This window comes from Dunckerocampus dactyliophorus, chromosome 20 (assembly GCF_027744805.1).
Source record: "Dunckerocampus dactyliophorus isolate RoL2022-P2 chromosome 20, RoL_Ddac_1.1, whole genome shotgun sequence".
Lineage (NCBI taxonomy): Eukaryota > Metazoa > Chordata > Actinopteri > Syngnathiformes > Syngnathidae > Dunckerocampus > Dunckerocampus dactyliophorus.
Genome location: NC_072838.1, coordinates 252,449 through 323,287, shown reverse-complemented (window position 1 = coordinate 323,287; position 70,839 = coordinate 252,449). Strand labels below are relative to the sequence as shown.

General features: G+C 46.0%; 3 protein-coding genes and 1 pseudogene across 13 annotated transcripts; 1 reads left to right on the top strand and 3 right to left on the bottom strand.

Annotated features, from left to right (window-relative positions):
• Positions 1-19,477: 19,477 nt before the first annotated feature.
• Positions 19,478-20,067, bottom strand: LOC129173598 (fatty acid-binding protein, liver-like; annotated as a pseudogene).
• Positions 20,068-20,142: 75 nt separating this feature from the next.
• slc9a1b (solute carrier family 9 member A1b) lies at positions 20,143-30,286 on the bottom strand. 2 transcript variants are annotated; one of them, XM_054763097.1, is made up of 12 exons: positions 29,876-30,282; positions 25,795-26,255; positions 24,406-24,656; positions 24,121-24,338; positions 23,855-24,051; positions 22,370-22,459; positions 22,217-22,287; positions 21,940-22,101; positions 21,752-21,860; positions 21,533-21,634; positions 20,855-20,927; positions 20,147-20,762 (listed from the first exon to the last, which is right to left on the bottom strand). In XM_054763097.1, exons 1-12 carry the CDS (start codon positions 30,126-30,128, stop codon positions 20,593-20,595), a joined length of 2,157 nt encoding a protein of 718 aa, XP_054619072.1. In that variant the 5' UTR covers positions 30,129-30,282; the 3' UTR covers positions 20,147-20,592. The 2 variants fall into 2 exon arrangements, with proteins under 2 accessions (XP_054619071.1, XP_054619072.1); XM_054763096.1 differs by having other exon boundaries at positions 20,143-20,762; positions 23,855-24,338; positions 29,876-30,286.
• Positions 30,287-31,063: 777 nt separating this feature from the next.
• Positions 31,064-48,321, bottom strand: LOC129172888 (cilia- and flagella-associated protein 69-like). 4 transcript variants are annotated; one of them, XM_054763088.1, is made up of 23 exons: positions 46,683-48,320; positions 46,501-46,560; positions 46,372-46,437; positions 40,581-40,690; positions 40,434-40,510; positions 40,264-40,368; positions 39,635-39,787; positions 38,407-38,584; positions 38,205-38,328; positions 38,085-38,133; positions 37,885-38,006; positions 37,053-37,284; positions 36,827-36,991; positions 36,238-36,353; positions 36,055-36,173; positions 35,889-35,970; positions 35,627-35,822; positions 35,403-35,540; positions 34,440-34,516; positions 34,156-34,353; positions 33,983-34,069; positions 33,823-33,900; positions 31,065-33,177 (listed from the first exon to the last, which is right to left on the bottom strand). In XM_054763088.1, exons 1-23 carry the CDS (start codon positions 46,794-46,796, stop codon positions 33,016-33,018), a joined length of 2,808 nt encoding a protein of 935 aa, XP_054619063.1. In that variant the 5' UTR covers positions 46,797-48,320; the 3' UTR covers positions 31,065-33,015. The 4 variants fall into 4 exon arrangements, with proteins under 4 accessions (XP_054619061.1, XP_054619063.1, XP_054619060.1 ...); XM_054763087.1 differs by having other exon boundaries at positions 31,066-33,177; positions 40,201-40,368; positions 46,683-48,319; XM_054763086.1 differs by having other exon boundaries at positions 31,064-33,177; positions 46,372-46,560; positions 46,683-48,321.
• On the top strand, positions 47,189-65,387 carry LOC129172889 (lysine-specific histone demethylase 2). Of its 7 annotated transcripts, XM_054763092.1 has the most exons (21): positions 47,195-47,535; positions 47,820-47,962; positions 52,715-52,836; positions 52,918-53,007; positions 53,212-53,323; positions 53,405-53,518; positions 53,595-53,633; positions 53,717-53,909; positions 54,333-54,517; positions 54,644-54,814; positions 54,878-54,952; positions 55,030-55,164; positions 55,225-55,396; positions 55,478-55,605; positions 55,677-55,808; positions 55,905-55,979; positions 56,950-57,066; positions 58,566-58,691; positions 63,191-63,313; positions 63,395-63,547; positions 63,627-65,387. In XM_054763092.1, exons 1-21 carry the CDS (start codon positions 47,520-47,522, stop codon positions 63,708-63,710), a joined length of 2,505 nt encoding a protein of 834 aa, XP_054619067.1. In that variant the 5' UTR covers positions 47,195-47,519; the 3' UTR covers positions 63,711-65,387. The 7 variants fall into 7 exon arrangements, with proteins under 7 accessions (XP_054619070.1, XP_054619066.1, XP_054619068.1 ...); XM_054763091.1 differs by having other exon boundaries at positions 47,191-47,535; positions 55,225-55,605; positions 63,398-63,547; XM_054763090.1 differs by having other exon boundaries at positions 47,193-47,535; positions 54,881-54,952; positions 55,225-55,605.
• Positions 65,388-70,839: the final 5,452 nt, after the last annotated feature.

The window sequence follows — 70,839 nt, the reverse complement described above, 5'->3', positions numbered from 1 at the left end:
ATGCAAAAGATAAGGGTGTTCAACGCAATTCTTACAACTTGGGGCAGGTGGCGGCGTCGGGATGGCCATGGGCATGGTATCTAATGCAGGGACACAACAACAATGGGAAATGCACACACGGGTGGGATCAAGTGGTGGCGTTTATCCAATCAGACCGAGGAAGCCTTCAGAGCGGTGAGTGACCAGTTACGAGCCACGTCTCTCATGGCCTTCCAGAATCGTATCGCCCTAGACATGTTATTGGCTGAAAAACATGGAGTTTGATGATTGGCACTGAATGGCACTGAATGTTGCACACTTATTCCTAATAATACTGCACCGGGTGGCCGACTGACCCATGCCATCGATGGTCTCAAAGCACTTAACGTGGGAATGAAATCACATGTGGGAGTGGACACCAGCCCTTGGGACCGGTTGACGAGCTTCTTTGGTAAATGGCAAAAATTGGCTTCTGGTATTATTATTGTGGTTATGGTTTTCTTCATTCTCTTTGCCTTGTTTGCGTGTTGTTGTATACCTTGTTTCAAGTGCCTTTTCCAGCCTGCCACAATAGGCCTTTTTGGCGATGGTCGAGGTCAGTACCAACTGATCCGGCTTCCGCCACTTCCTGAGGGGGACACGCGAGCTGTGCTTCCTGATCCTGAAAAATAAAGTACTATCTCCTACTGTGTGTTTCTTTGACCTCTTTCGAGGCCATGAGGGGGAATGAAGGGTTTTATATCTCATTTGTGTTCTCATTATATGCATATTAATCTGCTAAGCCGCTCGCATCCATTTTATACAGGCAGTCACACAAAACACATAGTGCTTGCATGGCCCGCGCTGAAGCAGCTCAAGGAGAGAGTACTCAAACCACAGCAACATCCTGCTTACAGCAGCTGGTTGACCTTTGCAACGAACAAAGGCCCGCTTCTCACATCGGCTGGTGCCGCCCCACTTTGCTGATTGGTCCTCAGGGACTACAACACCACACCTCCAGAGACATCTGATTGGTCCTCAGGGATTACAACACCACACCTTCAGTGGCATCTGATTGTCTCTCCAACATCTACAGTGACGGGCGCTGTCTTCTCCCATTGGCTGAGGATCAACCTACATTTGCATCTAAAAATGTATACGGACCGGGCAGGGATAATTAGCTGTGCTCTTCCTGTCTGACTCTGTATTAAGACCAACCTCTGTGTAGGCCTATAGGGAAAGACGCTAGGCCTGGAGCTCCAATTGTATTAGGTTTGTTTGTCAAGAATAAATACAGTCAAACCTGTCTTAGCGGCAACCTTTATAGAACGGCCACCTGCCTATAACAGCCACTGAAAAATCCCCCCCAGCAAATTTACATGTTATAGACCCTGTGTATAGCAGTCACTTGTCCAACGCGGCCAGCGGCCACCCATTTTGTCTCCCTTGGTCAATATCTGACTGCATCTCGCGGCCAAATTACCAACTCAAGTAGAGGCTTCATGCACGAAAAAGTTTTGTTTTTCAATCAATGAAGCCGTCGTGTGTAGACTTTGATTACTGAGTCCTAGCTCAGTCACAATCATTCACAAGATCCACACAAACTGTCAGTTGTTCCACATAAAAAAGCCGTCTTCTTTTGAGCTTGCTATTTCCTGGTCAAACATGTAACTTTAAGAGTATTTGCACCAAAACATTACCGCAAAGTAGACTGGGAACAGGACGTGCTCCCAGCAACGCTACAATAAAAAAAAAAAAAAAAACATACGCCAGCATGCATGCGGCAGCGGGAGCAAAACTGAGTTTGGTTGTACTTAATTGAAGTATTTTAGAATGTACTCACGTTATTTTTCATCAATCCTCATCCACAAATCCATCAAAGTCCTCATCTTCTGTATTTGACACAAACAAAGCCGTCTTCTTTTCCGTTCGCTACTAGTCTGTTAACTTGTCAGTGTTATTCAGCTCCGAAGCAAAGAAGGAAACTTCTCCTGTTGCTTCTGCCAACTTTATTTCTTGAACGCGGCCACCAGACAGCAGCTCAGAACACACACACATCTCTCAGCATCGTCTCTCCTTCCTGCTTGCCCACAAGGCAAAGGTTAAACAAGCCCCACTACATAGCTGTCCAGCCAATGCCTGTAAGAAATGACACCGTTTATTTCCTGGTGTGCGCTGGTCAATACTGTAATGCCGCTTGTTGTGGGGAAGGAGAGACTCACGTCGCCGATGCACTTTAATGGCTTTATTAACAGTTCATCTGCCCTCGCTGGGCAGATGAACTCAATGTGTTTTTTAACAGATTTGAGTCTGCCCTCCCTCCCTCCCCTACCAACTCACCGCTCTTCACCCCCACATCCCCATCCCAGCCATCCTCTATTCCCCTCTCCATAACTGATGATCAGGTGAGAAGTCAGCTGAGGAAGATCAAGGCAAGAAAGGCCCCGGGACCGGACGGCATCAGCCCTAGAATCCTCAAGGACTGTGCTGACCAGCTCTGTGGAGTTCTCAGGCACTTGTTCAACCTCAGCCTGAGCCTGGAGAAAGTCCCGGCCCTGTGTGGACCTCCTGTGTGGTCCCGATCCCAAAGACACCGCGTCCCAAGGAGCCTAACCACTTCAGGCCTGTTGCCTTGACCTCTCACCTAATGAAGACCATGGAGAAGATTATCCTGCAGCACCTGCGAGCCCTGGTGGGCACTCAGCTGGACCCCCTGCAGTTTGCTTACCGGCCTCGGATCGGAGTGGACGACGCAGTGATCTACCTGCTGCACAGATCACTGCTACACCTGGGAGCAGTGGGACCACGGGAGCGCTGTGAGGGTCATGTTTTTTTTACTTCTCCAGTGCCTTCAACACCATTCAGCCGGCACTACTCAGAGTGAAGATGGAGAGTGTGGGAGTAGACCAACACCTGACTGCATGGATTATAGACTACCTCACCAACAGACCACAGTATGTGAGGCTCCGTCACTGTGTGTCTGACATGGTACTCTGCAGCACAGGTGCCCCTCAGGGTACGGTGCTCTCCCCTTTCCTCTTCACCCTCTACACCTCGGACTTCACACACAACTCCACACAGTGTCACATCCAGAAGTTCTCCGATGACACAGCCATTGTTGGTTGTGTTTCAGAGGGGAATGATCTGGAATACAGGACGGTCATCAGGGACTTTGTCAGCTGGAGTGAGCTTAACCAGCTGCAACTCAACACCAGCAAGACAAAGGAGATGATCATTAACTTCCAGAGGAAAACACCTCACTTCACACCGGTGAACATCCAGGGAGCGGACATAGAGTTGGTAGACAGCTACAAATTCCTGGGTGTTCACCTTAACAACAAGCTGGACTGGTCCGTCAACACCCACGCCCTCAACAAGAAGGGCCAGAGTCGCCTCCACCTGCTGAGGAGACTGAGGTCCTTTGGTGTGTGCAGGACTCTTTTACGGACCTTTTATGACTCTGTGGTGGCCTCAGCCATCTTCTATGCTGTGGGCTGCTGGAGAGGGGGCAGCACGGACAGGGACAGGAGCAGGATCAATAGGCTGATCAGGAGAGCGAGCTCTGTCCTGGACGGTCCTCTGGACTCCGTGGAGGAAGTGGGGGAGAGAAGGATGTTGGCTAAGCTGACATCCATCATGAACAACACCTCTCACCCGCTACATGACACTGTTGTTTCCCTGAGCAGCTCCTTCAGCACCAGACTGTTACACCCACGGTGTAAGAAGGAGAGGTTCCGCAGGTCCTTCATACCGACCGCTGTCAGGCTCTACAACACCTGCACCACCTGAACCATGTTGTAGACACTATGCTTTCTTTACACTGTTCTCTTTACTTGTCTTGCTGCTGTAACAAGTAAATTTCCCTGCTGTGGGATAAATAAAGTACATACAATACAACAGCGGAGAACACTGCAGGACTTTACATCCACGCCAACATAAACACACTTTCCAATTCTCTCGAAACTCACAGCTAGCACTGAGTCTAGCTCTCCTGCTCGGGGCGCCCACCGTCACTTCCCGTCACTTCCTGATGAACTAAAGCTGTAATGACACTCTGCCGTATAAAAAGTAAAATATTAAAAACAAGCGTAAGACATTACTAGCACAGCTTTGTTCTGTGGGTCGTGGATATATTCTATCAGTTATTATTAAGCCTCTAGCTTTCTTTTAGTAAGTAAAAACCTTGGCTATGATTGCACTACATTGTCATGTAGACCTACAAAGTACACTTGGAAGAACAAGAGGTGAATAAATGTATGGCAACTGATGTGAAACTGATGAGGGGTAGGATTAAATAAGCTTTGCTTCTTACTACTCCTTTTTGAACATGCAAAATTGTGAATTGTACTATGTGATGTGCTACTGTTTGACTCATGCATGTTCAGGATTAAAACCATGAACCATGATAACAAGCCTAGTAGTGTTGTACAACTTTTATCCACAGTCCGCAGTGCCCTCTACTGGTAAACATTATTAAAAAAAAAAATTCCTCCTTTTTTTTCTTTTTTTCCTCTACTGGTCAACCTTCAAACTGGACGCCAACCTGTCTATAGAGGCCACCTGTCTATAGCGGCCACTTTTGCAGACTCCCTCTAGTGGCCGCTATAGACAAGTTTGACTGTATTTACTTTTGATTATATGGTGGTAATCTAGTCTCCTTTCCTCCAATTCGACACCCACGGGAATTGTTGGCCTGAAGTCACAGGACGCCTCAATCCCAACAGTCTCATGGCCCCTAAGACGTCCTCCGGCCTCTCTGTGTGTCAGATTGTGTCTCAAACCTGTAGTTTTCCCATTTAAACAACAAAAAACAGCCAAAAAGCACTAAAATAGTCAAAACATTGCATCCTTAGCTTGCATGTTCCCATTTAAACAATACAAACCAGACCGCCCCCTCCAGCCTCTCTGTGTGTCAGGTTGTGTGTCAAACATGTAGTTTTCCCATTTAAACAATACAAATAATACTGCTAAAACAGTCAAAACATTGCAAACTCTTTTTTACCCTTTCACAACTATAATCTATATGTATTGTTGTAAAAGACCTACTTTATGATATTCTTTTACAAAAAAAACATGACATCCTTTTTTTTTAACCCCTTTTAACCCCATGAGAGGGGGACAAAAAAAAAAAGAGAGCCAAGAGACAAGGACAACAGCAGCAACAACAATTGTGACAACAAGAACAGAACAACAGAAACATACAGAACGATATCAGCAAATAAATGTCAGTGACAACTATAAAGACGAACAAGGACCAACAATCACAATGACAACGCTGTCAATGACAATCACACATAATAGTAGTAATGAAATGATGAACTATGATAGTGATCACAATGACACTACTGCATTGAAACAGTCACACATAATAGTAGTAATGAAATGATGAACTATGACAGTGATCACAATGACAATACTGCATTGAAACAGTCACACATAATAGTAGTCATGAAATGATGAACTATGATAGTGAACAGAATGATAATTACTGTAATGCACATCATTGTAAAAAAAAACTATAGTCATACTGCTGATATCACCGTCGCTGTAATAAAACCAACAACATAATAACACCCTGGTTAACTCAGTGAGTAATGTGGGGAAGTACGTATGTACTGTGAGTGTGCATATGTACAGGTATCTCTGTATGTGGGGAAGACTTCATATATATAAAGGTGCAAGAATGTGTGGGCGTGTAATTGTCACTGAGAACGCATGAAAGGAAAGGGGCCGCAGAGAGGCAATCCCAACCGGAAACAGGGCGCCGGCGGATTGGAGGACAGCCAACCCCTGAGGCCAGCGAGAGATCACACCCCACAAAGACAGACGAGTACCGGGGGCCACAAACCGGCAGGCCCAGAGATGCCCCCACAACTGGAAAGAAGCCCGCCCGCGCCAAACCCCACCCACCGCCACCCCCATCCACAGGGAACGGAGCCCGGCCCGCACCGGGCCAACCCCCACCCGACCCCCGACACAGGGCCGCCCCGCCCAGGGATGCAGGAGGCACACCCTCCACCCACCTGGCGGAGGCACAGGCGGCAGAGATGTATCACCCAGCACCCGACCCCACGGAGCAAACCCCTGTATGCCCCTCCCCCAAAATAAATAACGCACGCACATACACACTCCTACGCCCCCACGCGCACAAAAACATTACATCCTTAGCTACCAGTCTTTTTACTACAGCTAGTTTGTTATAAATTATATTTTCTTAAAAAATATCATGATTACCTGTCAGTCGTCCATCCACCAGCCTTGGTGGTTAGTGAGTTTGGAGACACGGGAGTAGTTCCCTTTGTGGATCTATACAGTCATGAATATATGGAACCTGAGGTTACGCAGCTGAGAATCTATTCTAGTGAATTTGAAAAACTGATCGTTTACATGCAGCATGTGCACGACCAAGGGGACGAAGGACTTACGAGAATGTTGCCAAGTGTAGCGGTGAGAATGGATTCGCTACTGCGTGAAGAGGGTGGATCTGTTCTTGTCGATTGTTCGAGATCACACATCTGGCTGCTGGTGAGATATGCCACCTCTACTGCTAATAATGTCAGACTAAGGACTGTTCTGGAGAAAGAGCGGGATTTCCCAATTCACCTTGCGTTCAAGGTGGAAGACTTCCCAAAGCTGGCTGATCTCTTGAAAGAAATTAGTTTGTTTTTCACTCAAGTTAGTGTGAAGTGGAGGCATGACCTGCTGGAGAAGAGGTTAACCACTCGAGCTGAAGACAATGTTGGAGGACAGACGACGACTAGTTATATGAATAATAATAAGAATAAATCCGATCAGTTTAGTAAATAAAGTAAATAAAATATGCATTTGAATGTGGTGTTCTGTATTTTTGTTTTTTTCCCTCTCCCACCCCCTGATTGTGTGTGTGTGATAAAGTGATACTTCAAATATTCTATTTATTTATTTCCCTTTTTCCAAACGCAGTACTAGTATACTGCAAGTGCCCAAGTACAAAAATGTACTATATTCTATTTATTTCCAACGCAGTACCAGTATACTGCAAATACTCAAATACAAGAATGTACTATATTGTATTTATTTCCTTATTTCCAAACGCAGTACAAGTATACTGCAAGCGCCGAAATACAGGAATATACTATATTCTATGTATTTATTTATTTCCAAACGCAGTACAAGTATACTGCAAATACCCAAATACAAGAATGTACAATATTCTATTTATTTATGTATTTATTTCCAAACGCAGTACCAGTATACTGCAAGTGCCCAAGTACAAGAATGTACTATATTCCATTTATTTATTTCCTTATTTCCACCGCAGTACCAGTATACTGCAAATACCCAAATACAAGAATGTACTATATTCTATTTATTTATGTATTTATTTCCAAACGCAGTACAAGTATACTGCAAATACCCAAATACAAGAATGTACTATATTCTGTTTATTTATATATTTATTTCCAAACGCAGTACTAGTATACTGCAAATACCCAAATACAAGAATGTACTATATTCTGTTTATTTATTTATTTATTTCCAAATGCTGTACCATTAGACTGCAAGTACCAAATACAAGAATGTACTATATTCTATTTATTTATTTATTTCCAAACTCAGTACCAGTATATTGCAAGTACCAAATACAAGAATGTACTATCTTCTATTTATTTATTTATTTCCAAACGCATCAGTCTTTGCCCTCCTCACCTAGTCTTTGTGAAGCTTTGATCAACAGGGCTCCTCTTGGAACTTCTTCTCCTGGCTTGTTTGTCATGAATGAACATCCTGACTCGCGTCCATTTGGTGTGACTTCTCTCGGGAGTCCATCCTGACCTCATCTCCATTTGGTCTGCTTTCTTATGTTAAAATGTTTCGCATCGCGAGGTCGTCCTCTGAGCATGATGTATTGGACTTGTAGAGCTTTCCTCACACAGCCATGCTATCCCTGCAGCGTCTTATCTTTTAATCAGCACTCTAGTGTTATGAAGGACTAAAGGAAGGTAGACTTACAACCATTTGGGATCTGTTAATAAAAATAAAAAGTCTAGAACATACTGTATAAAGTTGATCTAAAACGATAGATAGTGACTTTGTTAGGTATGTGTCCTTCTGAAAGCCTTTCCTACAAAGGAGTGTCTTGATTGAAAAGTGTGAATGTTGGTCATTAGCAAACCTGACTGTCCTGATGCTTAAATTTGACGTTACAGGGCCAATTCCTCCCCCTAAAGTGGATGCAAATACTGTACATACTGTATGCTGGTTAACAGAAAGACACACATATACTGTTTACATATGACCAATATTATATTTATTATCATTATGTATATATTGGCACTTAATGCACCCGGAGAGATTGGTTAGAGGTTGTTATTATTGTTATTCATTGTCTAGTTGTCCAGATATGATGTTTTGTATGAGTTCTATTTATTATTTTCATTGTTCCATTCCATTCCATTCCATTTTCCTCCGCTTATCCGGGTCCGGGTCACGAGGGCAGCAGTCTCAGTAGGGAAGCCCAGACTTCCCGGTCCCCGACCACCTCCTCCAGCTCCACCGGGAGGACACCAAGGCGTTCCCAGGCCAGCTGTGAGACGATCTCATTCTTTCGGTCACGACCCAAAGCTCATGACCATAGGTGAGGGTGGGAACATAGATCGAACGGTAAATTGAGAGCTTTGCCTTCCGGCTCAGCTCTCTCTTCACCACGACGGTCCGGTACAGCGACCGCATTACTGCAGACGCTGCGCTGATCCGCCTATCGACCTCACGCTCCAACCTTCCCTCACTCGTGAACAAGACCCCGAGATACTTGAACTCCTCCACCTGGCGCAGGACCTCATTCCCAACCCGGAGGGAGCAATCCACCCTTTTCCGACTGAGAACCATGGCCTCGGATTTGGAGGTGCTGAGTCTCATCCCAGAAGCTTCACACTCAGATGCAAACCGTCCCAGTAAACGCTGCAGGTCACAGCCCGATGAGGCCATCAGGACCACATCGTCTGCAAATAGCAGAGATGAGAACCTAGTGCCCCCGAACTGGACTCCCTCGACACCTTGGCTGCGCCTTGAAATTCTGTCCATGAAAATTATGAACAGAATCGGTGACAAAGGGCAGCCTTGGCGGAGGCCAATGTTCACCGGAAACAGGCTTGACTTACTACTGGCAATGCGAACCAGACACCTGCTCCGGTTGTACAAGGACTGAATGGCACGTAGTAGCGCGCCACCAATCCCATACTCCCGGAGCACCCCCCACAGGACACCGCGAGGGACACGGTCGAATGCCTTTTCCAGGTCCACAAAGCACATGGGTTGGGTTGGGCAAACTCCCAAGTACCCTCCAGGACCCTTGCAAGGGTGTAGAGCTAGTCCAGTGTTCCGCGACCAGGACGAAAACCACATTGCACCTCCTGTAGCCGAGGTTCGATTAACGGTCGTACCCTTCTCTCCAGCACCCTGGAATAGACTTTCCCAGGGAGGCTGAGGAGTGTGATCCCTCTATAGTTGGAACACACCCTCCGGTCACCCTTCTTGAAAAGGGGGACCACCACCCCAGTCTGCCAATCCAGAGATACTGTTCCCGACTTCCACGCAATGTTGAAGAGATGTGTCAGCCAAGACAGTCCCGCAACATCCAGAGCCTTGAGAAATTCAGGGCGAAACTCGTCCCCCCCCGGAGCTTTGTCACTGGGGAGCATTTTGACTACCCCAGATACCTCAGCCATGGTGATGGAACTGTCCGCGTTCGTATCCTCAGTCTCTGCTTCCTCTATGGAAGGTATGTCAGTGGGATTGAGAAGGGCCTCAAAGTATTCCTTCCACCGCCCAACTATATCCTCAGTCGAGGTCAGCAGGCTCCCGTCCCCACTGTAAACAGTGTGGACCGGGCACCGCTTCCCCTTTCTGAGGCGCCGGACGGTTTGCCAGAACCTCTTCGAGGTCGACCGAAAGTCATGTTCCATGGCCTCACCGAACTCCTACCACACCCGAGTTTTTGCCTCGACCACCGCCGAAGCCGCGTGCCGCTTGGCCTGCCGGTACCCGTCAGCTGCTTCAGGAGTCCCACAAGCCATCCATGCTCGATAGGACTCCTTCTTCAGCTTGACAGCAGCCCTGACCTCTGGTGTCCACCATCGGGTTCGGGGCTTGCCGCCACGACTGGCACCGACCACCTTGTGGCCGCAGCTCCGATCGGCTGCCTCAGTAATGGAGGCACGGAATAGAGCCCATTCGGACTCGATATCCTCGTCCTCCCCCGGGATGCAGGAGAAGCTCTGCCGGAGGTGAGAGCTGAAGACTCGACGAACAGGAGACTCTGCCAAACGTTCCCAGCACACCCTCACTACACGTTTGGGTCTCCCGGCTCTGTCCGGCATCCTCCCCCGCCATCTAATCCAACTCATCACCAGGTGGTGATCAGTTGACAGCTCAGCCCCTCTCTTTACCCGTGTGTCCAAAACATGCGGACGCAGGTCTGATGATACGACTACAAAGTCGATCATAGACCTGCGGCCTAGGGTGTCCTGGTGCCATGTGCACTTATGGACATCCTTATGCTGGAACATGGTGTTTGTGATGGACAAACTGTGGTTCGCACAGAAGTCCAACAACATCACACCGCACAGGTTCAGATCGGGGAGGCCGTTCCTCCCAATCACGCCCCTCCAGGTCACACTGTCATTGCCCACATGGGCGTTGAAGTCTCCCAGTAAAACGACAGAGTCACCAGTTGGGGTGCTCTCCAGCACCCCTCTGATGGACTCCAAGAAGGCTGGGTACTCTGAACTGCCGTTTGGCGCATACGCACAAACGACAGTCAGGACCCTTTCCCCAACCCGAAGGCGTAGGGAAATGACCCTCTCGTTCACCGGGGATGACTAGAACACAGAGGCACCGAGCCGGGGGGCTATTAATAAGTCCACACCAGCTCGCCGCCTCTCCCCTGCAGCAACTCCAGAGTAGAACAAGGTCCAGCCCCTCTCGAGGAGTTTGGATCCAGAACCCAAACTGTGGGTCGAGGTGAGTCCGACTATATCTAGTCGGAATGTCTCAACCTCTCTCACAAGTTTGGACTCCTTCCCCGCCAGAGAAGTGACGTTCCATGTCCCAAGAACCAGATTTGGCCGCCGAAGACCAGGTCGCCTAGGTGCCCGCCCTCGACCGCCACCCAAAACGCAATGCACCGGACCCTTATGCTTGCCCCCAGCAGGTGGTGGGTGTACGGGGGGGAGATCCCGTGTGGCTTCTTCGGGCTGAGCCCGGCCGGGTCCCACGGGTGAAAGCCTGACCACCAGATGCTCGCCTGCGAGCCCCTCCCCCAGGCCTGGCTCCAGGGTGAGGCCCCGGTATCCCACTTCCGGGCGAGGTGCGGTCTCTCCTCGTGTGTTTATTCATACGGGTCTTCTGAATCACTCTTGGTCTGGCCCGTCACCCAGGACCTGTTTGCCTTGGGAGACCCTACCAGGGGCCTATAGCCCCAGACAACATAGCTCCTAGGATCACTCGGGCACACAAACCCCTCCACCACGGTAAGGTGGTGATTCACGTGGTGATTCATTGTGTCCTTTCATTGTGTCCTTTTTAATCACAGTTAATTAGTACATATGTGTACTATTCATTTTGACCTCTCTTTTACTTCTTTCTTCATTTTTTCTTTTTATTACAGTTAGAACATGGCGTTCAAGGGGTTGGTAATGACACAATATGCATGCTACCCGTGCATTCTGTATGAAATCCTACAGAAGTACTGATATGATGCTACTTCAGTTACACATTTGACAAATACATCACTAGCAGCAATTTTAAAGGTTCTTTCAGTTAGATATGCATATGTGCCTGATAGGACAGGATGCTCCATTTGTTGTATAATGTATAATCATGCCATTCTCTCTGCAGGGGCTGTCAGCACAATACGCTTTTTTTTATTTATTTCATTTCCAGACACATCGCCAGTATACTGTAAGTGCTCAAATACAGGAATGTACTATATTCTATTTATTTATTTATTTCCAAGCGCAGTACCAGTATACTGCAAGTACCCAAATACAAGAATGTACTATATTCTATTTATTTATTTCCAAGCGCAGTACAAGTATACTGCAAGTACCCAAATACTAAAGCAGAGACATTATTTGATTTTTTTCAAAAAACATGCCCTGACTTGTCTCCAGGACATGGGGGCCCTCAGGTGGCAGGCTATGCTTCCTCAATCTCCACCCACTTTTCACAGATACTAGAAAAAACATCCGCTGTACTCACTACATTCTACCGTCATCTGGAACTTGATTGAGAGAAGGAGACTCTCTCAATCCAGAAGCAAACAATCCCCTAACCCTATTTAATTCAACATGGCACAGCAGAGGTCTTCAGGTAATATTCACCCTTTACTGATTACCACAAACCCATCATCCATCATTGGAGAACATTCCTATAATAAGAAATTCCTATGTAAAACACTATTGTCTAAACATTGACTAATATTTGTTTTTAAAGAGTGCTCATTAGATATAGAATATCATGTGTAGATATATATGTACTGTATGATATAGATTTCCTTTTCATCTCTGACATTATCTTAAAATACGCTTGATACTACTGTGTTTGCTGGGCAAATTCGTAAGACTACTGGTAAACAACAGTTCACCTGCACCACCTGAACCATGTTGTAGTCACTATGTCACTATGCATTCTTTACTTGTGTATCTTGCTTGCTGCTGTAACAAGTGAATTTCCCTGCTGAGGGATTAATAAAGTACGACTAAACTAAACTAAGCAGATCCAGATCCACACAATAAGACGGCTGAATGCACCAACCTCGACAATTTCTCCACAACTTGGGGTTATGCCGACAATGAACTGACCTTCGTGCCCGTTTATCGACACGACAACGTACCCCCGTCTGAAGACGTTGGAAGTGCGACAAGATTCAATGCAAACATCATCACCCTCTTCCAAACCTTACTGAAAAAATGTTTGAATCAGGTAGCGTGGGAAATAGCACGATCTGAATGCAACGGCTGCATCATAGAACATCCAAGCCAGTTGCAGCATTCATGTCTAAATGAACGAGGAAGTGTCTTTTACATCACTACAGCAGGGTAGTTGAGAGCGTTTTCCGTCCTACCCTGACAACCGCACTTCAGCAGCTGTCATGTGTAGAACCAGGATGCGTTGTTATAAGTACAGAGAGACTTCTTGGTGCTGCCGAAGCAATAATACACGACCTGATGGAGAAAGCATGCTTTGGTCGCCCAAGGAAACGAGGCCTCACATAGAAAAATATCCATGGGTTTCCATGGGTTACATGGTTACACTAAAAACCATGTGTCTTCTTTTGTTTTATTAACTTTGTCATTTGTCAACTTTGCCACTTTATACAAAAATGTACATTTTTGATTTGTAGGATTACCTCACTTACAGACTTCCATTCATCCATCCATTTTCCGCTTCTTCCTCATTAGGGTCGCGGGGGCATGCTGGAGCCTATCCCAGCTGACTTCGGGCAGCAGGCGGGGTACACCCTGGACTGGTCGCCAGCCAGTGCACATATAGACAAACAACCATTCACATTCATACCTATGGACAATTTAGAGTCGCCAATTAACCTAATATGCATGTTTTTGGGAATGTGGGAGGAAGCCGGAGTACCCGGAGAAAACCCACACACGGGGAGAACATGCAAACTCCACACAGAAATGCTCAGGGGAGAATCGAACCCAGGTCTTCCTGATCTCCAGGCTGTTACTGTGTTGGCCAACGTGCTAACCACTAGACCACCGTGCAAATTTAATCCTTTGTTTTATCCTGTCACGGTTAGGTACTGCAATGGGGGCACTAGCGCTCCAACGGCCCATATCCCGCCCCAGCTTCCTGCTCAGCCATGGCTGCTAATTGTCCATAGTTTTTCCGAGACTGCGTACATGCGTGCGTTCCTGTGCTTTCCCCTTTGTTTCTTTTTTTTTCCTGGCTCAAACAACAATTGTTAAGAATAGACTTTTTTCTGCGCGTGTGTACATTTTTTGCTGGTTGATGTTCTTCTATTTTTGGGTGAAAAAGCATCATTTACATCCAAGGATGGATACCACCTTTAACCGTCAATAAAAGAGTTCTTTAAAAACTATGCCTCTATTTCCTCATTCGCTTTTCAATAAGCACAATCTTCCAACAACACGTCTTCATTGCATTATGAACACGGAAATTTGTAGAGTGACGACGAGCGTCGGACAGTACAGTGACATAAAAGTCTTTGCAGAAGTATGAAAAAAAGTGTGAAAGAAACGTTTGCCTTCCTTACTGTGTTAGCAATGCTAACCAGGCTACATAGAAAATCAGTACAAATAAACAAATACATTTCTCAATCAAAAACTATGACATGCAACTGCAGAATGAACTTGATCGGTACATGAAATCATTTGCTGCTCAAATCTGAACATAAAGAATGGGAAGTGGTGTGTCACCTTATCCACAGAGATGAATAACAGCGTGCAATACTAAATGAGGCCCAGCCACTGATCTGTATAATATATCTGGATATCTCATACGTCGCTTGCCGGAGTGCAAGCCGCTGAAGCCAAAGAGACGCCATCTTACTACTCACATTGACTACATTGGCACAGCGTACATAGTGTACAAAGCAGATGAAGAGGCTAACACAACATCTATATTTGACATTAAAAAGCGGGGAGATTCTCCCATCCCTTCAAGTAACGCAACCTTCGTCCCTTAAAAACGATTTGATTCGTACGTTATTGATACGTTATTCTCTATCTTTTGGCTAAATTCAATGTACTTTTCCCCCTTCCAATTCTCATTGCCTTTGGAACAAAATTCTACTGGGTACCCTGGCTCAGCACTCCCCTATAGCAATGATAGTTTTACTCCTCTAGAAAGAGATTTTCATTTTAACTGCATACTGTATTTAAGGCCTAAGCTACCAGCACTTATTAGTTCGCTGACGAAGCTCTTCGGATGAGGAGCGAAACGTCCGACACCTTCTTCACAGAAGTACAGATGACGTCTCAAGAAGCCTTTTCCTCGATTTTAACTGCATATCCATCCCTTTTTTCCACTAAAATCCATGGTCATGATCCTTTACTTTTTATTCTTACTTTCATACAATTCACTATGCTCTCGTCTGTACAAAATATGAATTATCAAAGAGACAAGTTTTAAAATCATTTCACATCATTCAAATCATTTCACATTTTGATGATTTTTTTTGTTTGTGTTATGAAATACAAATAACCTCTTTTCTGATATAGAAATATATTTGAACAAAAACCACAGGAATAATATGTGATAACCATAATGTGTAATAACCATAAACACATACAACCACACACACACATTCAAAGTTGGTTGAGCATAGTTTCTTTCCTTTGGAGGTTTTCTGCAGAGTTTCGTTATCTAGAGAAAAAAAAGCTAAAGGGTGGAAATTTTGCCACTTTCATACATTAATGGCAGCACTGAAATTAAATGGCCCCAAAACGGTGCTAAGGAGATATCAATAGGAAAATGAAAAAATACTAAAAGCATTACAATTAAGCTTAAAAATATCACATCTGTGTTATAAATGTTATTATTTCAGTTGAATGCATTACTAACAACTCTCAACAGAAAATACTGAAGTTGAAAAATGTCTCCTTTGTAATTATTAGGAGTAAGAAAATGAAACAGTAAAATGTATACCTTCTGCAAATGCCTTGGAAAATGGAAAACTGTGGGAACTGCATCCTTTTTGAGACGTGCTGTTTGGCCAGTTCTGCAAAGCATGCTGCTTCAAAGTGGTCACTACAAAGGACTGATTTACGTGTTGGTGTCCACTTATCTCGTCTCATGTTTACGAGTAAAGCGTTAAGTTCTATAGAGGGATGGTGGAGACGAAGGCAGATCTTTTCCAATTCAGAAGTTTTATTTCTAACAAACAAAACTACTACAGATACAGTATCTGGGTCCCGTAGTTGTATCTGCTGCCCACAGAAGTACGCAGGCCTTAGCACAGGCAACAGCGAAGTGCAACCATCTCTCCCTGGCCAAGCGTCTTATACATTGTGATTGTGCAGGAAACAGGAAGTCCGGCGATCGTGGACCAATCAGCTCTTGCAGGGGGTTGGTGATGTGGACCATTGTGCAGGAAGTTGATGACCAATCAGCTCTTGCCATCGCCTCCTTTCATGTTGATTTACCTCCGTGTCTGCGGCGTCAAACTGTGGCACCTGGAACACTCAACAGCCTTGAGCTCTTCCTGCTTTGATATGATAACAGAACAGACATGCACTACAGGGGGGATGGTGTACCTACAAGGCGACCACTACATCTCAATGCAGATACAAATTAACAATACAAAAGGAAGAAGAAGAAGAAGAAGAAGAAGAAGAAGAAGAAGCCAGTGACAATACATTCATACACCTTCATTAGCAATGCAAGTCAACAAAATAAGGCAACTACATGTGAACTCGGCACAATAAAAATAATCTATCTCTTCACCAGCCATGATAACAGCAACTGTCGACGGCTACACGGAAAACTACACAGGAAAAAGGTGAAAATAAACACATATATCATGATATAACAAAAAAGTACGTACATTTCCTCTGAGCTATTATAGAGCTATATAAACGTATCAATTCTGGACATACATTTAATCAGAGGAATTTTACACGATTGAAAATATCTGAGAGATCGACAGTGCAAAACCCTTAAATTATCAATCATAAATCTATCAATCATACTTACAGGTGAAATGTTCATCCACAGGATTTGAACTGGCGATTTGTGCAGTTAATAGCTGCACATGCAGGCATCTTAAATCGAAATTTGTGTCCAATCTGAATTAATAAAATAAGTTCACCACGAATGCAAAAGCTTGCCCGAGAAGTGTTTCTTGCGAGTAGCAATATGGCGGCCGTTTGCCTTCACAAGTCATCGCCAATGAACTATCCAGATATTTAATACAGATCAGTGGTTTGCACGCATTGAAATCTCTTCCTAATTTGTTTACTTTTCTTTGTGTTAAAATTACCGTAGTCATGGGCCCTAAACCAAGTGTAAGTGGTAAGAAAAAAGGGAAAAGTTGTCGATCGAAACGAAACAGGAATTTATGCAGACTTTCTGACGCTCCATGCTCTGATTGGCTGATTATCGGAGCACCGCCTACGCTCTCATCTCATTGGCTGACTAATCTCCTGCGTCGGTGTGTTTATGAGAGACATGCACTGATCTAAAAAAAAGACTGGATCGAGCAACCTATTGTTTTCACGCGCCAAAATTTGAAGCCAGATTTTTTCGATCGCCGCCATCTTGGTGAGACCACCTTACGCGCCACAGCTTTGTGATTGTGCTGGTATACGAACGCAGAATTAGTGAAAAATCATCAAAAACATCAGGAGTGCCAGTGAAGGAAGCGAGGATGAGGAAACACAACTTAAAAAGCACTTCCCAAGAACCTTCCACTTGTAAGTACTTTTACTTGGCACCTTTTTTTGACCTGATATATGTGCCACTACTTGAACGGCTTTGCTTTGAAAAGTTCTCGAAATGTAACCAAAAGTTAAAGTATGAACTTTGATGGGTGGTTTTGCAAGAATTTTCTAGTTACACCTTCCTGTAACAACTAGGCCTTTTTTTAGTGCCTAGCCTAGCAATCAATGATAAAATTATTTCTATGCAGTTTTTTACAGTAGGCTTTGAGTATTTGCACTTATCTAATGTCTTTTTGTACCAAAAAACAGCTTTTTTAAAAGCTACCACAACTACCAAGTTACATTCATTCTGATACCACACATGATTCACGCAAAGGTAGAAGACATGTGACAAAATTTCTGCTTTCTTCCTGCCTTAACCTTATCCTGAGATAAAAAAAATAATGGTTTACCATAGGAAAATAATTAGACAAAGATAGACTTTAAATTCCGTACGTAAACAATGTTTGCAGGCTGCCACACAGCCAATTTTTCGTCCGTCTCGAAGCTAAAATACATCTTACTAGCTTGATAAATGACACAAAAGCGTATAAATCTGAGTAGTTATAACCTTTAGCAGTTGATTTTGGTGGCTATACGATCAATCGAAGTTTTACCAGTGCGTTGCCATACTGTTGTCTCACAGCAAAGTGGTCTCACCAAGATGGCCGCCGCAAATTTCCATTGGCTTCAAAAATAAAACAATAGAAGCTCGATCCAGTCTTTTTTTTAGATCAGTGGAGACATGCTGCTCCCTTCCTCATCGTCGTCGCCCTTGAACTAGTTCGCACGCATTGAAATCTTTTTAATTTGTTTACTTTTCTTTGTGTTAAAATGACCGCAGTCATGGGCCCTAAACCAAGTGTAAGTGAGAAGAAACAAAGGGAAAAGTTGTTGATCGAAACAAAGCCGGAAATGATCAGGAGCATGAAGGTGGTATGAAATTAAGTGATGTTGCTAGACTATACCTACTATATCCCCATCGACCATTATACCTTATTTACCTTATTTTATATTGAATGTTACTGTACTGTGTTTATGCTGTTTTCTTACATTTTCCCACCATATTTGGTGGACTTTGAATATTTTGAAGGCCCAAAGGTGTGAGTTTGGGAAGATCTTGGAACAGATTAGGTTATTTACATGTATTTTACGCTTCGTATAACATAAAATCCCTATAACATAAAGGTTCTTGGAACGGATTATTTACGTTGTAGGGACGTCTACTGTATAGAGTTCAGTGATTGCACGCTGTGCAGCAACAGCCATGTTGGCCACGTGAGATGTGTTCAGGGACATCATGCAAAAGAAGTTTGAATGTGTTAACTTGTCCTGTATTGTAAATTGGATTCCAAAATATTTCATTGTATGAATATCAGCGCACCTGTGAGACAAATGATAAAATGTGAAGATAATAATGTGAAGGGGAATTAGAAAGGGTTAGCCAACCAATATACGATACCATCACAACCAATTGGAACACTTTTTGTTTTGTAAAATGGAATCCAAATTGCTGTAACTGTTAAGAATGAGACATGATTATCCCGTGACCAAAGTGGACGCTCACCTGTCATTCCTCCTGTAAAAGTGTTGTTACAGGACACACTGCCGTTAAAAGAAGTCCATAATCCACCTGACTGGATGTGATGCATTCAAGCGACAGCATTGTGGAGCTGCATTCCCCCACATCAAGTTGTGGACCGTCACACGATCCCGTTCACTTCCCCAACATCAGGGTCCTCCTTCAGTTGGCCTGTACCATCCCAGTAACATGGTGTGAATGTGAGCCAAGTGCCAGTACCTTGAAGCGTGTGAACACCTACATGAGGGCCAGTATGACACAACAGCGGGGTATCACCCTCCCCCCGCTCGGTCGCTTCGCTCCATCGCAAAAGGTCCGTTCACTCAGATTTTTGAACCCCCCTGAAAAAATATCTGGTTACGAGCCTGTTATTATTCTATTTATTCAGTTTCTATCCTAGCTGGTAGTTGCATTTACACTTGTTTGCTTCTGCTAGTGTAAGTGACAGATCCAGCTGTGATGGTCTAAAAAAAAACAAGATAAGAAACCTTCATTTTTACAGCAGTGTCACCCAGCTATCAAACGGATCATCTTTACAGACTACAACCAAGTCCTCTCCTTGTATTTCGGACTGACGTGAACTTGTCACTCTCAGTGATTAGCTTCCCGTTGTCTTCTCGGACGGTGCACTGGAGGTCATGAACAAAAAAAACAACAAGCGCTCAAAATCCCAAATGACACATGTAACCTCATCCAGGTATAGTCATTTAGGTTCCACACTGACTTTAATCTTCCTGCCGTCTAATGCGGTCATTTCCAACTCCTTCCTGACGCTGAGTGAGTTGGTGATGGTGAAGTTGGGGGTCTTGGCCGTGAAGGTATAATCTTTGCCCTTCTACTCGATCACAATCAGCGGCCTCACGTTCTTACGCATTCTCACAACCATTGCAGGTGCGCCTCCAAGAGACATGATTTGTTTGTTTGCATAACAAGGAGTCATGTGAAGAGCACCAATGGAAGATTCTTACCCATCGCTTTGAGGAGGCCTTCAAGGTTTTCCTCACAATAAACCTGCCAGGTGCTGCTGAGTTTCATGGCTGCTGCTTGTGTCTCCTTCCTGAAGGTGTTTGTGCTGGTGGTTGCCATGATGTTGGTTGGCACGTAGGGGAATGGAAACTCCCTGTTATTTGAGCTGCAGGTTTACATTACAGGTTTTCAAACCAAGCCAACCTTTATTTTCATGACAAATGACTTCAACTTTTCTGAAAGTATAAAAATACTCTGGCACAAACACTAACATGCAGGCAGCTTAAGCTCGGGCAGTGTAGATATGCATGCTGCTTTCAGCTTTTACCACCTGAAGGCAACTCTTACATCACGGGATATGCGGCAGCGCTGCTGGAGGAACGTCCAACACGCTAAAAACACCCGTCAGAAAAAAAGCCATGAAGTTCCTGAGAAAAACGGATTCTTTGTCATGCAGACGTGTTTTTGAGCAACATTACTGGAAATGAAAGCATTCTCTGGTGGACACGGTATGCTTGTGCTTGGAAGGGGAAACTCCACCCGTTTGGCGCCTCTAGCGATGTAAAACAAGCGCACACCAAAAGAATAAATAAAGCTTGGGCTGTGATGCATTCTGGGTCCTCCGACCATCACGGTGACCATCTTCTACTTGGGACCAGGGTCGCTGAGGCGGCGCAAGACCATCAGCTGCTCCTCCTCGCCGGGGTCGGACCTCCGCCGGGACTCGTTCAGCAGGGTGATGCCGTCGGGGGAGCTCGGGTCTGAGCGTGGTGCCGGGTCTCTGTCACCGTCATCGTACGTGTAGACCCGGTGTTCTGGAGGGGACAGCACACGCACGCCAAGTTCAGGGCCTCAGATACACCTTATGCCATCTTGGTGAAAACGGAGGCTTCAGTAATGAACTGACCTGGCTCGAAGGCCACTCTTCTCACGGACGGGATCTCCGGGGGCTTTGCAGGCACTGTCAGATAGTGGCTCATCTGTCCACGCAAAGCAGCATTTACACAGCAAATACGTGCCCAACGCACGTGCACACATCATATGTTGTATGATGGACACAAACACCAATCATGGCCTCCATTACGCTGTTTAACTCCCATAAGAGCTGAACGTGACTTCTATATTATGACTTGATTCCCATCATATTTGGACTTTTACCCCAAGATAATTTTCCAAAAACGACAAGTTGATTTTTTTTTGTTTCTTCTAATATGAAAAAAGAGCACCTTTTTCTTGCATAGTCCACCTCTGATATGATTTTCCTCCTCATATTACGGGTTTCTTCATGTAAAATGGCCACTTCTTGTCTCTTCATATTTACACTTCATTCTGGTAATGATTTTTCCATTTTAGCTGCTGTTTTATGATTATTATTTTGTAGTTTTCTTGTTGGAGGCCAATAAAAACATCATCTAGCCAAACAATATGTACAAATGTGCATATTTTGGACGAATAATCCTAATCCTAGTAACAACAGGCCGTATTCAACAGTGCTGACTGATGAATGAATATATTTTACTGTAGAAGCCCTGAAGGTCCGAGTGGGGAGGGATGACGTGCGTGATTATTCATGTCAACGACTCACCCTCCTCTCCATCTCCACTCGCTGCTTCCTGAATCGAACCTCGCTCACGTTGTCATCTTCGAAGGGGTCGATCATGAGGTCGTGTCTGCTGTAGGAGCGAAGCTGAGGACGGGCACGCGCACACACACACACACACACACGCACGCACGCACACACACGTACACGTGCTGCATGTGTCAAAGCTGTGGTGTGGTGCAGCAGGAAGTGACATCATCCTACCCGCTGTCTGTTCTTCTGCATGTTGGCGTGCAGCATCTTTCGGATTTCCTTCTCACGATTCCTGGAGACGTTGGTCCTGCGTCTGGACGGCCCTTTGGGTTCCACGTTCCTGAGGTAGACACACCCAGCGTGAGCATCAAGCTTCAGCCTGTCCAGCAGAGGGCGCCCCTCCCTTCAATGACACTTACGCCGCAATCAACGGCGGCCTGAAGGCGGCGCCGCCGCTCTCCACCATCATCAAGGCCTGCTTCATCTCCATCTTGTTGTAGAAGGACAGCAGCTGCGGCTCGGTGGAGCGCTCGCCCGCAATCAGCCACTTCTTCACGTAGGCCTTGTTGAAGCGGCTCAGCCTGAGAGCGACACAATCTGTCAGTTCTTCAAGAACAAACATCTCCAAATCCAGCTACCCGCCGTCCAGGTGTATTATGGTAATGACTAGGACGATGGACCTATGACAGTTCGTACTTGTCTTTCCAGTGATGATGTCCATAATGACCGCAGACGCCCTCAATTCCTGTGAGGAGATGATCCAGGAACTAAAGACAGAAGGAGCTTGCACCATCTGCTCTGTATTATATATCATTGACACACCGCTTACGGGGTTTGTCATCACCTCACCTGCGTGTGAATCTCCTCGTTAAAGGAGCCGTCGCTCTCCTTCTTCTTCTTGACTTCCAGAAGCTCCACCAGAGGCCTGATGGTCATCCCCTGATGGAGGAGACCACAAAGGAATCATCTCTTCTTCATCACAGCATTTCTTTGACACCTTCCACCACACGCAGTGGAACATGAAAGGATGTCCTTTTGTATTTAGGAAGTTCCAGTATACGTATCCTGTACGTTTGAAACATGAGCCTGAAAAACACTTTAGTCTTATCAACTTGGCTCTTTTTACCATTTTTGCTTGTTTTTTTTTTTTACATTTTCCAAATATTTTACAAATTCCTTCTGAAATAATATCTGTACATTTGAACTTGACTTTCACCCCCTTCATTTGTAAAAATGACAACTTTATTTTGTTTTGTCTGTTTCTCATTTTCAATCCATCCGATATACCACTTCTCTTCATTAGGGTGGCGGGGGCATGCTGGAGCCTATCCCAGCTGACTTGGGGTGACAGGTGGGGTACACCCTGGACTGGTGTCCAGCCAATGGCAGGGCACATACAGACAACCACTCACATTCATACCTATGGACCATTTAGAGTCTCCAATGAAGCTAACATGCATGTTTTTGGAATGTGGGAGGAAACACCCCCCCCACACACACACAGGGGGAGAACATGCTAACTCCACACAGAAATGCCCAAGGGAGATTCCAACCCAGGTCTTCCCATCTCCTGACTGTGACTGTGTTGGTCAACATGCTAACCACTAGACCAGTGCTTTATTGAGGTCAAATGACTGCTCTTTTATTCCGACTACTTCAACGTTCCTCTCGTGCTTATTACTTCATTGGCAGAATATTTGCACTTTATTCTCACAACATTCAACCTCATCTTCCAAAAGTAAGAACTTGATTTGTTGTTTTGCTTGTTTCTCGTCATCTTACCACTTCAAAGAAAGAACATCTTTTCTGGAATATTTAAACTTTCTGTCTTCTACTGGAGTTATTTGCCCCCCTCCTACGATGATGGTGATGTCAGGTCAACATGGCCGCTAGATGACAAGTCTTTTCTCTTTTCACTCGATTCTTGTCAAATAAAGTCCATTTTTGCTGTTGATTCTATGGACTTATTTTTCGTTTTCTTGTTAAATGATGTTTTTAGAATGCGCCGCAGGCCAATAAAAAACAACAAATGGCCCCCGGGTGGCACTTTGGACACCTCATCCTAATTTATTTGTGGCGGCCTGCCATGAATAAACTGGGAGCGCCACAGATGGCTTTGGCAGGACCTTGCTCATACATGAACACATCATGACGGGACTGCGTGAATGCCGATTGTCATTCCAAGTGTGTCCGGTAGGGGGCGTGGTAACTCTGCTGCAGAGAAGATGACGACGTAGCAGGAGGGACCAGTGTTGCCAACAATGATGCAAATGTGACGATGAGACGCCACCACAGATAGATTGCAGCCCCGTGGGGAACACGGGCTCCTCTCACCTGCACAAAGACGGTGAAGAAGATGACGGTGATGATGGCGGTGAGGAAGAGGTGCTTCATCCTGTTGTCGGTCAGCAGGAAGCCCAAAGAGAAGGCGATGGCGCCTCGCAGGCCGCCGTAAGCTACGATGAACTGGTCCTTCTTGCTCAACTTGACGATGCGGAACTTGTTGATGACCAACGTGAGGCCGACGACGCCTGAAACACAAGCCGGGGCGGGGTCAGACCTTCCAGGAGGAATCCACGGAGACACCCCCCCTTCCTCACCCAGCACTCTGGACACCAGGCAGAGGACCACCGTGACCACGACGAAGGTCCAGTTCCAGGCGTGGGGGCCGGCTACGGTGGAGACGCCGAGGAAGATGAAGATGAGGGTTTCGCTCACGCTGCTCCACATCTTCAGGAAGTACTTGATGGTGGTGTAGGACTTGTGGGAGATGTTGGCCTCCACGTACGGCCGCATCACCACGCCACACGCTATCAGCCTTCCAGAAAAATGATTAGGATTAAGTGCCATGAAGTGCCCCCCCCGACAAGAAAAGCAACACTCACGACATGATGCCCGACAGGTGGAAGACCTCGGCCGACAGGTACGCCATGTAGCTGTAGAGGAACACGAAGAGGGGCTCAATGACGCGCGAGTGCGACGTGAAGCGGGACGTGAAGGCGCCCAGGATTCCGTAGATGGCGCCCACCAAGATTCCCCCGCAGGACACCACGAAGAAGCACAGCACCCCCAGGAGGGCGTCGGCCACCGTCACCACACCCACGTGGGAAAACTCCTCAAACAGGTGGTACAACACCTGCACCCAAACAACAAAAACACTCACAGCGGTGTGAAAAAGGTGTTTGCCCCCCCCTCCTGACTTCTTCTTTGTCACACTTAAATGTTTCAGGGCCATTTGGATTTGGATTTTTTTCTCCCTTAATAATAAAAAGTTGTATTTTGTGTTGGGTTGTGTCGTCAGTGTTTGTTTGATGAGCTGAAACAAATAATAAGACACCCAGAAGAGGGGCAAACACTTTTTCACACCTTTGGAATTCATGAAAAAAATGTTGTAAAAAAAAATGTTGTCGATGATATCAATTATCGATGATAATTTATAGTACAATTACCGACCGGCCAAATTTGTTATCGTGACAGGCTTACACCAGCCTGAATCTATTTCAGTCAATAAAAATCCAACTAAAAACACCATTAAAACAGTCATGCATCAATAAGCATGGAAAATGAGGCATTACACCGTCCACTCACGCGATTGTCAAATCAAATAGATTGATTTGATAGCAAACGTATTGATTTCATAACACTTTCAATTCATTGCAGTTGATTTTTGAGGACTTTAATTTTAAAAATAAGAAATATTTAGTCCAAATATAAACCATGCATTGAAATATAAATATATTTAGAATGACACTTCAGTTTCTGGGCTGAATTGCGAAGAGGGATTTTTGTGCAAGAAAGATACTGCAGATCCAAGTGAAGGCGTGATGCACATGCTAACTGATCAATAAAAGTGTCAAATGATGTCTTGAACTCATTCATGAAATATGATTCATCAAATAGGAATTGATTTATCTGCCATTGGCTGGCCACCAGTCCAGGGTGTACCCGGCCTGTCGCCCCAAGTCAGTTGGGATAGGCTCCAGCATGCCCCCACAACCCTAAAGAGAAGTGGCATAGAACATGGATGGATGGAAGAATTGATTTATCTGATCACATATTTCAGAAATGTCCTTTTTTTCCTGATTGGAATTTGAATTGATTTTTGAAAGCGCACAGGGGGGCGTCGGCTGTTAGTCACCCATCAAAGAAGCAGTGGGCGGGATTATTGTTGTGATTGGTTGAAGTGATTCCAACGTCTGTAGCCTGGGAATGAAATAAAAACAAGGAGGCTTCAGGTCGTTCAAGAGGTTAAAATTTGAGGTAAAAAGACGCACCACGGTGACGGCGTCGTTGAGCAGCGACTCTCCGAAGACCAGGATGTGGAGCAGCTCGTTGATGTGGATCTCCTCAAAGACGGCCAGCACGGCCACAGGGTCCACGGCCGACACGATGGCACCGAACAGCAGGCAGGACAGCAGGTCCACGCCGGCCAGCTGGGCGCCCTCCAGGCGGCAAACGCCGTACATCACCCCGCCGATGAAGAAGGCGTTCCACAGCGTGCCCACCACCGCAAACACCAGGATGGTGCCCAGGTTCTCCATGAAGGGGCGGATGGGCAGAAAGTAGCCGGCGTCCAGGATGATGGGGGGCAACAGGTAGAGGAAGAAGAGCTTGGTGTCGAGGAAAGGTGCCGTCTCCCGGATGGCCTTGATGACGCCGCCCACCAAGAGGCCCACGAATATCAGCAGGCAGCTCTCTGGAACCACGTTGGACACTCTGGGAATGATGTGGAAGCCTGAGGAGAAAGCAAACACTTGTTTGCTCCACTTTTCAGACAAGAGGCGCTAAAACATCTTTCCCCAGGCTTTGCTGCACATCTTAAATTGCAGATCTGCAAACTATGTCAGTCAGCAAAAAGGCTAACCTTGCACAACGTTGCTGTTGAAATGTGAGCGTGATGTTAGCACTTTAGCTCATGTAGCTATGCTAGCGTCGCTAATGTTTGATTGATCAGCAAACATGAGAAAAAGCGATCATCCTGCTTACTCGTTTGCTCCACTTTCCAGAGAAGGGGCACTTTTGAAGGTGCGGCTTCTCATGACGTCACAAGAGCAGAAACTCTGTCCCCAGGCTTCACTACACATCTTAAAATGCAGCTCAAAAATCCATCGGTCTGCTACAGACATGGGAGTTGTCAGTTTGATCATATTTTTCTTCAGCAAATAGGCTAGCCTAGCATGATGTCGCTGCTAAAATATGAGTGTAATGTTAGCACTTTAGCTCACATAGCTATTGTATGCTAGCATCACTAAGGTTTGTGTCCTCCTGTCCGCTCCCTAATATTAGTTTGCTTTTATGTGACACATGACAGAGTTGTTGGAGACAAACACAGCCTGTTAGCATTAAAGCTACAGACACGCATGCTGCTAAAAGTACTTTTAATGTGGCAAATAAAACCCACGGGGTAAAACAACGACACAGTTCCTGCCAGGAGGCCTCAGCATGTCACGTGACCCAGCTGTGGGTGTGGAGTGTGGCTGCAGCTGGCGTTCTCCGCCATGTTCGGTGCAGTCAGCCACCGCTCCCTTCCCCTCCCCTCCCCCCAGCAGGACACCACTTTGCGCACTCTGTTATCGAGCAGCGCATCAGAGCAGGAAGTCGAGCCGTCCACCTGAGACAGCAGCTGGACGGCCAGATAAGACGCCACAGACTCCCAGCAGCATCTTTACAAGCGATGCAAACTAGCCAGCTTGCCGAGACGCTCGCATATTTTAGACCAAAGCGGAGGAAGGGTGCTAAAAGGTCAACAGAAGAACAAAGTGTCTACAAACCCGACAGCTGTGTCCACTCCCATCATGTTCCAATCCAGCATCAACCGCCTCACTAGCAAGTCATTTGACATTCTTTAGCGCTCACTAATTCCTTCTATTTACTTTTTATGATTGGAAACTTTGCCTTGTGGACAAAAATGCACATTGCAAAAAGCCCAGCCAAACTTTTTTAGCCTTTTTGGACATTTTATGAGCAAACAACAAGCCAGTTCGATAATGGTGACCTGGTGGTCATACTCCCATCCTACACTAAAGCATTACCTTATACACACAATCCAATCCCATGCAAGCAGCCCAACATGCACCTGACCTTCGTGGCGACCAGGACTTCCAAACCCAATGCACGGCCCCTCCCACTTTCAATACGGAGAAGAAACCTCATATGGAGTGGTCAAATACGACCATACGGGACATGTAAACACGCTATGGAGTGGTCAAATATGACCATACAGGACATGTAAACACGCTATGGAGTGGTCAAATACGACCATACAGGACATGTAAACACGCTATGGAGTGGTCAAATACGACCATACAGGACATGTAAACACGCTATGGAGTGGTCAAATAGAACCATACAGGACATGTGGTAAACATGCTATGGAGTGGTCAAATACAACCATAGAGGACATGTAAACATGCTATGGAGTGGTCAAATACGACCATGCAGGACATGTGGTAAACATGATATGGAGTGGTCAAATACGACCATGCAGGACATGTAAACATGCTATGGAGTGGTCAAATACGACCATACAGGACATGTAAACATGCTATGGAGTGGTCAAATACGACCATACAGGACATGTGGTAAACACGCTATGGAGTGGTCAAATATGACCATACAGGACATGTGGTAAACATGCTATGGAGTGGTCAAATACGACCATACAGGACATGTAAACATGCTATGAAGTCGTCAAATACGACCATACAGGACATGTGGTAAACATGATATGGAGTGGTCAAATACGACCATGCAGGACATGTAAACATGCTATGGAGTGGTCAAATACGACCATGCAGGACATGTGGTAAACATGATATGGAGTGGTCAAATACGACCATGCAGGACATGTAAACATGCTATGGAGTGGTCAAATACGACCATACAGGACATGTAAACATGCTATGGAGTGGTCAAATACGACCATACAGGACATGTAAAGATGCTATGGAGTGGCCAAATACGACCATACAGGACATGTGGTAAACACGCTATGGAGTGGTCAAATATGACCATACAGGACATGTGGTAAACATGCTATGGAGTGGTCAAATACGACCATACAGGACATGTAAACATGCTATGAAGTCGTCAAATACGACCATACAGGACATGTGGTAAACATGATATGGAGTGGTCAAATACGACCATGCAGGACATGTAAACATGCTATGGAGTGGTCAAATACGACCATACAGGACATGTAAACACGCTATGGAGTGGTCAAATACGACCATACAGGACATGTAAACATGCTATGAAGTCGTCAAATACGACCATACAGGACATGTGGTAAACATGCTATGGAGTGGTCAAATACGACCATACAGGACATGTAAAGATGCTATGGAGTGGTCAAATACGACCATACAGGACATGTAAAGATGCTATGGAGTGGTCAAATACGACCATACAGGACATGTGGTAAACACGCTATGGAGTGGTCAAATACAACCATACAGGACATGTGTTAAACACGCTATGGAGTGGTCAAATATGACCATACAGGACATGTGGTAAACATGCTATGGAGTGGTCAAATACGACCATACAGGACATGTAAACACGCTATGGAGTGGTCAAATACAACCATACAGGACATGTAAACATGCTATGGAGTGGTCAAATACGACCATGCAGGACATGTGGTAAACATGATATGGAGTGGTCAAATACGACCATGCAGGACATGTAAACATGCTATGGAGTGGTCAAATACGACCATACAGGACATGTAAAGATGCTATGGAGTGGTCAAATACGACCATACAGGACATGTAAAGATGCTATGGAGTGGTCAAATACGACCATACAGGACATGTAAAGATGCTATGGAGTGGCCAAATACGACCATACAGGACATGTGGTAAACACGCTATGGAGTGGTCAAATACAACCATACAGGACATGTGGTAAACACGCTATGGAGTGGTCAAATATGACCATACAGGACATGTGGCAAACATGCTATGGAGTGGTCAAATACGACCATACAGGACATGTAAACATGCTATGGAGTGGTCAAATACGACCATACAGGATACGTAGAGTGGTCAAATACGACCATACAGGACATGTAAACATGCTATGGAGTGGTCAAATACGACCATATAAGACATGTAAACATGCTATGGAGTGGTCAAATATGATACCTAGCGTATATAAAGAGGATATGGAGTGGTGCAAATATGAAAATGAGTCCTTGCTGATGGCAGTTGGGGCAAAAACTGTGTGTTGCCTGCACTAAACATCCCTAAACTATTTGTGACAGTTTTTTGGAGGAGCCTAGGCGACTCATGCTCGTGCAGCAGCGCGTGTAGTGACGTCACATGTCAGTCAACTGAAAGAGACACTCACCGAGCTTCATGAGGAGAGCCAGCAGGATCCATAAGGAGATCTCGAAGGGCCTCCTGACGTTCTCGTAGTTGAAGGACAACACCGGGAAAGGCTTTCTGTGCACGGACGAGTGGTTCCGGTGGTTCGGGGTTTCCTCTCCGTCAGCGTGGGTGTCGTTGTTCGGCGCACCGAGGCCTGCGCCGGCGCTAACGTGTGCGGCGAAAAGGAGCAGGAGGAGCACCAAGCCGGCGAGACGCGGGCACCGAGGGGCCATGTTGGGCTGCAGCAGCCGGCCGCCTCTGGTCTGCTACACTTGGAGCTGCTGCTGCTGCTGCTGCTGCTGATGGTGATGATGACGAGGAGGAGGAGAGCATGAGGATGATGACAGGAGCTCCGCGCCCTGTACTTTTACGCACAGCCAAGGGAATGGAAGCATGGCGGTCAAGTGGGCGGTGGGTGGAGACAAAAACAAGCAAAATGTCATCAACCTGCTGCTCATTCAGGCCAGGTTCACGTGCGCCTCCAGTAGTGACACCTGCTGGAGCGGAGGAGCACAGCAGCCACAGCCTACACCGTGCAGTCTCTTCGTGAAATCACATCAAATTCCACAAAACAGAAATCACCAAGGAAGCGTGCAGCTGTCAAATGCAGCGTTTTCAACACCAGCAGCTTCTAATAAGCCATAGTATGGATACCAAAGCTGGTATCGGTATCGGGTAGATCCTTTTCCTTGTCATCTTCCATCTCAACACTCAACACAGGAGGGCCATATTTACTTGGTATCGGCCGCTGTCAGCAGACACTACTTCCTGTGCACATGGGGTACTTTATTCCCAGTGCACACTTGATTTAGCAGCAGCAAGGATGCATTAGTCTGCAGCTTCCATTTCCAGAAGATGGGACTCATTGCTCATGAAAAATAAATACTGGTCTCCAGCCAGGATGGAAGTATGAAGATCTAACATAAACATGATCAAAAGCTGTTTGTGTTCTAGCTCACTAGTCCGACTAGGATCCACTTTTTACTCACATTTTTCATCTTTTTTGCAAATCCGGCTCCATTTTGCCCATATTGTTTTTATTATTATGTCAATGCGCTAAAGCACAGGGGGTCATTTGTGGCCCGTGGCAAATTCTAAATATAGAATTTGACAAGAAGAAAAAAAAAACACAGAAAAAATACAAAAATGGGCAGTATTTTCAGTCAATAAATGAAGAAAAAAAGTAGTAATATAACCACAAAAAATCATAATGGAAAGATAATTTCATTTTAGTAGCATAAAGAGATCATTTTTAATCGTCACAATATTATAAGAAACAAAATAAACATGTCATGTTTAAAAATTAGTTTAGAGAAAAATCTATAATGTATGAGAAGAAAGTCCAAATATGGGAATAAAGTCATATTAGCAAAATAAGAAGATAAGAAGGTAGCTGAAATACTTGCAACAACAGAAATGACAACAAAAGCTGTCATTTTACAAGAATGTCAAATATGAATCATATTAGAACCAGAAAAAAGTCAAAGAAAATAATGTAATATTATGAAGAAAAATAATGTCATTTTGCATAAAATTGAAATATCAAAGAAAAAATCTTGGAAAGACATAATATCATGACCAAAAAAATTCAAAATAATGTTGTCATTTTTGGAAAATTAGGTTGAGGAAAAATGGTAATATTATGGAAATAAAGTATTAATATTATGGGAATAAACTTATATTATGTCAATAAAAAGTCATAAGGTTATGGGAATGAAATCATAACACAAAAAGAAAACGTACCAGAAGATAGTTGAAATAGTTGGAAAAAAAAACAGCAAGACTGGAAACGGCAAACACAATCTTACAAGAAAAGAGGAAACATTAAGAGAAAAAGTAGCCAACGTGATTTGTTTCCAATGGCTGTCCTTACACTTGATACATTTTTCTCTTGTAGAAACTCTCAAAGTTCACATTTCCTTTGAGTTGTGACTCACGTGTATTTCACTCCTGTGCGCGTATCCTTTTGTCCTGGCGCCGTTACGCTGGACTGCAGCGTTGTTGTATCCTTGTTAAAACATATTGCTGCTGACCAACCCATGCTAGCTAGCTAGCTAGCCAGCGAGTGATGACACGGGAGACACGGCAGGACGGCACGAAGGAGACGGATTGACAATGGTCTACAGCCAATCAGGATGCACAAAACAATGATGCAGTGCAGACAGACGAGAGAGGGAAAAGAGACACCCAACTTCCCACAATACAATTCTTCTTAAAGGGCCAGGCACGGCCTGTGACAGCATTCATTAGTAACAAAAAAGCAGCACTAAAACATTTGGGTAAAAGGTGAACGGCAATAGAGCAAGTGAACACTGGACATTCCACCAAGACACATTCTAGCAACCACGGGCATACTGTTTATATTCATAAGACACATTCTACCAACCACGGGCATACTGTTTATATTCATAAGACACATTCTACCAACCACGGGCATACTGTTTATATTCATAAGACACATTCTACCAACCACGGGCATACTGTTTATATTCATAAGACACATTCTAGCAACCACGGGCATACTGTTTATATTCATAAGACACATTCTAGCAACCACGGGCATACTGTTTATATTCATAATACACATTCTACCAACCACGGGCATACTGTTTATATTCATAAGACACATTCTACCAACCACGGGCATACTGTTTATATTCATAAGACACATTCTAGCAACCACGGGCATACTGTTTATATTCATAAGACACATTCTACCAACCACGGGCATACTGTTTATATTCATAAGACACATTCTAGCAACCACGGGCATATTGTTTATACTCATAAGACACATTCTAGCAAAGGCTATATGTAGAAAAAAAATCACACAAGAGAACTTTGTAAGAAGGCTCACAGCAAATTGTCAGATTTTTGGTCAGAAAATGATTTTTGAGTCAGCCACCCTAAGTCAGTGGCAACAAACACAGCAAACACGTACCAGCATTGTGACGCTTGATTACGCTCAGGCTGGCAATTTCACACTTTTCCAGCAGTCCTCAAACACACCATAATTGTGTGCTGTGACCTGCAAAAGCTGGTTGGGCTACCTTCCACCAGTCATCACATAACCAGCCGGTGACACCCACTGCTCTTATTCCTCTGCTGGAGGGGGCCACATCAGTCTTTCACAGGAAGCGTGTTGCGGGATCGCAGGCGTTCACGTTCGGAGAGTAGCACTTCTTTGTGTGCTGCCGCCATCACGGGAATTTTGGCCATCTTGATGCCGGCGGTGCCCGCGGCGACGCTGTCCTCGCTCACCATCACTTGGCTGACAAAAAGCTGCCAAAACACAAACACGGGAATCAAATAATCCAACATTTTTTGAGGGGTCTTGGTTGTAAATAATAAAACACTACTCTGTAAAGGAGAATACGCCAGTACAGTACATAGAAGCTCTTTCACCTAATCATTACGATTGGTCTTTTTTAAATATCTCCTTTTGAGAAAAATGACCAAGCAGATGATTTTTGATGTATTAAAATGACTTAGTGACTTTTATTTTCCTATGACTGAACAGGAAGCTGCTATTGAGCCCAAAGCAGGCCATGCTAAAGTCGTGTTTGCTATTCAGACCCCTCTAGAGAAGACCTTCTTCTTCTCTGGCGATGAGCGGAAGGGATGCCATCCTGTGAGGCTGTGCAAGTGTACGTTGGTAAAACCTCCCTCCCTCTGCCTGAAGAGCTGGGAGACGAGAGCGCTGAACGTGCGGCCGACAGTCCGGGCTTTTGGGCGTGTGGTCAGCGCTCTCGTCTCCCATTGCGAAGGTCCTGCGTTCGAACCCCGGAGCGGGTGGTGCGAAGCAGGGCGGGGTACATGAGGTGCACTAAGCAGACCTACGGTGTCCCATTAGAATGTTTACGAGGCAGCGCCAAATGGGCCACCGGAAGGAAAGGAATGTCTCCCAAAGGTTGTTGGGTGTCAGACCTCTTCAGGACGCGGTGCCACATCCTGGTTGTGAGTTCGGATCATCTCGGCGTATTTGTGTCTCTGTTCTTTGATCTCCTGTGCAGAAGCAAAGAAGATACGCTTGAGTGGAGTTCGTTCCTCCGGTCTTTGTTCCGTGAAAGACGACGTAAAGGAAGACCTTCAGCGTGTCGTAGTTGGAAGTCCTGCAGACAAAGTCACTCCACGACTTTGCTGTGAGCTGGCGTTGCTTCCAGTGAGATTTCATCTGCGGACACAAAATCCCCAAAAATAAACAGCACGCATGCGCCCCGTCCCCATCTGATGATGTCACCGTGTGATTCTTCCCCGCACCTCCTCATACGCGAGCTCCTCCTCTCTGCCGGCGGTCTCGGCTTCCCACCGCAGGCCGTCTTCCTGCTCGGCGGCCACCGCCTCAGCCGTGCGTCGCGCCACCTGACGGGCCACGCGCAAGGTCTCCTGGTCGGGCGTGACGGGCCTCACGCCCTCCAGGCTCAGCTCCCGGCCGATCTCGTCCCACACCTCGCCCACCTGCGGCCACAGGACGCAGCGACATGCTGAAGTCCTCCGTGAATCCCGTAGCAACATCAACGACACGCCAGAAGACTTTTTTTTACCTTGAAGTCCAGGTACCTTTTCACGATGCACAAGGTCACCTGGTCTTTCACCGACAATCCTGGAAGATCCTGGAAACCTGCATAGAAGAGCAGAAGAGCTTTGTTGCTGACAACTCAAGCCAGTTTAGCAGACTTTATTTTCCTCGTGCTGAAAGCTGGAAAACTCCCATTCTTTCACATTTAGCAAGGACAGGACTTCATGCTTACTGTTTGCTGTTATTCTCTGGCAGGATGGGGCGTGTTAAGAAGCAGAGTTAGTTGGAACGACAAGCTCCACTCACAGACAGTCCCGTCATCATGTCCAATGGCCTAAGGCCGAATTTATTTTTGGCGGTCCAAATGTATGGCTGGTAGGCTGCCACAGTTACATGAACGTACGGGAAATACGGAGATATTGAACTACAGTAATCCCTCATTTATCACACTTAACTGGTTCCAGACCCCACTGTGATCAGCAAATTTATGCAAACTAGGATTCCTTATTTAGAAATGGAATATTTTGGTAGTTAGAACATGGAAAACCTGTTTACCACCTTCTAAATACGCTTCTTAACATGATAAGAGCCCTCTAGACATGACATAACACTACTATAGTCAACCTGTACACTCCTATTACTCAATATAGTAGACATAATAAGAGAAAATAAGACAGAGAAAACCTAATTCCTACCTTCTAAATACACTTTTTAACATGATTAGAGTCCTCTAGACATGACATAACACCCCTATAGTCACCTTTACACTCCTGTTAACAAGACTGACACCTAGTGACCAGTGTAGAATAATGTCCTCTGAATGGTTTCTATTATTTGTATGCATGAAAGTGCTTCTAAGAATAGGTACAATGTGCTTCCGTTTTTGACAAAGAATATTCAAAGAAATGATGAATTGCTCTATTTTGAAAAAGCGTGACAGAGTGAACGTGTGAAGTGACGAGGACTGAGTGTATTTTGCTAGCTTTACCCATCTTGCAGAAGATTAAGTAAATCTTGGCCAGAAGGTTCTCCTGGATCTCCAGCACGGCAGCACTCGGCGCGTTCGGGGTGGACGTCAGCTCCGCCTCCTCCAGCTGCCGATGACCCAAGACGGACTGTTTGGGATCTTTCCATGCAAATAAAAGCACAAAAAATTGAGCGTCATGATGAGGCGTGGTTGCGTGGTTTGTCGCGCAAGCTGCCGACTCCCACCCTCGATGCCGCCGCATTGGTTCCGGCCGACTCCCAGCTCCGCCTCCTCCCGCCTCCACACGTGCAGCAGGAGGCCGGGAGCCGTGCGCCCGCTGCGGCCGTGCCTCCAGCTGAGGACGTGAGGGAGGGTGTTGAGGTTGTCAAACAACTCCAGCAGGGTGGCGAGGATGACGCCGTGCACACACTTGGGACTGGACTGGAAGGAAATGGCGGACGGCTCTCTTTAAGCGTATCTACTGAAGAGGCCGACGCGCTAACTTACACTGAGCAGGTCCAGAAGAACCTTTGCACCTTCTCGGCTCAAAAAGTAATCCTCGGTGGTGTAGCAGCCCACGATGCAGAGCCTACACAAGGAAAGCACAGCGTGGTAAACGTCTTCTCAGCAGAGTGAGACTCCATCGCCGATGAAGGCCTCGAGCTGAACTGACCGCACGCTCAGCAACGTGGAGAGGAGCAGCTTGTTGTGGCCCAGACCGCTGTAGAACATGCCCGAGCCTCTCCTCAGGAAGTGAACCACCATCTCCACGCCCTCGCAACCAAACAGCTCCTGCGGCGGCACAACCACCGGCGCAGTCAGTTGTCTTTCCCCCCCGAGCGAGCGCTTTCTCTACCTTTCTGTGCACGTCGCCCTCACACAGAGCACACATGATGAGCTGCATGTCTGACTTCATCTCCACGGTAACCGCATCCTCCTCGCCACGGCTCGCCTCCATCTGCATCAGAAGCCCTGAGGAGACCGGCGCACGAGTACTGACTGAACAAGCATTTATATGATGCTTTGGAGTAGTCAGTGTACAGCTTGATAAAGCCAACACACTGCCGTCATTGTCCAAATATCTGGCAACCCAAGCGAGTGGCAAGATAATGACAGTCAAGTCAAGTGGTGGTTGCACGTACGAGTGCTGCTGGTTCACTGAATTGGGAAAGGTCAATTCCTACTGTGACCGTGTGAAGCAGAAATTGGGCTGCATGTCAGTTTTCCAACTCAAACACACCTCCGAGGCCACAGGCCAATGCCACAAGCCAAAGTGCCATCGGCACTCGTGTACGCTCCCAACACTGTGCTTGACTGTGGGCATGGCACAGCTCTTTTGCTACTCTCGTGGGTTGCCAGATACTGCATGTTGACAGTAAATCTACACTGCTGTACCAGCTGTACACTGACTACTCTAAACCCTTGACAAGGTTGAGATCATGTACCTAAGAGCAGGTGGATGGTCCCCTGGTCACAAAGGTCCTGGTTGAGGGTCTTCTCAGCCAGCGAGGTGACGGACCTCATCAGTCTGATGCAATAGCGCATGTGAGCCTTCTTCCCGCCTCGCCCTCCGGTGGCGTGGAAGCCGTGGCCCTGCCCAAAGAAGGCGTCTGGAAAACAGAACAGTGTTTGTTTGACCTTTTCAAGCGTGCGTCCTTGGCAGCTCCTCACCTCGGCTGCTGCACCAGTCCAGCAGGTGCAGCAGGACCACGTTGCCATAACAGGACATGTACTGGTCCAGCATGAGCGGGGCCACCGTGGCCAGGACGGCTAGCGCGTGCAGCTGGAGCTCCTCCTGCTGGACAGAGGACCAGTGACACGACCTCGGCGGGACCTCAGTGGCGGCGGCGGGTGGCTTGATGAGCGTGAGCAGAGCCAGCATCACCTGCTCCTCCTTGAAAATCTACAAGCGCATCACACGGAAGACACCAACTTGAATAAACGCTACGGACAGCTAATGAAGCATACAAATGGGTACATGGAGTCAAATAGATTCAAATAGGCTGTGATGATATGCAGTACTACACACTGGTCACTAGGTGTCACTAATGTCACTGTGATGCTGGCTGAGACACACAAGCACCAGATGGCCAGAAGAGGATTTTTATTGCAGGTTTTAATCTCAGCCACAATAATCCCTAGGACGGGACACTGCTGGAAACACAAAAAAACGCAACTCTGAACCCCCGCTGTCACTTCCTGTCAACCTCCCAACTCAGCTCCACTACCACCGGAACATATTTACACGAGTATGAGTCTTATTTTCTCTTATGGTGTCTACTCTATTGGGTAATAGGAGTGTAAAGGTGACTATAGGGGTGTTATTTCATGTCTAGAGGGCTGTAATCATGTTAAAAAGCATATTTAGGGATATTCAGGAGTGTCCACATTTTGCTCCTGCAGCGTATCTGTGCCATTCTAAGACATCCCGCATGAAACGGTACAAGAAGGTTTTCTAGAAGGTTTGCAGAGCTGTGTGATGGTGTTTCCAGAAAGCCCCCACCTGGATGGCGGCTGAGTCTTTGGCCATCAAAAGCAGCAGATTCAGCAGCAGCTTCTTCATTTGCAGGTCCTCCATGCTGCAGCTCAGCTTCAGCTTGGCCACCACAGGGTTGGAACTCTTCACTGACATGCCATTTGGAAAAGTACATCTTGAAGAAGTCACATTTAAAAAGGCAAAAAGAACAGGGAGAACAGACTTACGCTCAGGAAATGTGCCGATAGCGATGAGCTGCTTGGCGAAGAAGCTCTCCTGCGTGAAGAGACAAAGCTTTCTAGATGTCACAGTTGTCCACACGTCCTCCTGAGCCGTCCATCGCTCACCACCAGCAGGGAGCTGGAGTTGTCAGCAAAAAGAGTCGTCAGCACCAGAAGATCGTTCCTGACTTGGATGTCTGCGTGTCGGAAGCCGTTCAGCAGGAGGTCCAAGAAGGCTTCTTTTAGAGATCTGGAAGACGAAGCACAGCACTTGTCTAGTCAACGTGTCTGCAAGAAGATAGAGAAGAGAACCAAGTGCAACACCGACATGGCACATTCCATGCTGCTGAGCTGGGTGGCCACCTCGGCCTTGCTACCTCTCTCCAGAAGGTTCCAGAGGATTTCGGAGGAGTGGAAGAGGATCCGTCTGGACGGGTCGTGTTGGTTCATGTGGAGGCAGATGGTCTCGGCTCCTCGAGCGCTCAGCATTAAAGCACAGTTCATATCTAGAGGGGATGACTTTGTAATCATGTTCTCACAGTCCCGTGTGTCCCTATAGCCTTTTGCATCCGTTCTCAGGCTTTGCTACACATCTTAAGATGCAGCTCTGCTAACTATCCGCCAGTCAGCTACAGATGTGGGAGCTGAAAGTGTGACCGTTTTGTTCCTCTTTAGCCACTAGGCTAACCTAGCAAAGCTACGTTAATGTAATGTTACCTTGTTGTTTGTGCTACATGCTACATATGTCTTGGAGATGAATCAAGTATCAAAGTGTCTATTTATCTATGGAAATAGCATCTATTATGTTGGACAAGTGCAGAGTTATAGTCTATAGAAATGTCTGTTCTGACATGCTAACATAAACCAACAAGAACATGTAATGTAACTGCACCACACCGACTATGCAAGGCATGCTGGCTAACTTCCCGTTGGGGAAGAAAATGACAATTATATTATTTGTCACACATTTAACGTCACAATTTTTGCAAGTGTCATGACCCTCAAAGGCCAACATTTCCCAGAGCACAGGAGACTAGCCATCCGAGCTACGGCTAGCTAGCTAGCGACACGCAATAAAATCTTTCAAAATGGCAAGATGCACTCCGATTTGTGCCATAACACTTTACACCATAAAACTTGAGCTACGTGGGTACTAATGAGCAATTCTTTAAAAAAAAAAAAAAAAAAAACAGAGCAGTTGACAGCTTGCTCCATGACAAGTGGTTGCAATGCATTCTGGGACTTGTAGTATCAGCTCTGTGGATACCAACAGGCCTGTTTAGGCATAAAATACTTTTAAGAAGCCAAATGAAAGTAAAGTATGCTTCCCAGCATGCCTTGTGGTTATGAATGAGTATAAAATAAGGCAGGCAGGAGTGGCCAAACACAGCTTGTTAGCGTTCAGGCTACACTATTGTGGCATCTTTCAGACAAACACTGAAATGCCAGTTCAGATAAACGCCACATTGACATCGCTGACATTGACACAAGAACACTTGATGGTGTCCCCCCCACCCCCCATGTAAGCTAATGAAGGAGACAATCGCCACACTGACCAGATGAGCTGGAGAGGATCTGAAGTGTTTGCAAGAGCAGCAGCTTGATGGCGGGCTGCTCCTCCAGCGCCGCCATGGAGAGGAAGAGCGTCTGGGCCAGGTCGCTGCGCTCCAGCAGCTGCAGCCGGTAACCCGGAGACGTCGGCTGAGGCCCTGCGCACACACGTCCACAAACACGGTACACTTGCTTTAATGCCAACCGGGTAGAAAAAAAAGACAACATGAGCTACACTTGATTCTGCTTTTATTGAGTATTTGTTCCAAAAAAGTGTTGTCAGTTGTGCTGATTGTATCGCAAGTACAACTAATATAAATCATCAATAAACTATCCAACTATCTATAACACAAACACTACTGATACTAGCAAGTTGGATAGTGATGTTGTGATAAATATCTATAAATCATCAATAAACTATCTATCTATAACACAAACACTACCGATACTGCCGATGCTAAAGTCCGGAGCAGACGAAGTGAGGAAAGAAAAAGTGAGATTTTGGAGATGAGAAGATGAGGTGAACACATGTGGCAACCAGGAAGAAGGAAAAAGAGAGAGAGAGCCTAACTTAGTAAAAGTCTGTCGTAGGAGTTGAGGGTCCGCCACTTTGGCTTGGGGGGCCGTCCCGTACCGTGGTGCGTGTGTTTGCTGGGAGCCACGCAGCAGATGTAGAAGGACTTGACCGATTCCACCACCTGACGCCTCACCTCGCCGTCCGGCACCCTCATCAGGTATCCTGCACGCACAGACGTCAGGATGGACGCACCCACGTCACTGGCTGTTCTGACATTGTGTGCGTACCCATGTGGGAGAGGAACCGCTTGACATCCTGGGCGTAGATCAGCTCGTCAGACACCCTTTCCTTCAGGAAGGGAAGCCTTGGGGGGAAGAACGTCTGACCTTTAACACGGAGCCAATTTACTCCAGCAACCTCGCTGAGGTTCCCACCTGCAAATCTGAAGCGCCTCACACAAAACGGCAGAGTATCCAGCGTGGTCCTTCGCCTTCTCTGCACAGGCGTCCAGGATTCTGGAGATGCTGGCCAGCTCCCTCAGCAGCTAGACACGGTTCAGGACGTTTGGCAGCAAGAGCAGTGGTCCCAAACCTTTTTTGACCCACGGACCGGCTTATGTTCCCACCAATCTCCCGCGGACCGGGGGCAAGGGGGGTAACATTATAGTGATCTAATGTATCTTATTTATTATGTATTGTGTCTGTGTAGGCTCTCGGTCGTACAGGAGTTGTCCATCGAGGAAAAGGCTTCTTGAGACGTCATCTGTACTTCTGTGAAGAAGGTGTCGGACGTTTCGCTCCTCATCCGAAGAGCTTCGTCAGCGAACTAATAAGTGCTGGTAGCCTAGGCCTTAAGTACAGTAAGAGTGGGCGGAATTGGTGGCAGGGGACCTTCGTCTGAGAATATCGGCCCTTCTCAGTAGTGCTAAACCACCACCGTCCAATATCACGGTAGGTGAGAGGAAAGCATTAGCGGCTCTGCAGAAAGATGAGAGCATCACCATCTTACCAGCTGATAAGGGCAGATGCACAGTGGTTCTCAATTGGACTATGAAGAAAAAATAACAAGTCTAATTAGTGATGCCAACACATATGAGCAACTTAAAAGGGACCCATCCAGTAGGTATAAGAAAGAAATCATACACTGTCTCCAAAAGTTAGAGAAGGAAGAACTAATTGACAGACAGATGTATCATAGGTTATACCCTGGGGAGGCTACACCATGTATCTATGGCCTTCCAAAAATCCACAAGGAAGGGTTTCCCCTCAGACCCATTGTCTGTAGCATTGACTCTACCACGTACAATGTAGCGAAATATGTAAAAACAGTCTTATCCCCATTGGTAGGCAACACTGATCATCATATAGAGAACACAAAAGGGTTTGTGGCGAGCATCAAAGACCTCAGATTGGAGCCAGAGGAAACTTTGGTGTCTTCTGATGTGACTTCACTTTTCACATCCGTCCCCACCTCAGCAGCAGTCTCGGTGGTGAGGAAGAGACTGCTCGAGGACTCAACTCTGCATCGGAGAACAAAACTTAGTGCTGACCACATCTGCCAATTACTGGAAATTTGCCTTAACACTACATATTTTCAGTTTAGAGGGAAATTCTACAGACAAATTCATGGTTGTGCTATGGGCTCACCAGTCTCACCCATAGTGGCGAATCTGTACATGGAAGAGATGGAGAAACAGGCTCTCACATCCTTCTCAGGGACAAAACCAAGGCACTGGTTTAGATACGTGGATGACACCTTTGTCATAATCAAAAAACAAGAAATTCAGTCTTTCACAGATCACATCAATGCGGTGGACACCAATATCAAATTTACTCGCGAGGACGCTAAAGAGAACCAACTAGCCTTCTTAGACTGCAAGGTAATTATAGGAGAGGACAGACAGCTACTTCCAGAGGTCTTTAGAAAGGCCACACACACTGACCAATACCTGCTTTTTGAATCAAACCATCCACTACAACATAAACTAGGGGTTATTAGGACCCTCCAACATAGAGCGGAACAAATACCAACTAGTGCTGAGGGAAGGAAAAAGGAGACACAACATGTCCAGAGAGCGCTCTCAACCTGTGGGTACCCGCGGTGGGCTTTTAACAAATGTCAAAAGAAGAGAGTAGGGAAAGAAACCCAAAAGCCCACAGAAGCAAAAAGGAGAGGAGTGGTAGTCCCTTATGTAGTGGGGGTCTCCGAAAAACTCCAGAGGATCTTATGGCAACACAAAATTCCTACCTATTTCAAACCAGTAAATACCCTGAGACAAAAATTAGTGCATCCTAAAGACAAGGCTCCAAACCAGAAACAAAGCAATGTGGTCTATTCCATCCACTGTAAAGATGAGGAATGCAAAGAGCACTACATTGGGGAAACTAAGCAAATGCTCCAAAAAAGGCTTTATCAACATCGCAGGGACAATTCTAGTGGTCCTCAATCAGCAGTACATCTACACCTGAAAGCTACCAATCACTCTTTTGAGGACAGCCAGGTAAAGATTTTGGCCAAAGAAAACAGATGGTTTGAAAGAGGAGTAAAGGAAGCTATTTTTGTCAAACAACAGAACCCATCATTGAATCGGAATGGTGGTTTGAGGTTTAATTTGGATCTGGTGTTTAGCAGGTTACTGAGACCAAAACCCACAGCTCTTAGTCTTGCAAATGAGGAGAAGCCAGGGCCGAGCCAGAACAATAGATGCTAACAAGCCAGTATCAGAGTCGTTCATATCCAATTCAGGGAGCGACACTTCCCTTTTATCGGAGGTGTTAATAGCAGGATAGGATTACACCACAACTCCGCCCAGGCTTAGTGTAAGGAACCAATAGGAGGAGGGTGTTGGCACACCAATTCCGCCCACTCTTACTGTATTTAAGGCCTAAGCTACCAGCACTTATTAGTTCGCTGACGAAGCTCTTCGGATGAGGAGCGAAACGTCCGACACCTTCTTCACAGAAGTACAGATGACGTCTCAAGAAGCCTTTTCCTCGATATTATGTATTGTGTAAAACTAAGACATGAATAACATCAAATTAAAAGCACAAAATGAATGGTGACCCACCATCCACCAGTTCAAGTGTTTCCAGAGAGATGATGACATGGCTGTTTGACGTGTGTAGTAAAAGGCAGTGTGCTAGCATGAATTCACTTGATACAAATGTGCACATTAGCACTCAATAAGTCATCAAACTTACCTTTATGCATTCCCACATAGTATACGCATTGATTCCACATATGAGGTGAAAGAACAATGGTAAGAATACAGTAGTATTCTGTGTTAGCACACGCACAATGGACATGCGTCAAGTGAGACGGATGTACAGGGGAACGCTGACGGATGCGTCAGGTAAACGAGCGTTTCCCTCCGTGCACCTCGGGAGCAGGCGTGGCCAATAGCTGACAATCGGCGGGTGTTTCTGACACCTGACAGCACGGGGTGGGGGGGGAGGGCACTTTAATACGTGGAAGATGCTAAATTACACACTTCAGGTGACAGAACACGTTAGTGTCGTAGCTCCACAGCACGCTACCTTCATTTTAGTGCCATGATACAGTACAGTAGACGCCCCTACAACGTAAATAATCCGTTCCGAGAACCTTTATGTTATAGGGTTTTTATGTTATAGGAAGCGTAAAATACATGTAAATAGCCTAATCCGTTCCAAGATCTTCCCAAACTCACACCTTTGGGCCTTCAAAATATTTAAAGTCCACCAAATACGGTGGGAATATATAAGAAAACGTTAGCATAAACATAGTAGAGTAACATTCCAATATACTGTAAAATCAGGTAATAAATAAGATTACTGTAATGAATAAAACTGAAAAACAAAAACAATCCTACCGTTCACGAGATGTCTTGATCAGGAGCGCAAGTGGAGGCAGGAGGAGTTTAGTTAGTTTCAGAGGGACTACGAAGAGGAAGGAGTTTGAAGGGACAAGCCTGTCTCTCACACAAAATGCTGTATAAGTCAGCCAATGAGATGAGAGTGTAGGCGGTGCCCCGATAATCAACCAATGAGATGAGAGCGTATGCGGTGCCCCGATAATCAGCCAATGAGAGCGTCAGAAGGCGTCACCAAGTGTACGCTGTTTGTCTGTTAATGAAGTTGAATGGAAAAAAAAAAAATTAAAACTTGCACCAACTTGACGCTTTACGTTATATGGAATGCCTGCCGTAATACGATGCAAAATCTTGACCTAAATTCTTTACGTTCAGTGTAATTTACGTAAAAGGAAGTTTATGTTATGCGAGGTACTACAGTATATCATATGAGTACATCATATCATGATATCAGTACCTTCATTTTAGTGCCATGGTACAGTATATCATATGAGTACATCATGTCATGATATCAGTACCTTCATTTTAGTGCCATGATACAGTATATCATATGAGTACATCATATCATGATATCAGTACCTTCATTTTAGTGCCATGGTACAGTATATCATATGAGTACATCATGTCATGATATCAGTACCTTCATTTTAGTGCCATGATACAGTATATCATATGAGTACATCATGTCATGATATCAGTACCTTCATTTTAGTGCCATGATACAGTATATCATATGAGTACATCATATCATGATATCAGTACCTTCATTTTAGTGCCATGATACAGTATATCATATGAGTACATCATGTCATGATATCAGTACCTTCATTTTAGTGCCATGATACAGTATATCATATGAGTACATCATATCATGATATCAGTACCTTCATTTTAGTGCCATGATACAGTATATCATATCAGTACCGCTGTCACCCAAACCTTTTCTCCTAATATTCACCACTTTTTTGTTTCAAATAATGACTATTTTTCCTCATAAATGATGATTTTTTTGTCTCAATATCACAACTTTTTCTTGTATAATGGTGATTGTATTCTTGTGAAATGCTGACTTTTTTCTAAGAAAGTATGATTTGTTTCTTGTCAAATGATACCATTTTCCCCATCATATTAGAACTTTTTTCTCCTCATTTTCTGACTTTTTGGTCGTAAAACTGTGTTTTTTTCTCATAAATTATGACGTTATTCTTGTGAAATCCAGACTTTTAAAAAAAATTATGATTTCATTTTTGTAAAATATCTTTTTTCTTGTAAAACTATTTTTTTTAGATGTTTAGATGATGACTTTTTCCTGATAAATTTGGACTGTTTTCATGAAACTCTTTTCTAAGAAATTATTTTTTTTTTCTGGTAATATTATGACTTTATTCCTGAAATGTTCTCACTCTTTTCTTGTAAAATTAGGATTTTGTTTTTGTAAATTACAACTTTATTGTCATGAAATTCTGACTTTGAGAAAGTATGACTGCATTCTTGTAAAATTGCAACTTTTTTTCTCAAAATATTATGACTTCTTTTCTGTAATTTTCTGACTTTTTTCCAGTCAATTTTTCTCATAAACTACAACTTTATTCTTGTGAAATTCAGCCTTCTTTCGGATTAAAAATAACAGTTTTCAATGTAAAATAACACCCTTACTTCTTGGAAAATTATGAATTTTCTTCCTTGTAATAGTTTGATTTTTTCTATTCAAATTGTGACTTCTGTCTTGTACATTTTGACTGTTCTCGTGAAATTTAGACTTGTTTTTCTCAGAAATGACTATTTTATTCTGTTAAAAATAACAACATGTTTTTGTAAGTTGTGACTTTATTCTTGTGAGAATCTTACTCTTTTGGTCATAAATTACCATTTTATTTTGGTAAAATTCCAACTTTTTTCTTGTAAAATGATAGATTATTCTGACACCTGAGAGCATGGGGTGTCCAAACTTTTTCCAATGAGGACGGCATACAGAAAAATGGAAGGAAGGGTACATTTTGTACATTCCAGATGCTAATCTACACATCTAAGCTTTGCGGCATCGGCGACAGAGCAAATGAGTGTACTAGCTATATCTTGTCTTGATCTTATTGACATTAAAACAAGATATTGTTTCGTATCAGTGTCTTTTTTTGCCAATAATGACATCGCATAAGGTTTGGGCCAAAAAAAAGAATAATGCTCAGTATGTCATGGTCCTTATTGATTACCCTTGTAATATCTAATACTCTATCTCATTCATAACGGATTCATATTATTCTTGCAATAAAAAACAACCTGTAGGTTGCAAATATCCCCCATGCCGCACTTCGGACACCTCTGCCTGAGAGACTAAAAGGAGAGAGACAGAAGAGTGGACACGTGAGAAAGGATACAAAACCAGCGTGTCTTCTCCTGAGGACCTTCTTCAACACAAACACGTGTCTGTCCTGCATGCTTGTCTTGAAAGAGTAAAACATACTTTCAAACAGTGAAGAAAATATGATAAAATCATCATGACTTACTGTCAGGGGGTCCTCAAGGAGACGGATCACCTTGCTGAGGTCCAGAGTTTTACAACAGACCTGATGATGAACCAAGATGTTTGTGATCCACTTCCGGTCGTGGATGAGTATCAAATACAACTTTTATAATAATCACATCTGTAACTATTATAAAAGTGAATGGCAATATGAAGAACAGTTACCTGCTCAACATGGTCTGAAACCCTCGGCTTGACAACAGCTACGTCCGCCTTCCTCTTGGCTACAACTTCGCATGAATCCATTTTTGAAAAAGTGCTGCATTGGACTCCGGCCATTGTTAAACAATCAATGAATCGCTGACTTACAAAACATGTCAGCAAACGACCACGAACCGAATGCCACAGTAATCTAAGCACAACATCGCCCCTCTCTGTCAAAACGCTGCCCTGAGGCTGATGGTGCGTTCTTGTTCCCTTGGAAATCGGAACTTCCAGTTTCCAGATCGGAAAAATGCAATTGGACAAGGCTACCCAACACGAAAACCGGTAAATGGTACTTCGAATAGGCCCTGGCGTGTTTACCGGCTTGTGTGAAATGATTTAAAGATGAACCAGTTCATATTTCACAACTTGTCCGCTGGTTGTGGTTCAGGCGCGCGAGACGGGTGTTGCGTAACATTAGCTTGTGTGAAAACCTCCACGCGAATCCGTCATTTGAGGTCAACGACGTAACACGCGTTTCCTCTTTGGACAAACTGAGATATGTCGTCAATCCCGTTCAGCACCCCGGATTCCTACGGTTCCCTAAGGGTGGCGTGATCGCTTCGTTTATTGCAGTTGCTATGGTGATCCGGCTTCGCTACGGCAAGTCAGGAGAGCCAAACAAGGTCAGTCTTGAAGGATCCGTCCATTTCCTCCTTAAACCGGTAGTGGGGTGCAACGACAACAACGCCTTTTATTTCCCCCCACAACAATAAAAGGATTACAAGTAGAAAAACTGGTCGGGTTACAATCTTCAACCAAACACACTTATTCCCTGACGTGAAAGGAAAGCCAAACATGCTGTCGGACGCAGGTCAGTGAGCACGAAATTATCTTCCGATGCTGCAAGCTAACGCTAACCGTAGCATGCTGACATGACATGGCTGATTTAAAGAGCTCCTTGTTGACTATGTTTGCTGCCTTTAAGCACATCAAGTCACTTTCGAGTCGTCAACTCGCCTGCGTGTTTATTGAGTCCTCATGGCAAACACAAACATCACCTTTGTTTGTCAGCACCGCGACAAACAGGCCCGACTGTAGCAAGCGTTGCTTTGTTGTCCTGTGATGTTGACATGTCGCCGTCGTGCTTTCCATTAGATTACCCCGGGAACGGCTCCGGCGGCCGGCGATCCAAGAAGAGGAGCTCCGGGGAGTCTCCGGGGGACACCCAGGCTCCACGGTCCTCCGGGCGTCAGAGCAACGTCCGCGTGAAGCGGGCCAATAACCCTCCACCTGGACAGGTACGCACACGGGACACTTGATTAGGTCCATGAGATCCACTTCCAAGAGCTCCGCCAATACATACCCTGCCTCTACAAAGATTACATCCACATAGTTTCTATTTCTATTTTTATTTTTATCATTTTCTTCTAGTTTTTTATATTTTAATGTAATAATTGTTACATTTAACTTTAAACATTTATAAATGTAATAAAATAAAATACAAATATGTATATAATTGTAATTGTATTTTTAATACAATCTCCTCCCCGTAGACCCACCACCTGCGGGGTCAAGCATAAGGGTCCGGTGCATTGTGCTTTGGGTGGCGGTCGAGGGCCTAGGTGACCTGGTCTTCGGCGGCCAAATCTGGTTCTTGGGACATGGAATGTCACTTCTCTGGTGGGGAACGAACCCGAACCTGTGAGAGAGGTTGAGACATTTCGACTAGATATAGTTGGACTCACCTCGACCAACCATGAGAGGGGCTGGACCTTGTTCTACTCTGGAGTTGCTGCAGGTGAGAGGCGGCGAGCTGGTGTGGGCTTATTAATAGCCCCCTGGCTCGGTGCCTCTGTGTTGGAGTCATCCCCGGTGAACGAGAGGGTCATTTCCCTATGCCTTCGGGTTGGGGAAAGGGTCCTGACTGTCGTTTGTGCGTACGCGCCGAACGGCAGTTCAGAGTACACAGCCTTCTTGGAGTCCATCAGAGGGGTGCTGGAGAGCACCCCAACTGGTGACTCCGTCATTCTACTGTGAGACTTCAACGGCCATGTGGTCAATGACTATGTGACCTGGAGGGGCGTGACTGGGAGGAACGGCCTCCCCGATCTGAACCCGTGCGGTGTGAGTCTCCCGTTCGTTGAGTCTTCAATTCTCACCTCCGGCAGGGCTTCTCCTGCATCCCAGGGGAGGACGAGGATATTGAGTCAGAAAGGGCTCTATTCCGTGCCTCCATTGCTGAGCAGCCGACCTCAAGGTGGTTGGTGCTAGTCGTGGCGGCAAGCCCAGAGCCCGATGGTGGACACCAGAGGTCAGGGCTGCTGTCAAGCTGAAGAAGGAGTCCTATCGAGCATGGATGGCTTGTGGGACTCCTGAAGCAGCGGCTTTGGCTTCGGCGTTGGGCGAGACAAAAACTCAGGTGTGGGAGGAGTTCGGTGAGGCCATGGAACATGACTTTTGGTTGGCCGCCAAGAGGTTCTGGCAAACCGTCCGGCGCCTCAGAAAGGGGAAGCAGTACCCGATCCACACTGTTTACAGTGGGAACGGGGGCTTGCTAACCTCGACTGAGGGTATAGTCGGACGGTGGAAGGAATACTTTGAGGCCCTTCTCAATCCCACTGACATACCTTCCATGGAGGAAGCAGAGGCTGAGGACAGGAATGTGGACAGTTCCATCACCGTGGCTGAGGTATCTGGGGTTGTCAAAAAGCTCCCCAGTGGCAAAGCTCTGGGGGTGGACGAGTTTCGCCCTGAATTCCTCAAGGCTCTGGATTTTGAGGGACTGTCTTGGCTGACACGTTTCTTCAACATTGCATGGATGTGGGGAACAGTACCTCTGGATTGGCAGACCGGGTGGTGGTCCCCCTTTTCAAGAAGGGTGAGTGGAGGATGTGTGCCATCTGTATGGGGGGTCACGCTCCTCAGCCTCCCTGAGAAAGTCTATTCCAGGGTGCTGGAGAGAAGTGTACCACCGTTAGTCCAACCTCGGCTACAGGAGGTGCAATGTGGTTTTGGTCCTGGTCGTGGAACACTGGACCAGCTCTACACCCTTGGAGGGTACTTGGGAGTTTGGCCAACTGGTCTACATGTGCTTTGTGGACTTGGAAGGGGAATAGGACTGTGTCCCTCGTGGTGTCCTGTGGGGGGTGCTCTGGGAGTACGGGATTGGTGGCTCTACTACGTGCCATTGGGTCTTTGTAGAACCGGAGCAGGAGCCTGGTTGGCATTGCCAGCAGGAAGTCCAGCCTGTTTCCGGTGAACATTGGCCTCCGCCAAGGCTGCCCTTTGTCACCCGTTCTGTTCATCATTTTCATGGACAGAATTTCTAGGTGCAGCCAAGGCATGGAGGGAGTCCAGTTTGGGGGCCTTAGGATATCATCTCTGCTATTTGCAGACAACGTGGTCCTGATGGCCTGATGGGGCTGTGACCTTAAGGTTTTACTGGGGAGGTTTGCATCTGAGTGTGAAGCTTCTGGGGTGAGACTCAGCACCTCCAAATGTGAGGCCATGGTTCTCAGTGGGAAAAGGGTGGGTTGGGAATGAGGTCCTGCCCCAGATGGAGGAGTTCAAGTATCTGGGGGCCTTGTCCACCAGTGAGGGAAGGTTGGATCGTGAGGTCGACGGGCAGATCGGCGCAGCGTCTGCAGTAATGCGGTCGCTGTACCGGACCGTCGTGGTGAAAAGAGAGCTGAGCCGGAAGGCAAAGCCCTCAGTTTACCCCCCATCTATGTTCCCTCCCTCACCTATGGTCATGAGCTTTGGGTCGTGACCGAAAGAAGGAGATGGCGGATACGAGCGGCTGAAATGAGTTTCCTCCGTAGGGTGGCTGGACTCCCCCTAAGAGATGGGGGGAGGAGCTCGCTCATCTGGGAGGGGCTCAGAGTAGAGCCGCTGCTCCTTCACATGGAGAGGAGCCAGTTGAGGCGGCTCGGGCATCTAGTCTGGATGCCTCCCTGGGGAGGTGTTCCAGGCATGCCCGGCTGGGAGAAGGCCCCGGGACAGACCTAGGACACGCTGGAGGGATTATGTCTCACAGCTGGCCTGGGAACACCTTGGTGTCCTCCCGGGGGGACTGGAAGAGGTGGTCGGGGACCAGGAAGTCTGGACTTCACTACTGAGACTGCTGACCCCGTGACCCGGGCCCGGATAAGAGGTGTAAGATAGATGGATGGATTTTTTAATTTAGTTTAAATTATAGATTTTACTTTAATTTTGTATTAAATTTAAATGTAAACATTTTGAAACAAAATAAAATATACATTTTGTATTTTTCATGTTCCATTTTTTTATTTTTGTCCAGGCCTGTGAAGGAGATATCCCCTGGGTGGGCAAGAAAACATAAAAAATGAAATAAAAATGTGATTACATAAAGTAAAAGTCATTATTGATAGAATTAATGAGCATTTTCACGGTCATAAGGCTTATTTCTGTATTTAACACATCCAGAGCAATGGAGAGTGTGGAAAAGAGGTGAAGAAGCGTGTACAGGCAGGATGATATGGGTGTAGAAAAGTGTCAGGTGTGATGTGTGATAGAAGAGTTTCAGCTAAAATGAAAGGAAAGGTGTACAAAACTGTGGTGGTGTTTGGTCTAGAGACAGTGTCCATGAGGAAAAGACAGGAGACAGAGCTGGAGGTAGCAGAGATGAAGATACTGAGGTTCTCTCTGGGAGTGACCAGGAAGCATAGGATTAGGAATGAGTACATCAGAGGGACAGCACATGTTAGAGGTTTTGGAGATAAAGTCAGAGAGGCCAGACTGAGATGGTTTGGACATGCCCAGAGGAGAGATAGGGAATATATAGGTAGAAGGATGCTGAGTTTGGAACTGCCAGGCAGGAGGTCTAGAGCAAGACCAAAGAGGAGGTTTATGGATGTAGTGAAAAAGAGGACATGAAGGTAAGACACAACCGCTACTTTTGCAGAACAATAACTACCAACTATGAAGCTCAAACATGTAACTTTAAGAGCATTTGCACCAAAACACGACCGCAAAGCATGCTGGCGAACAGGAAGCGCTCCCAGCGACGCTACAATACGCTAGCATGCATGCTATTGTATGTTTTTAAAAAGCCAGCTGGAGCAAAACTGAGTTGGGTTGTACTTTATTGAAGTATTTAACAATGTACTCACGTTATTTTTTATCAATCCTCATCCACAAATCCATCAAAGTCCTCATCTTCTGGATCCCAAATGAACATCGTCAAGCTCCAAGTTCATTTGCTGCACTTGTGACACATGGGAAAAAAACATCTTGTCTCTTTCCGTAGACGTCACTCAGCCACTCAGCCATTTCCTCCTCATCCAGCATCTTCCTCTTAAAAATCGCCACAGGTAGCAGTTTCTGTCCATTACCATGGCAACCAAGCACAACAATAAAAGCCGACCCCTCGTGTCCCGTTGTGTGTATCTACCGTGCTGGTCTCCTGTGTGCTTCACCAGGATGTGGAAAGTGAGCGGCACGTCGTCCATGTTGGTGATGTAGTTGGGCTGGATGTGTTTACTGCAGTAGGAGCGGAAGATGGCCGGCTTTCCTTGCGCCACAGTAGTCCTTGCCCAGATGGATAGATGGCGCCGTTTCATAAAATATACCTACATAACTACTAGTGTCCTCAGTCACGTCCACCTTTCCTTTCCTCTGTCCAAGCAGCGTGTCGGCAGGAGACGCTCCCAGTCAGTCGAGCGGAGCGCTCATCAAAGTCACACAGCAACACTTACAGATTTTGGAACTCGGTACACACATTAGGCGCCCCGCCCATTTTGGACAAAATGTAAGACTTAAGTGGGCCTTATGGTCATGAAAATATGGTAAATATCAAATAAAATAAATTATAATAAGTATGCCATCCATCGTCTATGCCGCTTATCCTCACTAGGGTCATGGGTATGCTGGAGCCTATCCCAGCAACATCCTAGACTCGTACAATAAGTATGCATGAAGGGTACATGAATAAATACATATATCCTGGAGTCCATTTATATCAAATATACAAATGTAATAAGATGGCAAAAATAATCATACAATTAGAATTCATGTCCATCTGCTTCCAGAGCAAACGAAAAGCCACGGATACGGAAGAGGAAGACGACCAGTCAGAGAAGAAATACAGGAAGTGTGAGAAGGCGGGCTGTTCTGCCACGTATCCTGTCTGTTTCGCCAGTGCGTCTGACAGGTGAGGCTGGGGGGGGGTTGGCATGCTACATTCTTACCCACATTGGATGCTTTCTAAAATAAATGTTTCCCTTCTTGCCAGATGTGCTAAAAATGGCTACACGTCTCGCTGGTACCATCTGTCATGTGGCGAGCACTTTTGTAACGAGTGCTTCGATTACTACTACCGAAGGTAAAACACACAGCTACAAAGTAATACCTGATGAGCGTGTGTAGTACTACTAGAGTAATACCTGTAGTACTACTAGAGTAATACCTGAAGAGCGTGTGTAGTACTACTACCGTAATACCTGAAGAGCGTGTGTAGTACTACTAGAGTAATACCTGTAGTACTACTAGAGTAATACCTGATGAGCGTGTGTGTTTTCTCTTGCAGCCACAAAGACGGCTATGACATTTTTGCGGCGTGGAAGAAAGTGTGGACGAGCAACGGGAAAAGCGAGCCCAGTCCCAAAGCGTTCATGGCAGACCAGCAGCTTCCCTATTGGGTGAGAAGTTGTAGGTCCCCTTCCCCGTGTGGACGTGATGACAGCAGAACGTCCTCGTGTCTTGTCCTTGCGTCCTCACAGGTGCAGTGCACCAAAGCGGACTGCAAGAAGTGGCGTCAGCTGACCAAGGACATCCAACTGAGCAGCTCCCTGGCGATGACGTACCGCTGCGGGATGAAGCTGAACAACGTGAAGGTCAGGAGTAAACGGGAAGTAGATCAGCTGGTGTCCAGATGAGTGTTTTGATGGAAGCGTGGGTGTTTGTCCACAGAGCGAAGGGCCGGACCAGTGCTCCCTGCCAGAAGACCTGGTAAGATGAGGGTAGAAGCTCTTTGTTTGTGTTTGTGTCCAATTTGGCAGCTTCTGAAATCCTCTGCTGTTTGCTGCCCGCAGAGAGTGGCGGAAGTGGGCGACAGCTGGTGGCATTCCATGCTCATTCTGCCGCCGTTGTTCAAAGACAGTCCGGCCGGTCCCTTCCTGGCCGCCTACTATCCCGACTGTGTGGGCATGAGTCCGTCCTGCGCTCCTGCTGGCCCGCATGCCAGCGAGCTGAGAGCGGATCATTGTAGGGCGGCCCAGCCTCAAAGTAAGCGTGCACATGCGTGCTGTACGTACATTTCCAATCACGCGTTCAAGCTAGCCGCACCACATGGCCACCTTCTCTCAGACGTGGACGCTTTTTTGTTGCAATGGTGCTTTTTTCTTGTAAAATTTTGATTTTTTTTCTTGTAGTATTCCAACTTGTTTGTAGTAAAATTGTGACTTTTTGCTTGTAAAGTTTGTCTTTATGCTCATGAATTTCAGAGTTTTTTTTCTCAGAAATTTCAAATTTATTCTCGTAAAATTATGACCTTTTTCCCTAATATTTAGATTTATTTTGACTTTTTTCTCGTAAATTTTGACTTTATTCTCATGACATTCAGACTTTTTCATTGGCTTTTTTTCGCCTTAATATTCCGGTGTGTTTCTTGTGAAATGGTGTCTTTTTTGTCCTATGTGTCCACGTCAGTCGCAGGCTTGAGTCCGTACTTCCAGCCGTTCTACCAGCCCAACGAGTGCGGAAAGGCTCTTTGCGTCCGACCAGACATGATGGAGCTGGACGAGCTTTACGAGTTCCCGGAATTTTCCCGTGATCCCACCATGTATTTGGCTCTGCGTAATCTCATCCTGGCCTCCTGGCACAAAAACTGTCAGGTACAAACACACGCACACGCACACACGGCAACGTAACAGGCTGGCAGAGCGAGCCTCACATTGTTTTTCCTCCGCTGTCGAGCGTCCAGGAGAAAAAGCAGCTCATCGATGTGTGTTTTTCCAAAGGAGGTTCTGACCGCCGAGACATGTGCCCAGCACATCATCGTGCGAGGGTTGGTGCGCGTGCGCTGCGTGCAAGAGATGGAGCGGGTGCTCCACTTCATGACCAGGAAGGGTCTGATCAACACGGGGGTGCTGGCGGTCCAGTGGCCTCTCCTCCCGGAAAGGCATCGCTGTGTAAGTGTCGGCATCCTTTTGCTGGAGTTCCGCATGATGGTGTCTCGTGTTTGATTTTGGCAGAAGAGCGTGGTCGTGATCGGGGCGGGGGTGTCTGGGCTCGCTGCTGCGCGCCAGCTGCACAACTTTGGCAGTCAGGTTTGTGTCCTTGCTTGCTCGGGCGTGGAAGGTTGAACAATCCCCGGAACAGACCGGACTTGACGGGTGGCCCACAGGTGCTGGTGCTGGAGGCCCGCGATAGAATCGGCGGCCGCGTGTGGGACGACACCTCCCTGGGTGTCACCGTGGGTCGGGGCGCTCAGATCGTCAACGGCTGCGTCAACAACCCGGTCGCTCTGATGTGCGAGCAGGTAAGACAGAGGGTCCGAACACCTTGGCTCGTCCTCCTAAGCGGAGCTTTCCCGCTGCAGATGGGCCTCCGCATGCACAAGCTGGGCGAGCGCTGCGACCTGTTTCAGGAGGGGGGCCGGGCCACCGACCCCGCCATCGACAAGCGCATGGACTTCCACTTTAACGCCATTCTGGACGTGGTGTCGGAGTGGAGGAAGGACACGTCGCAGAGCCAGGACACGCCGCTGGGAGGTGCCGAGACGTTGCCAGACGGGCCGGAGTCCACAATCAAAACTGACATGTTTGTTTGTGTGCATTTGACCTTTTGGACAGAGAAAGTCCAGGAGCTTAAAAAGAACTTCCTGCAGGAGTCGGGCATCCAGTTCAGTGAGCTGGAGGAGAAAGTGCTTCAGTTTCACCTCAGCAACCTGGAGTACGCCTGCGGGAGCTCTTTGAAGCAGGTGGGTGGGCGAGGGTGAGACTGTCTGCCTTTCATTGTTTTGCTTTTAACGGTGTATTTTCCCACGTGCAGGTCTCAGCCAGATCCTGGGACCACAACGAATTCTTTGCCCAGTTCTCAGGAGACCACACGCTGCTCACTCCCGGCTACGCTGCTCTGCTGCACAAGCTGGCCGAGGGCCTGGACATCCGCACTAAGTGCCCGGTGGGAGTACAGTCCCCCACCCCATCGTGTTCCGTGCTGTGCATTATGCCTTATGAGTGCCTGATGAGGTTTAATGTGACTTCTTTTCTACCGTAGGTTCAGTCCATGGACTACTCAGGTGATGTTATCAGAGTTACTTGCTCTAACGGCTCCCAGTGGACAGCCAAGAAGGTAAAAAAACTAAAGCTGCCAGCAGCATTGAACGGGCACTTGCACCCCCATGGAGGGCATGTGCATTCCTGGTGGCGCTGGGACGAATTCAGGATGTGATCATATGTACCAGTTATGATTTAGATCTGACCTGGTGGGGGCAGTTATCGACGTTTGCAGCTTTAGTGGCCAATTGTCTAATTGATCATCAAGTTTGTTGCCGTGCCCCGCCCACCTCTTACGCAACAGCCTAAAATCCTTCACAATACAACATGACCTGTCTTTCTAGTGTCTAGTATGGTTTTCATTTGGTCAAAGGGCTGTGGACTAATTGGTTGAAATACCCAAAATTGCAGACAGAAACCAAAATGGACGACTTCCTGTTTGTTTTGGGTCATTTTGTGCATCCTGTCATGATTGACGTGGCTGCCAAACGTGTGGCCTTCTGTGAAACTGGTGGCAGGGGCTGATTTTTTCAAAGTTTAAAGGGGGTGCTGCTGAGTGACTTTTGGGGGTTGTGTTCGGGACCGCAGGAATATGGAATTTTTTGCCAAACCTGATTCACTTGCAAATTTTGGTGAGTTGTCATGCATGTTGAAAGCCTCAAAAATGCAGGAAAATATTCAGTACAGTACAGTGGTCTTTTTGTCACACCTGAATGAAACATTTCCACCAATTGTAAATGTTAGTCAACCACAGCACCACGCAATGGAACTCTTCACTATCAAGGGAGCCAAACAATCCAAAGCTGCTGTACATGGCCCCTCATGAAACGTTGAGTTAAAAAGGGCATCAAGTGTTGATCTGTGTGTCATTCACTCATACTTCCATTTGTTTCAGGATATGAAACATTCAAGTGTGACAAACGTGCAAAAAACTGATGAATCTTTCACACCACAGTATGTAAAAAATAAACCAACTCTGCACGTCGGTGCTAGGGCTGAATGATCATCATTTGGTTTACCTCCTTGAAATCCTTTCCTCATTTTAGGTTCTTGTTACGGTCCCGCTAACGTTGCTCCAGAGGAACTTCATCCACTTCAATCCGCCACTTCCTGAAAGGAAACTGAAAGCCATCCACAGTCTGGGAGCAGGTATCATTGAGAAGGTACCACCAACACACACACACACGCACACACGCACACACGCACACACACACACACACACACACACACACGGTGTGTTGAACATTTAGCATTCCCAGCAGCAGGGAAATAAATGGCTTGTCACACGTTACAACTGGGGTGTCCAAAGTGCAGCCAGGGGCAGCTGATATTTTATTGGCCCAAAAAACAAAAACATTGAAAAAGCAATAGTAATTTTACAAAAATTAAGCCAAAATGTGAAGAGAAAAACGTTGTAATGTAAAATGAAAAATGAAAAAGTTGTCATTTTATTAGAGTAACGTGATACTATGACGAACAATAACGGTATTCTTTTTAAAGTCAGAATGATATGAAAAACAAACATTTTCTGACACAGTTGGAACATTTAAACAGCAGAAATGGGAATAAAATGATATTCTGATAAAAATGTCATTTTAATAGCATATAGTTCCAATATTTAAGACTTAGACAGGCTTTATTGACCCACAAGGGAAATTGCTTGCTTAAAGCAGCTCCATTGCGGAAGAAAAAGACAAACACTCGTAAATAAAATGCAGTGCAGTATCAATCAGATATAATCAAATAAACCCAAATTAGCATATTTACAAATATTGCGTACAAATCTACTTGTATCCGAGGGAGGGCGGACAGTACAGCACAATGATCTTAGATAGACAGATGTGCTATTGGAGAGCCGGATGCCGTGTGGAATGAATCAAGTCCTGTAGCGTTCACTGTGGGAACGGAACTGGAGGCGTTTGTTGGAGAATGAGTCCGATGGAGTGGGTGGGTGGGGTTGTCCATGATGGACAGCAGTTTGTCCAGTGTCCTCCTGTCTGTCACTGTTACAAACGCCTCCAACTGAGTGGTGATAGCTTGTTTGGCTTTCCGGATCAGTTTGTCCTTCTGGTTTATGATGGAGGAAGTAGAGTCTGCTCATGCCCTTCTTGTAGACAACATTACTGTTGTCCTTCTAGTCCAGTCTGGTGTTCATGTGGACTCCCAAGTACTTGTGGTACTCAAGAGACAACACGTTACTTTTTAAAAGTCCTAATATGAGAAACAAAGCAAACTTGGGCTAAAAATTTCTACGATGGGAATAAAGTCATAATATTAAGAAGAAAGTTGACATACTAGGCGGGGGAAAAAAGCAAAGAGCAAGAGTGAAGTTGATATGAATAAGATGCTTTTGACAACGCTGACGTGCACTACTTTCCAGAAACGGATGCGGTTTGGTAGCCTTACCAAACCTGCATCCTTTCATTTTTCACGCTGTGGCCCTCGCTGGAAAACGCATGGGATGGTGATGATATGACGCCACTTTCTATTTAGCAGAATTGGCCGTGATGCGTGTGCACGTGCACATGCATGTGCGGTAGGAGACAAAAAGTCAGTTTAAAAAGAAGTACAAATGAACTTTAGTGTCACACAAAGCTAGCATACATAAACCTTTGGAACATTGAAACATAAACGTAAACAGTCCTTGCTGACTTCCCTACAGATCGCCCTCCAGTTTCCCTACAGATTTTGGGACAACAAGATCCAGGGGGCCGACTACTTCGGTCACATCCCGCCCACTCCCGACAAGAGAGGCATGTTCACAGTCTTCTACGACATGGACCCGCAGGTGGGTTCTTCACAGACCCCGCTAACATGGAGAGGGCGTACTCGCCCCGTGCGACACGTCCGCAAAGCTTCAAGTTATGTACATTGGTCGCTTGCCATGTCACACTTTGAATTTTGCGCTTTCACTCTATCGTTGTTTTTCAAGACTAAGTGAATGAATCATTCAATATTCAAGAGTGTTATTGTCATGTGCACAGTAAAACAGGTGGTTCTGCTACGCAATGAAATTCTTGTTCTGTTCATTCTCCCAAAAAAAAGAAGGAAAGAAAGAAAGAAAAACACAAGAAAAAGAATAAGAACATAAACATTATTATTAAGAATCATGCTGCTTTGTGGTTCAATACAGTCTGTGATTAGTCAGAAAATATGCATGTTCAAGCAAATGTTACTTTTTTGCCTAAATGAAGAATTTTCAAGCATAAAATGGCTAAATGAACTAAAATACAAATAGAAGGCATAGACAAAGTGTTGTACGCTGGTCACTAGGTGTCAGTAATGTTAACGTGATGTTGCACCAGACTTTGAATGATCTCACAACAAGCACAATAATCCCTAATAACCACCCACAGTAAAAACACAGGCTACTTTTGCAGCCGTTATCCCCCTCTTTCAGGCCCCCTAGGGAACACATTTATAATACCACATTTAAGATTCAAGATTCAAGATTCAAGAGAGTTTTATTGTCATGTGCTTCGTAAAACAGCAGGTATACTATGCAATGAAAATCTTATTCTGTTCATTCTCCCAAGAAAAGAAAGAAAGCACAAGAAAGAATAAGAACATAAGAAACATAAATACCAATAAATTAAGCAACAACAACAGAAGAGACATTAATACAAATAAATAATACAAATAAATAAATAAAGTGCTATGTGTGTGTGTGTTGCGTGCGGCGTGTGTGAGTGCTTCGTTGAGAAGCCTGATGGCCTGTGGGTAAAAGCTGTTTGCCAGCCTTGTGGTCCTGGACTTCAAACTCCTGTAGCGTCTGCCTGACGGTAGGAGTGTGAATAATGAGTGTTGTGGATGTGTGCTGTCCTTGATGAGGTTGTGTGTTCTTCGTAGGACTCTAGTTTTATAAATGTCTTGCAGTGAGGGGAGGGCTGCCCCAACAATGTTCTGTGAGGTCTTGATCACCCGCTGGAGTGCCTTCCTATCACGTCTTGTACAGTTACCGTACCAAACAGTGATGGAGGCGGTAAGAACACTTTCCATAGTGCATCTGGAAAAGCAACTCAGGATTTGGGTGGACATGCCAAATTTCCTCAGTCTTCTCAGGAAGTACAGTCTCCTTTGGTACTTCTTCATAATTTGTTGGGTGTTGTGAGACCAGGTGAGGTCCTCACTGATGTGTGTGCCAAGGAACTTGAAGGTTTTCACCCTCTCCACCTCAGTCTCATCAATAAACAGGGGTCTATGCGGCTCCTTTTCCCTTGTTCTTGGGTCGATGATCATCTCTTTAGTCTTATCTGTATTGAGAAGGAGATTGTTATCACGACACCAAGCAATGAGGTCCGCCACCTCTCTTCTGTATGATGTTTCAACACCACCAGTGATCAGGCCGATGACTGTAGTGTCATTCGCAAATGTAATGATGCTGGTGTTGTTCTGGGAGGCCACGCAATCGTAGGTGAAGAGCGTGTAGAGGAGCGGACTCAGCACACACCCCTGTGGGGTCCCAGTGCTCACAATTCTTGAGCTGGATGTGCGATTGTGGACTCTGACTGACTGGGGCCTGCCTGTTAGAAAGTTAAACACCCAGTTACAGAGGGAGGGTGACAGGCCAAGTGTGAGGAGTTTATTTGTGAGTTTGTGGGGGCAGACTGTATTAAAAGCAGAGCTATAGTCTATAAATAGCATTCTGACGTATGTGTCCTGGCCCTGTAGGTGAGAAAGGGCTGTGTGGATGGCAGTGTTGACTGCATCATCCGTGGACCGGTTCTGGCGATATGCAAACTGTAGAGGGTCCACAGTTGCCGCCGGGATGCTCTTTTTGATGTGGGTCATGACTATTCTTTCAAAGCACTTCATAACAATAGGAGTGAGTGCTATAGGGCGATAGTCATTCAAGCAGGTCACGTTGCTCTTCTTGGGTACGGGCACTATGGTGGTGGACTTAAAGCAGGTCGGTACAGATGCTTGTGCAAGCGACAGGTTAAATATGTCAGCAAGCACATCAGCTAGCTCTGATGAGCAAACCCGAAGTGCACGTCCTGAGATGTTGTCTGGGCCTGCTGCTTTTCGTGGGTTTGTTTTGTTCAGAACCCTGCGCACATCAGCTGATGTCACCATGAGAGGTGAGTCCTGTGTGCTCCCCAAGTCCAGCCACCCTCTCTGCTCATCAGGGGTTTGGGTGTCAAAGCGGGCATAGAACTCATTCAGCTCATCTGGAAGTGTGGTTTGGCTGGATGTGGCTACGCTACTCCGCTGTCGGTAGTCTGTGATGTGCTGGAGCCCCGCCCACATGCGCTGAGGGTCTGAGGTGGAATAGTAGCCCTCCAGCTTCTGTCTGTACTGTCTTTTGGCCTCTCGTATGGACCTCCTCAGGTCATATCTGGCCTTTTTGTAGTCATCAGCGGTGCCCATGACAAATGCAGTCGAACGAGCACGTAGCTTAGCCCTTACATCACAGTTCGGCGTATTTACTCTCATTATGTCTACTATTTTAGGTAATAGGAGTGTAAAGGTGACTATAGGGGTGTTATGTCATGTCTAGAGGGCTGTAATCATGTTAAAAAGTGTATTTAGAAGGTGGTAAACAGGTTTTTTATGTCTTATGTCTACTATATTGGGTAATAGGAGTGTAAAGGTGACTATAGGGGTGTTATGTCATGTCTAGAGGGCTCTAATCATGTTAAAAAGTGTTTTGTATGCCCCTGCTTTGCAGAAATGGACTGATCACACTCTGGCACGATTAACCACCATAAAGTAGGATTACTGAATTGTAAGGATGTCCCATATGGGCTTTTTTTGCTGATATCCAATATGCCGATATTGTCCAACTCGCTGTTTCCGATTCAGTTATCAACTGATACTGAGAAGTGTATCATGACACATCTGTGGTGGAATGAACACACATCTGCTGTGAAGCTAATGGATAGAGCATCAGCAGTTAGCTTCTCGATGTGGCTGTAAAAAACATCTTGCAAGGTACCACGTGTGCCTGCTGATGTTTGTTTCACATTCCCACTACCCCATAGACCTGGGTGTTCACCTTAACAACAAGCTGGACTGGTCCGTCAACACCCACGCCCTCTACAAGAAGGGCCAGAGTCGCCTTCAGCTGCTGAGGAGACTGAGGTCCTTTGGTGTGTGCAGGACTCTTTTACGGACCTTTTATGACTCTGTGGTGGCCTCAGCCATCTTCTATGCTGTGGGCTGCTGGAGAGGGGGCAGCACGGACAGGGACAGGAGCAGGATAAATAGACTGATCAGGCGAGCTAGCTCTGTCCTGGACGGTCCTCTGGACTCCGTGGAGGAAGTGGGGGAGAGAAGGATGTTGGCTAAGCTGACATCCATCATGAACAACACCTCTCACCCGCTACATGACACTGTTGTTTCCCTGAGCAGCTCCTTCAGCACCAGACTGTTACACCCACGGTGTAAGAAGGAGAGGTTCCGCAGGTCCTTCATACCGACCGCTGTCAGGCTCTACAACACCTGCACCACCTGAACCATGTTGTAGACACTATGCTTTCTTTACACTGTTCTCTTTACTTGTCTTGCTGCTGTAACAAGTAAATTTCCCCGCTGTGGGATAAATAAAGTACATACAATAACAATACAATAGACGTGTGAATGACTGAGCTGTGCGCGGGAATACAGTGTTTTCCACAACGCCGGCAAATTATGCTCTCAAAACTATCTTCTAATGTTCTAATGGCCAAATCATGCAGCCTGTGTAGCAATGTTACAACATTGTGAAATATGCACCGTCACGTCTGTGATTACCTTAAGTCTCTCTGATAAAGCATGACTTGAACTTTCATACCTCATACCTCATTCACTTCTTTACCCCAAGTATTAAAGAAGTTAGAGCAGATTTTATACTGGAAAATAGTGCCTTTGGCCCCCCATTGCTTTAACATTGAGTGAGGACAAAAGCTGTGATGTACCCACGGACCTTGGCGAGTACAGGTACAACCGTACTACATAACTTAGGCTGTGGCAATGTCTTTTAAAAGTCAACAGAGTAGCCATTTACTTTTTTTGATCATCAAAAAGTCCAGGAGAGAAAATCATTTCGTGTGTATGCCTCACACAGCAGTGTATTCCTTGTGACCCCAGAAATACACCTAAGCTATCGTCCATGAGAGGAATGTATACAATCCACTCCATATTTGGGAATAAAGTCCATTTGTAGTTGCAAACATATTTGTTGTCTCCCGCAAGCTGGTGTGTCAGTTATGCAAATGATACAATCACACACACAACCCACCCTGCCACAAATAGATTGCAGCCCTGTGGGAAACACTGCTGTTGATGCGTTTGTGTTTGGGGTAGGGGAAGCAGGCGGTGTTGATGTCTGTCATCGCCGGAGATGCTGTGGCTGCTGTGCGGGACATGGAGGACAAGGACGTGGTGGACAAGTGCGTGAAGGTGCTGCGTGAGCTTTTCAAAGAGCAGGTAGTGATGTCACACTCTGAGACACAAAGATGAACGTGCTTGAACTGCGTCGAGTGTCGTTGTCGATTGTCTTTTTGTCAGGAGGTCCCTGAGCCGCTGCGTTCCTTGGTCACGCACTGGAGCAAAGACATGTGGTCGCAGATGTCCTACAGCTTCGTGAAGATGGGCGGAAGTGGCGAGGCGTACGACATCATCGCCGAAGACGTTCAGGGAAAATTGTTCTTTGCCGGCGAGGTAGCTGACGCTTCCGGGACTCGTGCAACACATGGGCCCGATCCGGCTAAATGAGTTCTTTCCTCCTTTTTGATTCCAGGCCACCAACCGACACTTCCCTCAGACCGTGACGGGCGCCTACCTCAGCGGGGTCAGAGAGGCCAGCAAGATGGCCGCTCTCTGAGCTCGGGAGAGCGTTCCGACTCACCGGCACGGACGTGTGGAATCCAAACCGTATCACCTGGCTTCGCTTGCACCGTGTGAACCGCCAAGGATCACCAAGGGCTTAAAAGGAGCATCTCTCGTCTCCTCCACGTGAACAGTGAGGGACATGCTTGGGCACTTGTGGCACGCAATTGATGGTAGTCATGTGTGAAAGGAAAAAGGAAAAAAACATTTTGACTTGCTAGCAGTGTTTATACAGCTGCTGCTGTGTTGTGGGATTGTGTGGTCGCTGTGTCGCTACATGAAGTGGGTGTGAGGTTAGGTGTGTAGAAGAGTACAGTACGTCAGTTCTAGAGCTTTTTCTTTGTCACCGTCATTTGATCCAAAGCAGCCATGCACGATAGTTGAATAGTGTAACGTTAGTGTTTGTGTACTACAACAACATAACCTACTCTTCCTCTTACTTTCTCAGGGATGACATCAGGACAACAATTAATTACTATTAACATGACATTATTTGTCTTGTATTAGTCCCTGAGCGACTATTGAAAGTTTGTCAACAGCACAACACCGTCTCTGTCTGATGTTTGTCTGCAGTATTCTAGATTATGTGTTTGTCACACATTTCAGCGTATATACAAACTTGTCTATAGGGGCCACTAGAGGGAGTCTGCAAAAGTGGCCGCTATAGACAAGTGGCCTCTATAGACAGGTTGGCGTCCAGTTTGAATGTTGACCAGTAGAGGGAAAAAAAGAAAAAAATAATAATAATGTTGACCAGTAGAGGGCACTGTGGACTGCGGATAAAAGTTGTACAGCACTACTAGGCTTGTTATTATCATGGTTCATGGTTTTAATCCTGAACATGCATGAGTCAAACAGTAGCACATCACATAGTACAGTTCACAATTTTGCATGTCCAAAAAGGAGTAGGAAGAAGCAAAGCTTATTTAATTCTACCCCTCATCAGTTTCACATCAGTTGCAATACATTTATTCACCTCTTGTTCTTCCAAGTGTACTTTGTAGGTCTACATGACAATGTAGTGCAATCATAGTAAAGGTTTTTACTTACTAAAAGGAAGCTAGAGGCTTAATAATAACTGATAACTGATTAAATACTTCAGTTAAGTACAACCCAACTCAGTTTTGCTCCCGCTGCCGCATGCATGCTAGCATATGTTTTTTTTTTTTTTATTGTAGCGTCGCTGGGAGCATGTCCTGTTCCCAGTCTACTTTGCGGTAATGTTTTGGTGCAAATGCTCCTAAAGTTACATGTTTGACCAGGAAATAGCAAGCTCAAAAGAAGACGGCTTTTTTATGTGGAACAACTGACAGTTTGTGTGGATCTTGTGAATGATTGTGACTGAGCTAGGACTCAGTAATTAAAGTCTACACACGACGCCTTCATTGATTGAAAAACAAAACTTTTTCGTGCATGAAGCTTCTACTTGAGTTGGTAATTTGGCTGCTATATGCAGTCAGATATTGACCAAGGGAGACAAAATGGGTGGCTGCTGGCTGTGTTGGACAGGTGACTGCTATACACAGGGTCTATAACATGTAAATTTGCTGGGGGGGATTTTTCAGTGGCTGCTATAGGCAGGTGGCCCTTCTATAAAGGTGGCCGCTAAGACAGGTTTGACTGTATAGTATTTATCTGCTGTACTTTGTGGAATAAACCGTGCTGCAAACCGGCTGTGGTTATCTTTTTATGATCAATAGGATTATGGAAACACATTTTTAATTTACAAAATAATCACAGCTATATTAATGCATTCAAATGAATGTCCTAATGTAAAATTGTATCATAATATACAAACTATTCAGTAAAGGGAGTTCATTAAAAGGCAATGAAAATAAAGATTACAGAAAAATAAAATATGATTCTCAAATTAAATATGTTTGTATATTATTTTTCTTAGTTTTACGGAGCTTCGGAGGGGACATGGAGAAAAAAAAATGATGGGTAAAAAAAAAGAACCAACTTTTGCGGAACGCAAAAGAGACTGTGGTAAAGCTAGAAACATTCAGATATTCAAACTTCCGGGATCAATAACTACCAAGTGAATGGTTCTAACACAGCAAACCATACCTCTTTCCAACTGTGGCAACACAGACAAACGGCTCCAAGCCACTTTCAGTCTGACTTCTATTGATCTCCAGGAGAAGCCGGCAGCGACACCGGAGCGCAGGGACCGTCTACAAATGTCTTCTTCATCTGTATTATGGCGGTTGGCATCAATGTTGCCAGCTCCTCAGTAAGGCAAGTATCCATTGGCTGTCCTGGAAGGCCATAGATGACGTCGTTGGCTAGTTTGCATGTTTGTTGCATGTGATGTTGTAGGAAAAAAACATAAGTATGATCGATGAACATAAATATGATAGATTAACAAAGTAAATAAAAACACCTTGATTATATTAACAACTACAAAAATGTAAAAGAAGCAACAAGTTTGTGAAAATTGACTTTTACATAATTTAAGGCAATTTTTATTAGGTCGTTAATAAATTGATTTCTGGTATTACTTCAGCAATTAGTTTGGAAAATGTGCTTTGAAATCATTTTGGGGAATTTTCATAAGAATTCTGGTTAATAAATTCAGTTCTGTCACATGTCCATTCAATAACTTCACTTCTGTGAAGAGTAAGACCACAACATACACCTCACTAATCAATGGCCAAGTGCTATGAACGGACATGTTACACAATTGCATTTATTAAACAATAACATTTCCCCAAAATTATTTAAAAGCACATTTTCCCAAAGTCTTTGCTGTCGTGTGAACAGGAGAAGGCCGCTGATGTGTGAGGTGAGTTTTGTGGTTCGACCCCTCACAGAAGTCCATTTATTAACTACCTAATGAAAATTGCCCTAAATTATGTGTCTGAAAGTCTGTTTGTGTAACTTTGATGTCTGTTATAAGTAGAACATTTGTAGCCTTTTCTGTGATGTCCAAGTGTCCATGAACGCAGCAGCAACTTGTTCCTGGAAGGTACGTGATGCACTTGAATGCAACCTTCTTACAAAAGGAACTAGCTGAGCACTGGTAGCAGTTTGCTAGTATGAGCTTGCTTCCCATGTGGGGTATGAGTGTCCATCCTTGGTGTGCGTTGTATGACTCAACAAGGTGAGTTTGATGATTCTTTCTGCATTAGGAGTGTTTGTTGTTGCATGATTGACGCTGTGTAGGAAGCTAAAATGAAAGCTAGTTTGTTGGATGTGGTGTGATTGGGGTACACTTCTGAGCCATGTGCTTGTTTGTTTGCTAGCTGGCTCACCGACTAGCATGTTCGTCATCATCTCTTAGCATGACTTGATATGTGTACTGTGCATGCCTTTTATTTGTGTCATGTGAGTGCTATTTGGCTGCTTTATTTGGCATTTTTGTAATTTCATGTGTTCCTATTGTTTAGACCACACACATTCAAGCCTTTGGACACACACATTCAAGCCTTTGGACACACACATTCAAGCCTTTGGACACACACATTCAAGCCTTTGGACACACACATTCAAGCCTTTGGACACACACATACAAGCCTTTGGACACACAGCTACTTGGGCAAATCCACTCCTTTTGGACAAACCCAATTTCAATGGACTAACACACATTTCTAACGAGCACATCCACCTCTATAATAAAGATGATTAATGATTCTCTGACCGGAATCTTTCCATGGTGTCCCAACTCTTAAAGAACCACTACCCCTTTCCCACATTGGTCCTTCGAGCCGGACAGAGTCCCACTATTGAACACCATGGAGTCATCACATGTTGATTCACAGCAGCCCTGTGTCAGACCCAAGAGAGATCGTCGTCTTCCACAGCATTTGGCTCAATATGACGTCACTCTCCTTCCCTCTCAGCTGCCTGGCGCCCAAGCCTCCTCACTTCCTGTAGGACAATACGGTGAACCAAGGCCAACCAGAGCGAGGAGTGCGTCGAGTTACCGGTCATCTGCTTCTTCACGTCGGTCCTCTCGACTTTCACATGGGCGCCAATTGCTTCAAGAGATACCCGATGTTCATGTAGCTGCGTTGGAGGAGCAAATAAAGGGTTTGGAGCTTACTGACCTGCAGCAGGAAATAGAGGAGGCAAGGAAAGCGGATATGGAGGCTGAAAAATTGGATGCACAATCTAGAGAAGGACAGAGGCTACAAGAGGAAGCTCACCTAGCCAAAGAGAGTATGGTGAGGGAGATGGGACGGCGCAAACGCCTAAAGAAATTGGAACGAGAAGTGCACATTGCCAAGATTGTTAAGTCCTTCCTGTCAGAATCTGAGGATGATGTAAGGTCAAGGTCAGGATTCCAGCTGGTACGAGCGGACAGGAATGCAACGGAGAGCGGTAAGAAGAAGGGAGGGGGAATCGCTGTGTTTGTGAATGATAGATGGTGCCACCCGGGACACATCTGTGTGAAGGAGCAACTGTGCACCAGAGACATGGAACTGTTAGCGGTTAGCATGCGGCCATACTACCTTCCGAGGGAGTTTTCACATGTTATTGCTATGACTGTGTACATCCCCCCCTCAGCGGTCGCTGCTGCAGCTATAGAGCAGATCCACACCATCGTCTCTCAACTTCAGAACCAGCACCCCCAATCCCTCCTCCTCATCTCCGGTGACTTCAATCATGCTTCCCTGTCCTCTGCTCTTCCCACCTTCACCCAGTATGTCAGATGCCACACTAGAGACAATAAAACTTTGGACCTCCTGTATGCAAACATCAAGGATGGATACACCTCATCCCCCCTCCCCCCGCTGGGTCGTTCTGATCACAACCTCGTCCATCTCGTCACAGACTACACTCCAGTAGTGAATAGACAACCCCCTGTGAAGAGGCCTGTGAACCAGTGGTCTGAGGAGAGCAGTGCTAGGCTAAGAGACTGCTTCCAGACAACAGACTGGGAAGCGCTCTGTAGTCCCCATGGCAGTGACGTTGACAGCATGACGCACTGCATCACAGACTATATAAACTTCTGTGTGGAGAACACTGTGCCCTCCAAGTTGGTGCGGTGTTTTCCCAACAACAAACCCTGGGTGACCTCCGAGATTAAGGCCCTGCTGAACAAGAAGAAGAGGGTCTTCAACTCGGGGGACAAGGAGGAGTTATGCAGAGTCCAGAGGGAACTCCGGCACAAGATCAGGAAGGGGAAGGACTGCTACAGGAGGAAACTGGAGAAGCGGCTGGAGGAGAATAATGCCAGGGAAGTCTGGAGAGGCCTGCAGACCATCACAGGCCATGGTAAAGGAGTGGGGAGAGACCAAGCCAGTGGGGACAAGATCTGGGCAGATGAACTCAATCTGTTTTTTAACAGATTTGAGTCTGCCCTCCCTCCCTCCCCTACCAACTCACCACTCTTCACCCCCACATCCCCATCCCAGCCATCCTCTACTCCCCTCTCCATAACTGATGATCAGGTGAGAAGTCAGTTGAGGAAGATCAAGGCAAGGAAGGCCCCGGGACCGGACGGCATCAGCCCCAGAATCCTCAAGGACTGTGCTGACCAGCTCTGTGGAGTGTTAAGGCACTTGTTCAATCTCAGCCTGAGCCTGGAGAAAGTCCCGGCCCTGTGGAAGACCTCCTGTGTGGTCCCGATCCCAAAGACACCGCGTCCCAAGGAGCCTAACCACTTCAGGCCTGTTGCCTTGACCTCTCACCTGATGAAGACCATGGAGAGGATTATCCTGCATCACCTGCGACCCCTGGTGGGCACTCAGCTGGACCCCCTGCAGTTTGCTTACCGGCCTCGGATCGGAGTGGACGACGCAGTGATCTACCTGCTGCACAGATCACTGCTACACCTGGAGGACAGCGGGAGCGCTGTGAGGGTCATGTTTTTTGACTTCTCCAGTGCCTTCAACACCATCCAGCCGGCACTACTCAGAGTGAAGATGGAGAGTGTGGGAGTAGACCAACACCTGACTGCATGGGTTATAGACTACCTCACCAACAGACCACAGTATGTGAGGCTCCGTCACTGTGTGTCTGACATGGTACTCTGCAGCACAGGTGCCCCTCAGGGTACGGTGCTCTCCCCTTTCCTCTTCACCCTCTACACCTCGGACTTCACACACAACTCCACACAGTGTCACATCCAGAAGTTCTCCGACGACACAGCCATCGTTGGTTGTGTTTCAGAGGGGAATGATCTGGAATACAGGACGGTCATCAGGGACTTTGTCAGCTGGAGTGAGCTTAACCAGCTGCAGCTCAACACCAGCAAGACAAAGGAGATGATCATTAACTTCCAGAGGAAAACATCTCACTTTACACCGGTGAACATCCAGGGAGCGGACATAGAGTTGGTAGACAGCTACAAATTCCTGGGTGTTCACCTTAACAACAAGCTGGACTGGTCCGTCAACACCCACGCCCTCTACAAGAAGGGCCAGAGTCGCCTTCACCTGCTGAGGAGACTGAGGTCCTTTGGTGTGTGCAGGACTCTTTTACGGACCTTTTATGACTCTGTGGTGGCCTCAGCCATCTTCTATGCTGTGGGCTGCTGGAGAGGGGGCAGCACGGACAGGGACAGGAGCAGGATAAATAGACTGATCAGGCGAGCTAGCTCTGTCCTGGACGGTCCTCTGGACTCCGTGGAGGAAGTGGGGGAGAGAAGGATGTTGGCTAAGCTGACATCCATCATGAACAACACCTCTCACCCGCTACATGACACTGTTGTTTCCCTGAGCAGCTCCTTCAGCACCAGACTGTTACACCCACGGTGTAAGAAGGAGAGGTTCCGCAGGTCCTTCATACCGACCGCTGTCAGGCTCTACAACACCTGCACCACCTGAACCATGTTGTAGACACTATGCTTTCTTTACACTGTTCTCTTTACTTGTCTTGCTGCTGTAACAAGTAAATTTCCCCGCTGTGGGATAAATAAAGTACATACAATACAATACAAACATTGTCATCTCGGCCCACTTTCAATACGCCACCACTCTCATCGACAGCTACTCAAGGGCCCCCTCTTCAACCATCCATCCTCATCCAGCATCCAGCACTGCACCAGCATCCACTCCCAGTTCAAGTGCGACCTCCTGTTGTCGCTCCTATGACACAGACATTAGTAACAATTACCAATCCTGTCGCGAGTGTCCAGACTAGTGCTCCTATTACACTGGCATCCACTGCAGCTC

Bases quoted from the DNA above. Each gene is read 5' to 3' on its own strand.
- slc9a1b (XM_054763096.1), bottom strand. From the start codon at position 30,128: ATGGCCCCTCGGTGCCCGCGTCTCGCCGGCTTGGTGCTCCTCCTGCTC. The intron at 22,460-23,854 runs GTGAGAGGAGCC...CTCCTCCATCAG, and splicing joins TCTTCACCGTCTTTGTGCAG to GGGATGACCATCAGGCCTCT. The intron at 20,928-21,532 runs GTGAGTCGTTGA...TTGCGTGGACAG, and splicing joins GAGTGGAGATGGAGAGGAGG to ATGAGCCACTATCTGACAGT.
- LOC129172888 (XM_054763085.1), bottom strand. From the start codon at position 46,796: ATGGCCGGAGTCCAATGCAGCACTTTTTCAAAAATGGATTCATGCGAA. The intron at 35,823-35,888 runs GTAAGTTAGCGC...ATTTCCTTCCAG, and splicing joins TTCTTCTGGACCTGCTCAGT to TCCAGTCCCAAGTGTGTGCA. The intron at 34,517-35,402 runs GTAAAGCTAGCA...TCTTCTATGCAG, and splicing joins CTTAATCTTCTGCAAGATGG to GTTTCCAGGATCTTCCAGGA.
- LOC129172889 (XM_054763089.1), top strand. The intron at 53,910-54,332 runs GTAAGCGTGCAC...TGTCCACGTCAG, and splicing joins TAGGGCGGCCCAGCCTCAAA to TCGCAGGCTTGAGTCCGTAC. The intron at 55,165-55,224 runs GTAAGACAGAGG...TTCCCGCTGCAG, and splicing joins TCGCTCTGATGTGCGAGCAG to ATGGGCCTCCGCATGCACAA.